This window comes from Bidens hawaiensis, unplaced genomic scaffold (genome assembly GCF_021521415.1).
Source record: "Bidens hawaiensis isolate Kalapana, Puna unplaced genomic scaffold, B.hawaiensis_p1.1 tig00007035_1, whole genome shotgun sequence".
NCBI classification, from domain to species: Eukaryota; Viridiplantae; Streptophyta; class Magnoliopsida; order Asterales; family Asteraceae; genus Bidens; species Bidens hawaiensis.
The window spans coordinates 1,259,108-1,331,196 of NW_027491481.1; the positions used below are offsets into that span (position 1 = coordinate 1,259,108).

At 36.9% G+C, this 72,089-nt stretch overlaps 2 protein-coding genes and 1 long non-coding RNA gene across 6 annotated transcripts; 1 reads left to right on the forward strand and 2 right to left on the reverse strand.

Moving 5' to 3' along the window:
* Nucleotides 1–16,746: 16,746 nt before the first annotated feature.
* LOC143634236 (uncharacterized) lies at nt 16,747–39,246 on the reverse strand. 2 transcript variants are annotated; one of them, XM_077102380.1, is made up of 31 exons: nt 38,950–39,246; nt 37,599–38,049; nt 36,704–36,958; nt 36,410–36,622; nt 36,184–36,315; nt 35,055–35,184; nt 34,909–34,955; nt 34,735–34,836; nt 34,552–34,659; nt 34,329–34,471; nt 33,387–33,481; nt 33,210–33,288; nt 32,643–32,691; nt 32,475–32,555; nt 31,902–31,994; nt 31,449–31,552; nt 30,901–31,360; nt 30,744–30,779; nt 29,646–29,844; nt 29,432–29,565; nt 27,150–27,327; nt 25,775–25,995; nt 25,286–25,381; nt 24,706–24,795; nt 24,582–24,614; nt 23,592–23,726; nt 23,089–23,149; nt 22,459–22,514; nt 17,385–17,441; nt 17,150–17,270; nt 16,747–17,057 (listed from the first exon to the last, which is right to left on the reverse strand). In XM_077102380.1, the coding sequence occupies exons 1-31, from the start codon at nt 39,132–39,134 to the stop codon at nt 16,900–16,902; spliced, it is 4,302 nt and encodes a 1,433-aa protein (XP_076958495.1). In that variant the 5' UTR covers nt 39,135–39,246; the 3' UTR covers nt 16,747–16,899. The 2 variants fall into 2 exon arrangements, with proteins under 2 accessions (XP_076958495.1, XP_076958494.1); XM_077102379.1 differs by having other exon boundaries at nt 32,475–32,691.
* Nucleotides 39,247–54,163: 14,917 nt separating this feature from the next.
* On the reverse strand, nt 54,164–55,221 carry LOC143634231 (uncharacterized). The gene is made up of 3 exons (XR_013153813.1): nt 55,004–55,221; nt 54,847–54,892; nt 54,164–54,234 (listed from the first exon to the last, which is right to left on the reverse strand). It is a non-coding gene; the product is annotated as an uncharacterized LOC143634231 (long non-coding RNA).
* A 13,915-nt stretch (nt 55,222–69,136) lies between these two features.
* LOC143634232 (uncharacterized) lies at nt 69,137–71,623 on the forward strand. Of its 3 annotated transcripts, none has more exons than XM_077102373.1 (2): nt 69,137–69,366; nt 69,508–71,623. In XM_077102373.1, the coding sequence occupies exon 2, from the start codon at nt 69,769–69,771 to the stop codon at nt 71,272–71,274; it is 1,506 nt and encodes a 501-aa protein (XP_076958488.1). In that variant the 5' UTR covers nt 69,137–69,366; nt 69,508–69,768; the 3' UTR covers nt 71,275–71,623. The 3 variants fall into 3 exon arrangements, with proteins under 3 accessions (XP_076958488.1, XP_076958489.1, XP_076958490.1); XM_077102374.1 differs by lacking the exon at nt 69,137–69,366 and having other exon boundaries at nt 69,404–71,089; nt 71,126–71,623; XM_077102375.1 differs by lacking the exon at nt 69,137–69,366 and having other exon boundaries at nt 69,404–71,044; nt 71,195–71,623.
* The last annotated feature ends 466 nt before the right edge of the window (nt 71,624–72,089 follow it).

A 72,089-nucleotide genomic window follows, 5' to 3' on the forward strand; every position in this document is an offset into this window, starting at 1 on the left:
AGGGGGTGAGATCCTCTGCTGGCCTCTTGTTCTTCTTAAGATCTTCTATCTCACGGAGGATCCTCTGGTTGGTCTTATTATGCTGCTCCATGTATGCTTTAACCTGCGAAAACATAGATGAAACATCACTGTTAGTATTAACCACCGGGGCAGCAGCAACAGTTTTTGAGCTCTGGAAGACTGGTAGTTGCGTCTTGCTCCCAGCAGCAGGCCGTTGCGTTCCCGTGATTGGCGGAGGCATTGGTGGCAAAGTCCTTGATGAGAGAGGAACCGTAGCCGGCATGGTTGATGAAGCAGAGGTTGATTGAGAGGCCATTAATAGTGATATGGGTATGAAAAAGTTGAGAATGATAGGAATAATATGGATTATAGCACCAATTGCCCCACGGTGGGCGACAAATTGTTTTGGACAAATATCTACTAAGGATCAAGTATCCAAATCTTTTAACTGAGGTAAGGTGCTAACTCGATAATGACAAATGTTAATCGTAATATTGGTGAACACAAAGGTATGATCACGAGGGAAAAAGCCCTTAACCAAGATAGTCTTACTTCGGTCAAAACTTATCAAGGTAATCTTTGGTCGAATCTCTTCAATCAAGGATTGACTAAGTAATCTTTGATTAAATCCTTTCGATCAAGGATCAACAAGGTAACCTTTGGTCGATGAGTATGTGATTATCGTGATCTCCAGCACAATAAATCCCCGGACGGTGAAAACTATCACCGTCGTTTCTATTAGATAAAAAAGGTGTTACAATCGTTGTGGAGTATATGATCGAGATTACAATAATAAGCTAGTGAATAGAGAGAGTAACTGTTTCTGCTCTAGAGTGTGTGTGTGTGTGTGTGTGTAAGTACATGTGTTTTCTACTCGATCATAGCTCAATTAAATAAGAAAATATCACTTACAATATTTCCTAACTATCCGGAAGTCTTCCACTAGCCGCTCCACGACCTTTGACCACGTGCAAGTAGCCATCCAGTAGCGAGATAAGTGGGAGAACGAGTCTTGTAGCCGTTGTTGATGTTTAAACATCCATCTACACATGATTTCGCCCATTAACAGCTACATTGAACTAGGATCCTGGATCCATGCTCCAGCTAAAGAATGCTCTGTGAGGATAATTGATACAAGTACGTCTTAAAGTTGCCATACATGTCTAACACATCACCACACTAAACGCAATCATTAGTAAACAAGTAATACCGAGGATCGTCGATCCTTTATATCCTTATACATATTTCATGGATAAACTATCTATAAGACAGTCAAGGATAAAGGATCCTCAGTATAAAATTCATGGCCTAACAATAATGATGAACACAAGGATTTGTTACGAGAAAAAGCCGTTGATCTTGGTCGGATCTCCTGCACAAAAACCCCGGGTGATGACAAATCGTCAATCACCACTTTATTAATATGAAAAATGAGGATACAAGGTTGGAGATTATGATCAGTGTTTACAATAATTCTAAGTGTATATGTGTGTATTGCTGTTTTCGTAGAGAGCAGAGTGTGTTTCCTAGCAGATCATAGCCTCAATATATACATAAAAGATAATAACTCAATGACTTTATGAATAATAAAGGCATTAATTAAGTTTCCTAAAAAACCGCCATTGTCTTCAATATAAACGTAACAGCCTCTTTGACCACATGCTCCATCACTCAGGCTGCGAAATAGGGGTTTTAGTGCACAGAAATTTGACACTGTGGATATGTTATCCTGGCATATGTTTTGGATCTGTTATCCTTAGCGAGCGTTCCAGATCCCGTCAGGATCAAGGATCCACAGTACTTATTATTTACTAACGGTTGTTCTCATGTGTAGTCTTATAGGTAGCAGGTGTAACGATTAGAAGACTCAGTCTATGTACTAACTTGAAGTCAAGAAGATATTGACGTGTTTGAATCAATTATCCTTCTGAAGAGTTCCAGAGCTATGTCAGGATCCTGGATCCTCAGTATTTGATGCTATTAACGATTATTTCTTATATGAAGGCTGATATTTGTCAAGTGTAACGGCTCCAAGACCTGGTCCTTCCCCTAATTCGTAGCCTGAGTGATGGAGCACGTGGTCAAAGTGGCTGTTACAAGTATATTCAAGATAAAGGCGGTTTTTTAGGAAAATTAGTTAATAGTCTTAATTATTAATAACTCCAATGAGTTATTATCTTATATATATAATTGAGATATGATCGAATAGAAGACACATGTATTCTCACACACACTAGGGCAGAACCATATATTCTCTCTACACTAGCTTACTTTGTAACATCGATCATCAACTCCACAACACTTGTAACCACCTATTGTTATCAATATAATCGACGGTGATAGTTTTCACCGTCCGGGGGTTTTTTGTGCCGGAGATCACGATAATCACATACTTATCGACCAAAGGTTACCTTTTTGATCCTTGACCGAAAAGATTCAACCATCGATTATTTAGTTAATCCTTGATTGAGGAAATTCGACCGAGAGATTACCATGATAAGTTTTGACCGAAGTAAGACTATCTTGGTTTAGGGCTTTTTCCCTCGTGATCAAATCACTGTGTTAACCCAGATTACGATTACGCGTTCAATATTATCGAGTTAGCACCTTACCTCACATTTACGAATTTGGATACTTGATCCTTAACAGATTTTTGTCCAAAACAATTTGGCGCCCACCGTGGGGCAATTGGTGCTATAATCCATATTATTCTTATCATTCTCAACTTTTTCATACCCATATCACTATCAATGGCCTCTCAATCATCCTCTGCTTCATCAACCATGCCATCTTTGGTTCCTCTCTCATCAAGGACTTTGTCACCGATGCCTCCGCCAATCACGGGAGCTCCAAAGACCACCGCGGCTGGAAACAAGACACAAATTCCAGTCCTCCAGAGCTCAAAAACCACTGCTGCCACTTCGGTGGTCAAATATAACAATGATGTTTTTGCTATGTTTTCACAAGTTAAGGCATACATGGAGCAGCAGAACAAAACCAACCAAAGGATCCTACGTGAAATTGAAGATCTCAAGAAAAGAAAGAGGCCAGCGGAGGATCAGACTCCCTTGATGCCTAGGGTGCTGGAATTCTCTACTCCAGGATCCGTGGTTCAACATACTCAAGGATCCTCGATCTTCCAACAAGGATCATCCATCCTTCAACCAGGGTCCGTGGGTCAGCAACTCAAGGATCCTCGATCTTCCAGCAAGGATCATCCATCCTTCAACTAGGGTCCGTGGGTCAGCATACTCAAGGATCCTCGATCTTCCTACCAGGATCATCTATCCTCCAACAAGAGTCTATGGTTCAACCAGCTCAAGGATCCTCGATCTTCCAGCCAGGATCATCTATCCTCCAACAAGAGTCCATGGTTCAACCAGCTCAAGGATTCTCAAGCTTTCAGCAAGGACCATCGATCCTTCAACCAGGATCCTCCGGATTGTATCTTCAAAGATCCTTCAACTCCCAACCACTAGGATCCTTCATCCACAATCAAGGATCCTTCTTCAAGGATCAGGGTTTCTCAGGGGTTCAACATCAAAGGTCTTCGGAGGTCCATGAAGGAGACATTATCCCCATGCAGACCATAGCTTCTGGAGGACCAACTCCTATCGCAGATTCTTCTTATCCCAACTACACTTCTGGGATGCCAACGTTCAACCAACCAAGAGGTAACGCCTATAATCACATATCCTCAGACACTAACCTTGGCTCTATGCAGGATACAGGTATCAATCAGGCTATGGCTAGGGAACTTCAGAAGCTTAAGGATATGATATCCAGCGTGCCAAGAGTGGTCCGTCCAATTCCTGAAATACCAGAAGGGGCCACAAGCTGTCCAAATTTGCTCCACCGATATGCAATGCGGAGATCCCGAAACGCTTTTAAACCCCTAACATGAAGGTGTATGATGGGACCACTGATCCGGAAAAACACGTGGCTCAGTATAGGGAAAGGATGGAGATCAACCCAATTCCTGAAAGACTCAAGGAAGCTTGTCTATGCAAGGGTTTCGGATCCACACTAACAGGATCTGCACTTAAATGGCTGCTAAGTCTTCCTCCTTATTCTGTTACATCTTTTTCACATTTAGTTAACTTGTTCAACAGCCAGTTTTCTTGTAGTAGGAAATTTGAGAAGTTAACTAGTGATTTATATAGAGTTGTCCAACCTTATGATGAATCCTTAAGGGATTTTGTTACAAGGTTTGGCAGGTAAGCTCTAAAAATCCCAAATCTTGACATGGCTACCGCTATTGAAGCATTCAAGATGGGACTTCAGAAAGGCTCCCCCTTTTATAATGATCTTGTGATGACTCCGTGCAGGAACCTAGATGAAGTAAGAAACAGGGCACTCAGATTCATACGATTGGAAGACGACAAGAGGATCCAGGATCGTCTGAGGGCTCAAATAAAACAGGAATCCCCTGACAAGAATAAAGGATCCTCATACAGGAACAACAACTCAAAGCCATACACCAAGTTCAACAATCAAAACGTACGAGCAGTCGAAGAAGGAGATGGTGATGAAGACTATCCCTGCATCTCCGAGTATTGTTTCTCCATAGATACCCATGGCTTAATTTGTGCCATGAAGGATCTAGGGGAAAAAGCAAGATGGCCCCGAAGAACGAGAAGACTACCACCTTCAAAGGCAAGTCTAAGTGTTGTGCTTTCCACGAAGATTTTGGTCACATGACAGACGAATGCATTAGCTTAAGGAGGGAAATTGGATACCTCCTGAGTAAGGGTCACTTTAAAAACTCTTGGGAAGGAAGAAATCCAAGATCCAGGATCCTGAAGATCTTCCACAAAAAACACCGCCACCACCAGACGCTCACGTGATCAACTTCGTCTCCAGAGAATACGGCATGATTCAAACTTCTTGTCCCACAGAAGAATTCGAGTTGGATGATGAAAGAAAACCGCTCATCCCCACTACTCGAATAACTGATGAAAAGATATTCTTCGATTCGAGCATCCAGGATCCTCACCAGGATGAACTAGATGTACGAATGGTCAATTTCATCTCTGGAGGATCCGACATATGTGGAACTTCCTTCTCAGCAGCAAAAAGGCTCGCCAAAGAGATCAAGTTGGACAACGGAGACCGACCAATAGTATCCACCACTTTAACGACAGACAAAAGGATCTTCTTCGATGAGGAAGACAAACTAAACATCCAGGATCCTCACCATAATGGTTTAATTATTACTTTATTTATTGCTAACCACTATGTACGCAGGATCTTAGTGGACGGTGGAAGCTCGGTCAACATCATCCAGCATGATGTCCTTAAGAAGATGAACATTCCAGATTCCAAGATCGTCCCTAGAACATCAGTGCTAGTCGGTTTCAGCGGAGAAACCAATAAGACAATGGGGGACATCAACCTTCCAATTTATATTGAAGGGTTAAATTCATATCAAAAATTCTATGTAATTGATAACCTTTCTTGTTGCAATGTTATTTTAGGTAGGCCCTGGATCCATAGGATGAAGGCGGTGGCCTCAACCTACCACCAATGCATCAAACTACCAACTCCTTGGGGAGTAGTAAGGATAGATGGTGACCAAGTGGAGGCCAAGAATTATTATTCTTCATCCATGAAGCCGACAGCTAAACAAAGAATAGCATAGAAATTACAGCAAAATCCTAGGAATGTACTGGAAGCTCGAGAGCAGGACCTAAAAGAAGTATCTTTAGATACTGAAGATCCAGACATGAAGGTGTTCCTAAGATCCTGTATTCCTGACGAGATCGAGGGGGATATAATATCCTTCCTAAAGCGACGAAAATCCACGTTTGCCTTCAGACATTCAGACATGACAGGTATTTCTAAGGAGGTAATTACTCATAAATTGGGCCTTGATCATTCTATTAAACCCGTCCATCAGAAGCGAAGGAAATTCGCTCCTGAGAGGAACGCGATCATACAAGAAGAAGTTGAAAAACTTCTTAAGGCCGGTATGATCAGAGAGGTTAAGTATCCTCAATGGTTAGCTAATGTGGTTGTAGTTTCAAAAAAGAATGGAAAGTGGAGGGTATGCGTTGATTTTACAGATTTAAACAAGGCATGTCCCAAGGATCCTTTCCCGTTACCACATATAGACTCCATGGTGGATGCAACGGCAAGACATGAAATGCTTACCTTTATGGATGCTTCCTCTGGATTTCAACAAATTCAGATGGAACCATCTGATCAAGAGGATACCGCATTCATGACTCCTACCGGCATATATTGTTATATTGCTATGCCATTTGGACTAAGAAATGCAGGGGCAGCATATCAAAGACTGGTCAACATGAAGTTCAAGGATCAGTTAGGCAAAACCATGGAAGTCTATATAGATGACATGGTGGTGAAATAAAAGAAGGCCGAGGATCACCTTAGGGATCTCGAAGAAGCTTTCAATATCCTTAACTTGTACAATATGAAACTGAATCCGTCAAAATGCCAGTTTGGTGTTAAGGCTGGAAAGTTTCTGGGATATATGATGACTAAAAGAGGAATTGAAGCAAGTTCTGAGCAGATTGAAGCCATCATCAACCTAAATTCGCCTGCAAATGCCAAGGATGTCCAAAGGCTCACGGGAAGAATAGCCGCTCTCAACAGATTCATCTCAAGATCCTCCGAGAAATGCAAAGACTTCTACGACATTCTTAGAAAGAATAAGAAGTTTGAATGGACAGAAAAGCATGAGGCTGCGTTCAAAGCCTTGAAGGATTACTTATCCTCAGCTCCAGCTCTAATGAAGCCTGTGGATGGAGAATCCTTATATCTGAATCTAGCAGTTTCAGGTAATGCAATAAGTTCTGTCCTCGTCAAGGATCATGAAGGTGAACAACACCCGGTATATTATGTAAGTAAAAGTCTATTAGATGCAGAAGCCAGGTATTCTCACCTTGAAAAATTAATCCTTGCTTTGATTATGGCTTCCACTAAATTAAGACATTATTTTAAGACTCATACTATTATTTTGAGAACTAATTATCATGTTAAGAATGTGCTTAGAAAACCGGAATTGTTAGGAAGGATGGCCAAGTGGGCTGTGAAGCTGAGTGCATATGACATTCAGTATGAGCCTAGAACAGCTATCAAATCACAAGGACTAGCAGACTTTGTGGCTGATTTCAACAGTGACATGCAAAAGGAGGCTGATTTAGAAGTCCAACAACTAGAAGAAGCCAAGGATCCTTGGATCCTCTTCACAGATGGAGCATCCAACGTAAGAGGAACGGGATTGGGCATACTACTGAAATTGCCACAGGGGGACATAATACCCCAGTCCATTGCATGCGCATTTCAAGCCACCAACAATGAGGCAGAGTACGAAGCACTCGTCGCAGGTTTACTTTTAGCAAAAAGCATGAGGATCAGGTATCTTCAAGTTTATATGGATTCTTTACTTATAAATAACCACTTTAACGGTTCTTATGCCGTGAAAGGTGAGAAAATGATCAAATATTTAGAAGTTGTGAAGGAATTAGAAAAATCCTTCGAGTTGTTTAGTATTATTCAGGTATCAAGAGAGGAAAATGTCAGGGCGGATGCCTTAGCAAATTTAGCCTCGTCATTGAAAATTTCAGAAGATACAAAGATCCCAATTATCCACATACTCTCGCCAGCAATAGGAGAGCAAGAAGTTGGGGAGATAACAAGTGACAAACAGATTATACTTTTGGATCCATTATCCTCAGCCAGCCAAGTATCTTGGATCCTCCCAATCAAAAAATACATCCAAGATGGAGAAATTCCAGCCACAGAGAATCCCAAATCCTTCAAACTCAAGGTATCACAATATATTTTATTAGATGATATGCTCTACAGAAAATCTCTTGCAGGTCCATACTTGAGGTGCATCGAGGATCCTGAAATCCAAGAAGTACTTAAAGACTTTCACGAAGGAGATTGCGGCAACCACACAGGAGGAAGGGCATTATTCTCTAGGATACTTAGAACTGGGTACTTCTGGCCAACAATGAAGAAGGATGCAGTAGAGTATTCGAAGACGTGTGATGCCTGCCAAAGGCATGCAAATATCCTTCATCAACCAGCAGAACCAATGTATCCTATATCCTCTTCATGGCCTTTCATGAAATGGGGAATGGACATTGTTGGGAAGCTACCAAAGGCTCCAGGTGGAAAGGTCTTTATGCTTGCCATGACATACTACTTCTCCAAATGGATTGAAGCAGAAGCATTCGTGCAAGTCCGAGAAAGGGAAGTTATATCCTTTATTAAACGAAATATTATAACTAGATTTGGTATCCCTTCTGAAATTGTTTGTGACAATGGTTCCCAGTTTATCGGGAAAAGAACCACTAATTTTTGTGACAATTGGGGCATCAAGATGATTACCTCTACTCCAGTGCATCCTCAAGCTAATGGTCAAGCAGAGTCAAGCAACAAGATAATCATCAACAACTTGAAAAAGAAGCTAGGATCCAAGAAAGGAAAATGGGCCGAAGAGCTACCATATGTACTTTGGGCCGACAGGACGACACCAAAAAATGCAACAGGCCAAACACCCTTCTCATTAGTGTTTGGGTCAGAAGCAGTAATCCCTACAGAAATGGTGGTTCCAACAGCTAGGACAAGCATCCGTGATCCTGAGGCCAATAGAGAAATCCTTCTCGAAGACTTGGATATTGTGGAAGAACTCAGAGACTTAGCCAAGATCAGAATGGTAGCATATCAGCAAAGAGTAGCTAGGGCATACAACAAGAATATCAGGATTCGAAGATTTCAAGAAGGAGATCTAGTTTTGAGGAAAGCCTTCCAAAACACAACTAATCCGGCAGATGGGAAACTAGCACCCAAGTAAGAAGGTCCTTATATGATCGAGTCGGAAGCAGGGAAGGGGCATATCATTTGCTCACTATGGAAGGCAACAGGTTACCAAGAGCATTGAATGCTATCCACCTCAAGAAATATTTTTTCTGATCAGGATCAAGTATCCTCTGAGGATCAAGTATCCTTAATGGGTTAAGGATCCCAAAATTGGTAATATCTATCTGATTACTTATTCTTTTCAATTTCATATTTTTTTAAGGATAATGTATTCTTAACGATTTGTCTCTTCCAAGTTTTAAGTAACACTGCAGGTTTCAATAAGAGGTTCAATATCTAAGAGGTTGGCCACCTCTCCCTCACGCTTAAGGTACATCGCTATTTTCCTTGGCCTAACCCACGTTTGGGTATGACCCCCGATGGTCATATCCTCTAAGGTTTAAAGGTTTTCACCTTTCTTATAAATAGAGTTTCTACACTCTCGCCTGGAGCGCACGCTATCCAACGTATAGTCCGGGGCAGCGGGACCAGTACACGCTTAGTGGCTGACAATTTCGTTGCTTTCGGCTATATGGAGGATCCTACGATTTATGGTAGACGTACCATACCACCGGTTTATAACGTTTTCACGTTATCTCAAGACAAAGGTTTCTAACATTTTTCATGTTAGCTAAGGTTTATAATGTTTTCATGTTATCTCACGTTTGGGCTAAATCCCGGTTTGGGCGAGTCCCCAGTTGACATCCGTATCCTTGGGCTAGTCCCCAGTTTAGGCTTGTCCCCAGTTTAACACAAGCTCACGGGCTTGTCCCCAGTACACGGGCTTGTCCCCAGTTTATTTTATGGGCTTATCCCCAGCTTAATGGGTTTAATCCCAGTTAATATTATAAGTTGTTTGCAACAGATTTTCTAAGTTCATTGTGAAGATCAAGACTTATGGATTCAAAATCCTTAAATTGCTTCTAGCAGGATCACAGAAGGATCATTACTTATGGTAACTTAGGTCTAACTAGACCTTATGGTATGATTTCTGTTTATCGGTTTACACTTATTTGATTTCAGTTTATATCTTTATAGATATAAGGATTCATTATTCTCAATCTATTTTTATAAGGAGTTAAGATCCTGGTTTATTTTTGCAAGGATATTTTATCCTAAAAAGTTTTTACTCAAGAATATTTCTCAAAACTTTCAACAAGTCTAAAGCTATATCAGACAAACTTTCAAAATAACAGACAAGCAACAGATAATTAAAAGATACTATTTATTAAACTTACCAAAAATCTTAACCCGGATTTCACCATTCAAAAAATGGACCGTCCACCCGGGTTAAACAGGTGTTACTAGTTGTTCATGATTTGCAGGGAGAAAGATATACAGCCGGAAAGGGAAGTTCCCAAGGAAACTCCATTGAAATATAACAATTATATCCAACTTGTCAAATCTCATATGTTTTTGCAGGAAGTTTGAATTCAAAAGCAAAATGACAGTTGTGATCTTATCACAACCGCCATTTTGGGGGCAATTGTTAGTGCACAGAAATTTGACACTGTGGATATGTTATCATGGCATATGTTTTGGATCAGTTATCCTTAGCGTGTGTTCCAGATCCCGTCAGGATCAAGGATCCACAGTACTTATTATTTACTAACGGTTGTTCTCATGTGTAGTCTTATAGTTAGCAGGTGTAACGATTAGAAGACTCAGTCTATGTACTAACTTGCAGTCAGGAAGATATTGACGTGTTTGAACCAATTATCCTTCTGAAGAGTTCCAGAGCTATGTCAGGATCCTGGATCCTCGGTATTTGATGCTATTAACAATTATTTCTTATATGAAGGCTGATATTAGTCAAGTGTAACGGCTCCAAGACCTGGTCCTCCCCCTAATTCGCAGCCTGAGTGATGGAGCACGTGGTCAAAGTGGCTGTTACAAGTATATTCAAGATAAAGGCGGTTTTTTAGGAAAATTAGTTAATAGTCTTAATTATTAATAACTCCAATGAGTTATTATCTTATATATATAATTGAGATATGATCGAATAGAAGACACATGTATTCTCACACACACTAGGGCAGAACCATATATTCTCTCTACACTAGCTTACTTTGTAACATTGATCATCAACTCCACAACACTTGTAACCACCTATTGTTATCAATATAATCGACGGTGATAGTTTTCACCGTCCGGGGGTTTTTTGTGCCGGAGATCACGATAATCACATACTTATCAACCAAAGGTTACCTTGTTGATCCTTGACCGAAAAGATTCAACCGTCGATTATTTAGTTGATCCTTTATTGAGGAAATTCGACCGAGAGATTACCTTGATAAGTTTTGACCGAAGTAAGACTATCTTGGTTAAGGGTTTTTTCCCTCGTGATCAAATCACTGTGTTCACCCAGATTACGATTACGCGTTCAATATTATCGAGTTAGCACCTTACCCCACATTTATGAATTTGGATACTTGATCCTTAACAGATTTTTGTCCAAAACAAGGGGGTAGACCAGGTTTCTTAGCTGTTACATCTGTCAAATATAATGTTATACACAGGAAACAATCGTTAGTAAATAATAAGTAATGGGGATCCTTGTTGGTGCATGTTTTTGTAACAGATGATCTTTCGTGTTTGTTAGAATTGAGAGCAACGGTCAAAGGGGAGTCTGTTGGTGCATTTTGTGACCGTCGCTATGCAATTCTGACCAGCGGAACGCCACAGGCGAAGTTAAAACAACTTCGCCATAGGCGAAGTTATAACAACTTCGCCATAGGCGAAGTTAGCACAACTTCTGCCATAGGCGAAGTTATATCAACTTCGCCATAGGCGAAGTTGTAACAACTTCGCCTACAGGCCCAAGCCCGTGAAGTTTATATATATATGTGTGTGTCGTGTTTAGGGTTAGACATCCAGAAATCAGAGTATTGTGTGATAAGATTAATTAGCTAGAGAGAAACCGAGAGAGTGAGCCGTGTGGGACGGCCCGAGGTAGAGCTCACCTCGGGTCGGCCGTGTCATTTGTTTTCATGTTTGGTATGTAAGTGTTTTGATTATTATATAAGAATCTGCAGATTTGATTATCCCGTTCTTGTATTTGTTCGTGTATTTGTTCGTGTACGTGTTTGTGTTCTTCATCTTTACACCAATAAACGAGTCTAGGAGGATTCCGCACTCCTAGACCTCGTGCGGATCTCGTATCGATCAGCGACGCCCCGGGGGGGACCTACAATCCTTGATCCTGACGGGATCTGACTAAGGATAACTGATCCAAGAACATATGCCAGGATAACTTATCCACAGTGTCAAATTTCTGTGCACTAACAGGAAGGTCCTTACCTGATAGAATCAGAAGCAAGAAATGGGGCATATCATTTGCTCACTATGGAAGGCAATAGGTTACCAAGAGCTTGGAATGCCATTCACCTCAAGAAATACTTCTTCTGATCAGGATCAAGTATCCTAAAATCGGTAATATCTATTTGATCACTTATTCATTTTAGATTTTTTATTTATTTTAAGGATAACCTATTCTTAACATTTGTTATTTCCAAGTTTTAAGTAACAATGCAGGATATTAGTAAGATGTTCAAATGTCTAAAGAGGTTGGCCACCTCTCCTTCACGTTTAAGGTACTTTACTATTTCCTTTGGCCTAACCCACGATTAAGGTATGACCCCCGATGGTCATATCTTCCAAGGTTTAAAGGTTTTCACCTTTCTTATGAATTAGAGTTTCTACACTCTCGCCTGTAGCGCACGCTATCCAACGTATAGTCCAGGGTAGCAGGACCAGTACACGCTTAGTGGCTGACAATTTCGTTGTCTTCGGCTATATGGAGGATCCTACGATTTATGATAGACGTACCATACCACCGGTTTATAACATTTTCATGTTATCTCACGTTTGGGCTAAATCCCGGTTTGGGCGAGTCCCCAGTTAACATCCGTATATTGGGCCAGCCCCCAATTTGGGCTTGTCCCCAGTTTTGGGCTTGTCCCCAGTTCACGGGCTTGTTCCTAGTTCACGGGCTTGTCCCCGGTTTATTTTATAGGCTTGTCCTCAGTTTGATGGGTTTAATCCCAGTTAATATCATAAGTTATTTGCATCATGTATCCTAAGTTCGATTACAACGATCACAGAAGGATCAACATCTATGGATTCAAGATCCTTAATTTATTTTTACAAGGATGACAGAAGATTCAATACTTATGGTAACTTAGATCTAATTAGATCTTATGGTATGACTTCTACTTATCAATTTACATTTACTTGTCTAAAATCTTTATAAACTCTTTTATATAAGGATTCAAGATCCTTAGTTTATTTTTTACAAGGATGTCCTATCCTTAAAACTTTTTCCCGAAGTTATTTCTTAGAACAATTTATGGATTTAAACTATAACAAATATGATTTCAGAATAATAAAACAACACATAAATAGTTAAAAGCTTAAGTTATTATTATTAAGTCACCCGGACTTCCAAGATCCTTAACCCAGATTTCACCATTCAAAAGATGGACCATCCACCGGGGTTAAGCAGGTGTTACTAACAGTTATCATGATAGCTCTTAGCATAATCCAAGGCCTGTGAGATGCAGCAGAATAAGTTCAAAAAGATTTTGGATTTACAGTAACAAATAAGGAGAATAAAGGATCCTTACGGGCGTGGTTCATGGATAGCTGTGGACTTTGGAGTCTCTTTCTTAACAATCAGACAGTCAATGTCTTCAAGAGAAAATTGAGAAGTAGACTTTCCAGACTTCTGAGCACCTACAAAGCACAATTTAAAGAAAGCTTGGCCGACAAAGCAAAGTTAACAACTGAAAAGCACGTTAGAAGAAGGATAAGCTGAAACTCGAATTCAAAGGAAAAATGACAGCTGTGATCTTATCACAACCCCATTTTGGGGGCAATTGTTAGTGCACGAAAATTCGACACTATGGATATGTTATCCTGGCATATGTTCTGGAGCAGTTATCCTTAGTCAGATCCTGTCAGGATCAATGATCCTCAGTACTTATTATTTACTAACGATTGTTTCCTATGTATAACATTATATTTGACAGATGTAACGGCTAAGAGACCTGGTCTACCTCCTATTTCGCAGCCTGAGTGATGGAGCACGTGGTCAAAGTGGCTTTTACGTTTATATTCAAGATAATGGCGGATTTTTAGGAAAATTAGTTAATTTTCTTTATTATCTATAACTCCATTGAGTTATGATCATTTAAGGCACACACCTTATATAAACTACACGTGTATAATCATCCAGAAAGCAAGCAAGCCAGCAACACACACACACACACTTAGAATTATTGTAAACATTGATCATAATCTCCAACCTTGTATCCTCATTTTTCATATTAATAAATTGATGATAGACAAGTTTTCATCACCTGGGGTTTTTTTCCTTTAATCTGATTAAGGTTAAAGGGTTTTTCCTCGCAACAAATCACGGTGTTCATCTCCATTTTGTTCATATATTCATTACTATCGCCATAGCACTATACCTCACAATTATGGATTTGGATACATTATCCTTAGCAGATTTTTGTCCAAAATTTATGTATGTATGTATGAGAGAAAAGTAATACGCTAAGTATTAATATGTATCTTCAGATACATATATATATATATATATGTGTGTGTGTGTGTGTGTGTATGTGAATGTATTGTATGTTGCCTGATTAACTAGAATTCACTCGGCGTAGCTGACTTTTAGTATGCACGCATGTGAATAGGTTGAGGCAGCTCGCTTGAATAAGGACACATGGCATTGGACTGAAGACATTGGCATCTTGAGGAAAATGTTGTGATGTTATTATGGTTTATGTTTTAATTTGAAAGACAAAAGATGTTTAATTTTAAAAGATTTGAACGATTCTGTAATGTATGTTTGAAGTTTATTATTCCGCGAAAAGTTTTAAACTCTTTTTATTTAGAATTGTGCTTATGAGTAAATCCAACGTCCACATGAGGTCCATGAACTACATATCTCCAACAACCAGTGTTTTGGTTGCATAGATGGTGGAGCATTCGCTGTGCCCAGATGTTGTATTGACCTTGAACCAATATGGGTGGTTTGGAGGTTGAACCAGGATCTTGTACAATCGACATGATTCTCAATTTAACTAATCTTTCACTAACAACATAGTTTTAAGCAAATATTTAGATCCTTTTGAAATCCACAACTAGAGATGTCAAATTGAGCTTAGATCTGTGTTTCTGAATTGATTATTAGATCAAATTCATAGATCCATGGCTCTAATACCAATTGTTAGGATCATCGACCTTCAATCTAAGCTACTTGAACGCAATTCAAAACCAATGAAACTATAAACAACTGATTTAATCCTTTGAATGGATTAGTATCACTTTAGTTGAAATCATATATGATTTATAATTCAATTAGTTTATATAATGAACAACTTAAGCAGCGGAATCCATTAAAGCTAAATAACACGTTTCATATGGAAGAACAATTATGCATTAACTATAATCAAATTATTACAATCTATTGCTCCCCCTCAACCTTAACTCATCTATCACAATGATTTTTCATGTAAAAAAGTACACAAACCAGGTGAGTATTGTGACGTGAAAAGTGTTAATGAAGAAGTGACTCTCTTCTTCATTATATACATGTGTTAAACTACTTATGAGCAAAAAGGTGAAAGCGACACCTAACAAAAACGATTACAAACTACTGATAAACAAATTATAAACTACTGATAAACAAATTACAAATAACTGACAAAGGAGAATCCTGTGCTAACTACTGATATTTGCTAAACAACTGATGTTTGACCCATTAGTTGTTAGACTTCAGTTGTTTGGATCTTCTCTTGATAAATCAGTTGTTGTGTCTTCGGTTCCTTCTTGTCAGCAGTTTTCAAGATCAGCAGTTTGGAGCATTAGTTTGCCAAGCACTTCATAATTGAAAACAACTGATGTTTGAACCATCAGTTTGTATGGTATTTGGTCATCATTTCTTTACTAGGTTCAACAATGATCATTAGAAATTTATAATTCCTAAGCTTTTATCTCTTTCATCCTAGCTTTCATGGGTTAAAACCATTTTATCAATTGATTTATATCATAGTTGAGTGGATTTTATTATTTACTCAAATGTGTTTAAATGTCACACTTATAATCACCCTTAAAAAAAGTTGATGCATCGTAGAATGGCTGTACAATACGTTAATTTACATATTTAATGAGGCATTCAAATGATGATTTACAAATTTAAAAATATTTCTTTGTATACAACATTTGTATCACATGTTGCATTTAATGTGAACACACCTTTCACACTTGCAATCCTATTACCAAATCGTGTATGTCACATTTCAGACTACAACTGCGTCACATGTTTCGTTCTTATTTGACCTGAGAAAATCAACGAATACGTACATGTCATTCTAAAACATGGTGACTTTGGTTCATGTCCAAACTACTATAATAGAAGCTAATATATCTCACAACAGGTAGTTTTAAAAAATTTATTATGGGTCAAAATGATTCAAGTTGGAAAGACAAATTTTAAAAAATGGTCCAAACCATTTTAACATGTTGGTTTAGAGTTTGATCTAACACAATTTTTGGATCTAAAAGGATAGTTTTAATTCTATTTCAGGTCAAAACAACACTAATAAAAATCGATACGATTCACAGTAGGTTGTAATCCATATTGGTAAAATATCAAAATGGTTTGAGTTAAAAACAATAAACTTTATAAATGATTTAACCCGTTCAACACATTTAATAATTGTGAAGTAAATGACAGGGCATCTAGAACTTGGGAAAACCCTTAATTTTGTTTCAAAAACTTAATTTGTTCCATTAATTTTTTAACTTTTGAGTTTGTTCGTTTCTTTCAACTAACAAACCTTATTTTTATCATTTCGCAAGTCTCATATATATAATACATAGGTTTAAAAGCTAGTAATCAATATAGATTTAATTCAACTACTTAAAATGCTTATTAGTTATCAACCAAAACTTTATTTAAAGAAACACTCAAAGCCTTTATGTACCATAAACAAGTTGTTTAACATCTATAAAACCTTCATAACACTTGCATTCTGCTTATTAACAAAATCAATCTGCTTCTTCATCATCCTCTGGATTTCTCACAACTTCATCCTCAGCAACATTCTCAACAAAATCATCACCATTATTTTCATTTTCATTTTCACCATCCATGTATGCTTGTGAGCTCACCACTTGTCCTATCAAATTCTTGTGCTTCAAGTTGCCTGTTATTAATACAACAATAATATCATTTACAACTCTATTATGTATTATATATATACTATTTACAAAAAAAAGCTAGGTTATGGTTACATACCCATCCAGAAGGTGCACCCACTCGATGAAGAGTGAAGAAGAGCCTTAACACGAAATAAAAACCGTTCGAGAGATCTTTTGGTAGCCGGGATTTTACAAGTGATACTCGTTTGTTTCAATCCCTTCCAATATACAAAATTTAAAATATATAATTAAAAGATTCCATAAATGGTTAACTAGTGAATGAAATGAACAATTTGATGATAACACATAACAGTATAAAAAACAAAACCTACCTTTGCTTCTGAACATAGAGTTTGTATTGTTCTTGTCCCCAACTGAAAGTCTTTAAACTGAGAAAAAACACAATAACAAGAAAAATTTATAACCTTTATTTTAGTGTTGTATCACTTTGTATAGTTTGTTAGGAACAAAAGGCACACACGAACAAGAAATCAAAGCGATAAAGAACACGAGAATTTTACGTGGTTCGGTTGCGGTGTACAACCTACGTCCACGGGGTAATTAGGTTTGTATTATTTTGGTGATATATAATAACAAGTACAAGAGACTATTTATAGACCGCATATTAGGGCTACTCCCTTGCTAAACAAGCTAGAACCCAATTGGGCCCAATAGGGTTAGGGCCGGCTAAAAAACTAACCTCCCTAACTCCTTTAATATGCAGTTGTCTAAATGTGGGTCCGGGGATACCACATCGCCCAACAATCTCCCACTTGGTGTCTTCGGACCTAGAAATGCACCATCTCTTCTGTACTTCTGTAAATGAAAATCCCTCCTGATCTTCAAACCATCCTAATTACCCTTGTCTCCTCAACATTATTCCTGGAGACCAGCTGAAGCTATGCAAAGCTTCAGCTTATCCAGCACCACACACTTGGTAAACATATCAGCTGGATTTTTAGCACCTGGGATGTTCTTCAGACTGATTGTTCCTTCACTGATCAACCCCCCTCACGAAGTGATATCTCATCCCTATATGCTTTGTCTTTCCGTGATACACTGGATTCTTTGCAAGTTTAACTGCACTCTCATTGTCACAGTACAATGAGTAGTCGGGTTGTTGTTTTCCTAATTCTTCAAGAAAAGTCTTCAACCAAACTAGTTCTTTGCTGGCCTCTGCAACAGCCATGTATTCTGCTTCTGTAGTTGACAGAGCCACACTTTTCTGAAGTCTAGACATCCAGCTAACTGCTGTCCCTCCCACTGTGAAAACATACCCGGTAGTGCTCTTGAACGTCCCTTTACAACCACCTAGATCAGCATCTGTGTAACCTCTGAGTATGGCATCCTTTTTTCTGAAACATAACCCCATCTTCTGAGTACCCTTCAAGTATCTAAGTATCCATTTGACAGCCTCCCAATGTTTTTCTCCTGGATCTGACATAAACCGACTAACAACCCCAACGGCATGAGCAACATCTGGTCGAGTGCAAACCATTGCATACATTAGACTCCCGACTGCTGATGCATATGGGACTTTGGTCATCTTCGATCTTTCTTCTTCAGTTTTAGGAGACTGATCTTTGGTGAGCTTCAAATGACTTCCCAATGGAGTATTCCTAGGCTTGGTTCTTTCATCATTCATCTTGAACCTTTCTAACACTTTCCCTATGTATTTTTCCTGGGATAGTGTTAGAGTACCTGCCTTCTTGTTTCTAGTGATGTTCATTCCCAGTATCTGTTTTGCTGCACCCAAGTCTTTCATTTCAAACTCTTGGGACATCTGTTTCTTCAACTTGCTTATTTCCTTCATATCAGATCCTGCAATCAACATATCATCAACATACAACAGTAATATGATATAAGAGTTGTTGAATTTCTTCAGATAACAACAATGATCCATCTGGCATCTTTTAAACCCCGACCTCTCCATGAAATTATCAAACTTCATGTACCACTGTCTAGGCGCCTGTTTCAGACCATACAAGCTCTTCTTTAGTTTGCAGACCCAATTTTCTTTCCCCACAACCCGAAACCCTTCAGGTTGCATCATATAAATGTCTTCTTCAAGATCACCGTGTAGGAATGCCGTTTTCACATCTAGTTGCTCTAGATGTAAATCTTCTGCTGCTACAAGACTTAAAACAAGTCTGATGGTAGTCATTTTCACCACGGGAGAGAAGATTTCATCATAATCAACTCCTCTCTTTTGTTGAAAACCCTTGACCACTAAACGGGCTTTATATCGTTTAGACCCATCATGTTCTTCTTTGACCCTGAAGACCCATTTATTTTGCAACGCTCTCTTATCCTGCGGAAGCTTGACTAAGTCCCATGTCTTGTTCTTTTCTAGAGAGCTCATTTCATCCTTCATAGCATTCTCCCACTGGCGAGAATCCTTCATCTTGACTGCTTCAGAGTAGCTTTCGGGTTCACCGTTTTCTGTCAAAAGAATATAGTTAACTGAAGGATTGGAATGACCGGGATTATACCTTTCTGGCTGTTTAGTAACTCTGGTGGATCTCCTGACCCAATTTTCAGTCTGGTCAGGCTGTTGTGGGATCTCCTCGTCTTCAGACTCTGAACTCCCACTGTCAGAAGTTTCTTCTGACTCATTATTTCCACCAGCTTCAAACTCAGGAACTGTGTCGACTTCAGTTTCTGTAGCGGGTTCCTGAACTGGTTCGGGGATCGGTTCAGATCTCTGGTTTTCAATTTTGAATTCAACCTGTTGCTTCTGAACCCTAGAGTTTGGATTTATCACATCTTTGTACAACTCAGCCTCATTAAATGTAGCATGTTTGCTGCGGACTACTTTTCTGCTTTTCGAGTCCCAAAGCTTGTAGCCCATCTTGTCTGACCCGTAACCAATGAAAACATACTTCTTGGCTTTTGAATCTATCTTGTCAGCATTCGGATCTAGGTCATATGCACTGCACCCAAAAACCTTTAAGTGCTCATAATTAATCGCTTTCCCCTTCCATTCTTCTTGAGGTGTTTTGTAACCCAACGGAACTGATAGACCTCGGTTGATAAGATAGGCAGCAGTTTTAACAGCGTCTGCCCAGAACATTTTAGGGAGCCCTGCATTTATCCTCATACTTCTGGCTCTTTCATTTAACGTTCTATTCATCCTTTCTGCGACTCCATTTTGCTGAGGAGTACCTGGAACTGTATTTATCATCCGAATGCCATGCTCAGCACAAAAGCTAGTGAACTCTGAGCTAATGTACTCCCCTCCATTGTCTGACTTCAAGCACTTTACCTTCAGATCAGATTCAAGTTCAACAGCAGTTTTCCATTTCTTAAAAACATCAAATACTTCAAATTTATTTTTAAGAAAGTAAACCCATACCTTGCGTGTGGCGTCGTCTATGAAAGTCACATAGAATCTCGAGCCTCCCAAGGATTCAACACGTGTTGGTCCGAAAACATCTGAATGGATAAGCTCTAATTTCTGAGCTTTAGGTGCTTTCCCTGTCTTCACAAAAGATACCCTCTTCTTTTTTCCAAAAACACATGGTTCACAGAATTCAGATTCAACCCTTTTAAGATCTGGAAGCTTTCCTCTGGCGACAAGCATCTTCATGCCCTTCTCACTCATGTGGCCGAGTCGTTGATGCCACAACTTTGATAGACTCGGTCCACTCGTTACTGCATTAGCACTACCTGCAGAAACCTCAACCATATACAAAGTACCCCGTTTCTTTCCCTTGGCAATTACCATGCTACCCTTGACGACCTTCCATTGTCCTCCCCCGAATGTTACATCATAACCCTGGTCGTCTAATTGCCCAATGGAAATTAACATTTTTTTCAATTTTGGAATTACCCTGACATCTTTCAATGTCCAAATTGTTCCAAAACTTGTTTTCAAGTCAATATCTCCCAACCCAGTAATTTCCAAGATTTGGTTATTAGCAAGACTTACAGTACCAAAATTGCCCCGTCTGAAATTCTTCATCTTTCTCGAGCTTGAGATAGCATGAAACGACGCACCTGAGTCCATAATCCAGGACTCGACTATATCCTCAATACAGCAGATCAATGCATCATCAGAATCTGATGCTGTTGAGGAGGCAACATTCACTTCTTTCTTGTCTCTGGGTGGTTCTGTACATTGACTTCTGAAATGACCATTCTCATTACAGTTCCAACACTTTATGTCGTTTCTTGTTTTTGAACTCCCCTTTCTGTCTCTTGATTTTGATCTTCCCCTGTTACTTACCCTCTTATCTTTCTTTCTACCTCTTCCCTCAGTACTTAGCAAAGTACTGGATGATTCACCTGCATTCTTTCTCCTGATATCCTCTCCTAGGATCAAGTCACGAATACCCTCGAACGTGAGTTTGGTGGTTCCGGCTGAACCACTAACGGCAGTGACTGTTCCTGACCAACTTTCAGGTAACGAGGACAATAATAGCAAAGCTTGCACTTCATCATCAAATTTAATATCAACAGATAATAACCGGGATATGATAGAATTGAACTCATTTATATGAGAGGTAACAGACGCACCTTCCCGCATACGCGTATTCACCAATTGTCTAATTAAGAATACCTTATTAGACGCGGAAGGTTTCTCGTACATGTTTGACAACGCGGTCATCAAACCCTTAGCAGTGGTCTCATTCACTATATTGAAAGCAACGTTCTTAGCCAACGTGCATCTGATGACTGCTAGGGCTTTCCTGTCTAGATCGGCCCATTCTTCATCCTTCATATTCTCGGGTTTTTGACCTCTCAAACATGGAAGCAAATCTTTCTGGCATAACAAGTCCTCGACTTGCATCTTCCACCATCCAAAATCCTGCCCATCAAACTTCTCGATTCTGATCTTACCGTCCTCAGTCATTATCTTTACCGAGTTTCTAACGGAAGCAACCTGCAATACTGATCAGAACTGTTTGACCTCTTCTGGTCAAAAGACAGATTGTACTGTAGCGCGCACTGTTCACACGCCGGAAACACTGTAGCGGCGGCGGTACTGTAGCGGCGGCTAGGGTTTCTGATTAGGGTTTGGTGGCGACTGGCGGCTGGGGTTTATAGTGTGATCCTTGCTCTGATACCAGTTGTTAGGAACAAAAGGCACACACGAACAAGAAATCAAAGCGATAAAGAACACGAGAATTTTACGTGGTTCGGTTGCGGTGTACAACCTACGTCCACGGGGTAATTAGGTTTGTATTATTTTGGTGATATATAATAACAAGTACAAGAGACTATTTATAGACCGCATATTAGGGCTACTCCCTTGCTAAACAAGCTAGAACCCAATTGGGCCCAATAGGGTTAGGGCCGGCTAAAAAAATAACCTCCCTAACTCCTTTAATATGCAGTTGTCTAAATGTGGGTCCGGGGATACCACATCGCCCAACATAGTTTACTATAATGAGATTAACCTACCAGTTGAATGATAAGCTGTTCATGGGTTTGAAACTGGGCTTCTAGAAACTCAAAAACTGCACAAGAATCAAACTTCAGTAAATATTGTTGACGAATCAAAGAAACACGAACCAGGCATGTCTGTGTTCATTCGTTTAACTTCAATCGAACAAACGATCAAACACGAACAATTAAACAAAGGGTTTCTAGTTCATGTCCGTTCATTAAAAAAATAAATGAGTTTGTGTTCGTTTAGATTTGTTCATTAATAGTATAAATAAACGGTTCACAAACATAAATAAGCAAACAATACATGTGTTTATGTTCGTTCATTTAACTAAATGAACAAAAGGTTTCGTTTATGTCCGTTTGCTTATTAAATAAACGAACATAAATGAACGGTTCACTGAATGTTTGGTTTGTTTACACACTCCTAAATAATTTTTAATCAACGCATTACATTGTTATTAAGATCATATACATTTTACTAATTGTATCCAACACACTAATTACATATAAAAAATATCAATTTTGAACTAGAAGTGTTTCAGATTAGCCCAAAGCAACCAAACATGTTTTGACCTGTTGACCAACCAGCCTATTTTGCCACCTCTAGACATAAGCTACAAAGTGCCATGTGTCGACAACTACCTTTTAAGAAGGAATCAACATACTTTCCACCATACTTGACCGCCATTGTGCGAACAGTAACCTATATTAACAATTTACATTAAAGTTGCATAATCTGAAGCAGTGATTACAAGTGCTCATGGTCTGTTTAAACTGGTTTTGACTAAAATTGTGAACCTGTTTCGAGGAACTGCAAACCAAACCAGCCAAGTTGGTTGGGTCCACAGGACTGATAAAAACGATTTGGTTTGGCAGTTTAAAGTTTAAAGTTGTAACAATTTACGTCCTTTCTACTAACAAACGCTAAGTTTTTCCATTAAGTCCAATCATGTGCATTGCACAACAGAGTATTTTAGTCATTTTACAGTCAGGTCCAAGTTCTAAACCCTAAACTAAACCATTAAGCATGTTTTCCAAACCATCAGCTGTAAACTGAACTGTTTAAATCTCAAACTGGCCAACCCATCAGTTTGGACGGTTCGGTTGGTTTCAACAGAATAGAGGTAGTAGTAATTTTCACATACCTTGTCATGGGTTTTGCAAATATTTATTAAAGATACAACTACGTTAACAGATCGATGTAGCTTCTCCATAAGTATTTGCACCTCGGTTGGTTGAGGAGTAGCTCTTGATTTATTTATTTGAACAGCTTCTTTAACCTAAAGTAAAATGTTAAAACTGTTAAATGTTACAGCTTCATATGTATGCTTTTAAAATAATAACTAGGATTAGGATACCGCGCTTCGCATCGGGACCGTTAAATTGAACCAAAAAACATAACTAAAAGCGTTAAACCATAAACTCGTTGGAAGTCAATGCGAAGTCAGTCTCTGTCAAGTTACAACATCGAAACTAAACAAAAGAAATAAGCCCGGCAATGCCGAAATTCAACAAATTATCATACATAGATCCGAAAAAACCGGCACATTACAAGGGCGAACCAACACAAATTTGGATAGTATCAGCGGTGCCAACACAAATTCGTAAACATGAATTAGTAAGCCAAAAAAATTATTTTAAATGTGAGGTATTAAACGTTAAAACACGGATATATAACCATGCGACGATGAAATATTTTTATAGCATGAAAAACGTTTCGGTCATTGTAAAGACGAACTATAAAAAATATGAAAACAAAGTCTAAGAAAATCGTTTAACCAGACAAATAAAACATGTAAAGCTAACTCTTGTCCAAGTTTAGTGTTTCAAAATATAGGTTGTTAAATATTTTAATTAGTTGAAAAAAAAGTAAAATTAAGAAAATGAATACCATTATTATTATTTATGGAATTGTCTAGTAGTGATTTAGTTGTTATAATAATTAATAAAATATTTTAATATTGAATAGTAAATTGAATAGTAAGCTTGTGAGTATGAATCAATCCTCTTTTTAATATATAATAATAATAATAATAATAATAATAATAATAATAATAAGAATAACAATAATAATAATAATAATAATAAATGAATAATAATTTTAAAAATAATAATAATAATAAAAGATGCCTTACAAGCTTGCCAAGAATAGCAAGGTTCTGCTCATGCTGCAAAGCAAATAACAGATTATTATTAGCAAGAAATATCATAAGCATTTACAGAATAACGAACATTCATAAAACGAGAGAAGATGCTTACCAATTCTTTGTACCAAACAGCAAAAGTTGAAGAGCACAGAGTTGTAAAACCATGGCTATATTCCTCTACTGAGCTGCTGGAAAAAGATACCTAAAACCAAAACAAACAATAAATAAATGGTACTCACTTTTACCTAATTTCTTGAAATTCTCCCCATCTGACTTGATTTAAATAAAAAATGATAAGATTCAAACGAGATTGTTAGAATTTATCGTTATGCTCACAGGTTTGTGTGAGTACGGGTCACAGATCAATATTTAGGTCGGTCAAAACAAAAGTTGGGTTAGACTTTTGGATCAAGTAAAATGACTGATTTATGTAATCAACTTGTATGTCTAGGATAATAATGTTGCAACTTGCAAGTCTAGTTGTACAATTTGAGTTAAGCAGGTTTCAAAGTTTTAGTATAAATAGGTGGTTAGTCTTTGTAAGACGTGGTGGTTTGAGTCTTAATACAAAAATAGTTTTGTTTCTTTATGGCACCCGCTAAACAATGAATTACTGGCTTCTAACAGCTCATTTATTATGTAACAAAAAAATAACAAAAGTAGATATATTTTTACAAGTAAATAGTACTCACCGTAGGCAAAATAGAGCATGCAAGGTCATCCAATGATTGAAGTGTAGACTCACAATTTTCCAAGTAAATATGAACAATCTTCTGCACCATTTCCGCCTGCAACATATAAAAAAATCAAGACCGTTAAAACCTAAACAAATAATAAAATTAAAAGTTAACTACACAGATGATCCCTGTGATTTAAAGAGGGGTTTATTTTTTTTTATATTTTTTAAAAAAACTTAAAAAATCAGTCCTCTAAATTATTATTTTCTCATTTAGAGTTTGGTATTTTAGTCATTTCACCCAAACTTAACAGAAAAGTTAACGAAAGTTAGTCTTAGACCCCAAAATTTGTTACAAAATCGAAACCACAAAGCCCAAACTTGTTAACAATGTTAGTGCCCAAAGCTGTTGCTTTGCCCAAACCATAGAGACCATCTATGCAATTAACTCTAAACTGATTAAAACCATGAGATCTAAATAATCAAAGCGAACATAGAGATTTACCTTCCCCTTCCAACCGTTAATGTCATGCCAATCATGACTCAGTACTTTGTGAGCAGAAGAACTGAGTTTGTTGCGCGAAGTGACAAGGAGTTCTTGAATGACAGTTGATTTATGTTTAGCAGTTTGTTCAGGTGGCATGTCAATGACTGTCTGGATAGATATAGCTACTGACTCCAATGTTAGTACCACTTCAAAAGCAAGCATAAATGAACAACAGAGTGCTGCAAAATATATCACCAGGCAGTCAAATAACTAATAAAACCCAAATTTATTTAATAAAGTGCATATGGTAGTGTGTCAAATATGATTTTCAACTTAATAAAATAATGATCTGATTTCTTAATAAAATTATTCAGGAGGTTTAACACACCAAAGTTAAACTTTGGCGACTTTGACCCATTTGACCAGTTTCACCTTTGAAATTTTACATCTTTGATCTGTTTAAGATAAAAATATAACCCAAATCAACTCTTTAAGCCTGTAAACGAACCAAGCAAACACGAGCGTGGTGTGTTCATGTTTGTTTAATTTTAACCAAACAAACGATCAAACACGAAGAATTAAACGAACAGGGTTTTCTTGTGGTGTTCATTCGTTAACAAATTGAATATGATTGTGTTCGTTAACAGTAATAGCAGTATAAACAAATGGTTCGCGATAGTAAACGGACGACTATAACCAAGCAAAAATCAATTAAGAGTAAATGTGACCATCAATTTGTTGAGCCTACACTATGCAGTTAATGCAGAAAATTATCGGGTATCAGGACCGATATTTGAGATACATCGGTTATTGCGGTGGGATATCGGTAATTTTAATATTATGCAGAATTTATATATATATATAGCAATTTAACACTAACAATTCAGTATACTCTCCTACCAATAACAAATTAACCTTTTGCAACTTACAAAACACTAACTGTAGCAAGTAAGAACTGATTAAGACTTAAAACACTAACATTAAACACTAAAAATTGACAGTTAAGACTTAAAAATCTGATATCGAGATAATTGGTAATATCGGTCAAACATCAGTCAATATCGCCGATTATATGATGGTACCGATAGTCTGACCGATATTCTGCTAGAGGTCCGATAACCGCTATAGTACCGATATCTACTGCATAGGGCCTATAAGTTATAAAACTAGACTAAATTGTAACGGACCTAGACAGCTAAATAAAGATATACACGCATGCAAATAAATGAGAATAAACAAATTGAAAAAAACATTTACGAACATAAATGAACAAACACTGTTGTTCGAGTTCATTTGTTTACTAAATAAAAAAACACAAACAAACTTCCTGCACACTTAAAACCCATTTATAAGTAAAAGGGTCAAAATTGCCACCTCAAAAGAAAAGGCATACCTGCATCCAGAACCGATTCTAGGAACTCAAAGACACCACCATATAAACAAAGCATGTCTTCTTTTGATGATAGGGACTGCATGCCTGCAACATCATTGACTTTTTTGGGTTGAAATGACTTAAGCAGATCCAAGAGAGAATATTGTTTTGGCAGTATAAGATCTGGACAGGTCAGCATCTGTGCTGGATCCAAATAAAAAGGAACAGAAAAGAAGACTATATGAAGAATATAAATCAATCATGGAAATGCGATAGCTTCAAAGTTCAGAACCATCAAAAAGCTGTAAAAATTAGGCTTGTAAACGAACCGAACGGACAGAAACGAAGCATGTTCATGTCGTTCATTTAACTTTAACCAAACAAACAAATGAACACGAACAACTAACCGAGCAATGTTTTCTTGTTTGTGCTAATTCGTTAAAAAAATGAACGTTGTCGTGTCCATTTATATTCGTTCGTTAACAGTATAAACAAATGGTTCACAAATGTAAACAAACGAACATAACTGAGCTAAAACCAATTAAAAGTACATGTGAATAACAATAAACTGACCTAAATGTTTATTAAAACTAAATTATATTGTAATGGGCCAGCCTAAACAATTTAAGGAATATTTAACGAACATAAATGAACAAGCGTGAAGTAACAAACATAAACGCATTTAAATGAACAAGCGTTCATGAACATAAATGAACGACAAGACACGTTGATACGACCCCAAAGCTGGGTCAAAGCAGTTATTAGAATCTTAGGGTAGTGGCTAAATGAGTAGCTAAAATTTAGGGTCAGTTATGGGCCAGTTATTATCTCTATTAATATTGTTTTAGGGGGGTTTTTTGAAGGGTATGTTTTTGTTTAACAGATTTGGGTTTTGGGTTCTAAACCTTTGTTATTTGGAGATCACCCATTCTCGAAATTGGGCACTATCTGTACTTGTTTCAGTTTAATCAAAGAATCTAATTTTGAGGTTCTATCATTTGGTTCCATTTCCGGGAAATCGAATGACGCATACAACCCGGAATCTAGCAGACCAATTAGCAACCATTGCGGTAGAATTAGATGTTATTCTTGCAACTTTGAGGGACAATGTTGAAGAAATTAAAGTTCGGGTGAACGGAGATGGCTGTAATAGTGAAGAATCAGATGGTGATTTGAAGAACACGGTAGCGGAGGAACCGCAGGGGCCCGAGGATCTTCATGTATCACTGCTATATATCATCAATGAAGAAACCCTTGATGACAGCCCTAGAGTTGAGGAAGATCGGTCCTTGAGTGTTCAATCGAAGATAGGAGATGATGATTTGAAGATCAGAGATGATGAATGGAAGGTTGGAGAGAAGAATTGAAGACTGAAACGTGTGGTCAATCTAAGAATGGAGATGTGAATCAACATAACCACTCAATTGCAAACAAGATGTTGAAGCGTACCAGTTTAGAGGTGTGGGCTGGCCCACTTGCATATGACCAGGCTGAACTAAGGCGATGTGATGTGTCCATTGTTTGTGATATTACCTTTTTGCTGATTCAACTTTTGCAGCAAAGAAATTTGGCAAAACTTGACCAACCCCAACCCATTTCAATTCTAGCCTACCTCAAGATATCAGACGCAGGACATCCGATTTTGGAGCTACTCCGTTACTGGGGCAATCATCCGTTAGAGGAAAAGACTTGGGTTAATTACGATAGTCTGGAAGAACGAGTTTCCTTGTTTCAACTTGTGGACAAGTCGTGTCTCCGGGCTGGTAGTATTGATACGACCCCAAAGCTGGGTCAAAGCAGTTATCAGAATCTTAGGGTAGTGGCTAAATGAGTAGCTAAAATTTAGGGTCAGTTATGGGCCAGTTACTATCTCTATTAATATTGTTTTAGGGGGGTTTTTTGAAGGGTATGTTTTTGTTTAACAGATTTGGGTTTTGGGTTCTAAACCTTTGTTATTTGGAGATCACCCATTCTCGAAATTGGGCACTATCTGTACTTGTTTCAGTTTAATCAAAGAATCTAATTTTGAGGTTCTATCACACGTGTACATGTCCGTTTGTTTAACTAAATGAAAAAAACTCTTGTTCATGTTCATTCATTTGTTTCATCCAAACGGTTCCTAATGAGAACGCACATTAGCAGATGTGGAAATTATGACCCATTTTCCTAAAAATGGGTCGGATTCAAAACCACTCCATTTGAATTTAGTTTAAATCTTACCCATTTTGGCATTTGTGCCCGACCAACCCATTTTCCCACCTGTAAATATAGAAGGCTGAAGAAGAGAGAAGAGCAGTAGATACCTTGCTGAAGCAATACAGTGTCTCTTTGACAACTAAACTTGAGACAGAAGGTACAGAGAGTGCAATGTTAGTAATTTCTGGATTACCAGCCATGAAAGATTGGTCACTCCAGTGTGTTTGACATGATTCAGAACCTATAAGCAATTTGCAAGATATAAAATACTTTGAATGATCCATACTGAACTACTTTAAGTAATTATTGTTAGAATCTTACCATGTTCAAGTAACAATATGGCAGAATCCAGGTGTCTCCTTAGAGTCTTAAACAACGTCTGAATCTTGTCTACAAATTCAACTGTTGTTATTCCACTTAAACCAGGAGGCGTGTTCAAGGATCTGAATGGTGTTGGCTTAGGACTAAAATAATCTAGCTTGCTATTAAGATCTCGCAGGAGGTAAAGATACAAGGGTAACTAGAACACAAAATAAACAGGGAACATATTAATTATAATACAGCTGCAATACATTTAATGGCAGAAAAGTGAGAGGATATCATACGGTATAGGAGGAAAATTGAGTAAATTAACTATACAGGTCACTTAACTAGAAAAGCCCTTGGTTTATAAAGCTCATTTTTCTAAATAAAAGTAACTTTTTTGAGAGTTTTTTAGGAGGTTATATGCATAAATTTCACTTTGTGCAACTTTCGACAAAATTGATCCGTTTGACCTAGGTGTGTGAATTCTTAGACAAACCTTACACGAAATTCACGGGTTTTGGGTTTGGTATAAACAGGTCTGGGTCAGTTTTATCGAAACCGCGAACCAGTTTCAGATTGAACCCACCAGATTGACCCATTTAACCCATTTAAGTTTTATTTTAACAGTGTTTTATGTAAAAACTAATTGGTTGGGCATCTTATGCTATCTAAAACTAGAAAAAAAAAATTGGCAAAAGATTTTATAAATTAAATTTATTTGTTTTATATTAATTTGTATTAATTGTATTCTTTTGTTGTAAAAAATGTAAATTTAAAGTATACTTAATATGTGATAACAGTAACAAATAAGTTACTTTCGGGTCAAAAGGGGCATGTTCTATAACCCCGTGAATATGCATGGCGTATTTGAGTTCACGTGTGTCTAACACAATTTTCGGTTTCAAGTCAAACTTTCGGCTTCGTGTCAAATTGGACCCGCGAACATGCCCTGTTTAACACCCCTAATTTGACCTGTTTCCCATTCAATTTTTTTATAGTTTAGCCTATTTAACAAGTTAGGAAATGAAAATTAACCCGGATCAACTCATTCACAATTAAACGGGTCGAAACTGCCACCTACAACATGCTATGATACAGTATATAAGAACATACCTCACATGTAGGATCTGCACAACAAGAATCAAGATCCTGCATTCAAGAAACAAGCATATGAGACCATTTGAACATATTATTTAGCCATGTACTTGACACAATAATCAAAGAAAATACAACATATATTAAGATCATTGAATGGGAAAAGATAATTCACCTTTGAATATGACAAAATAGTAAAGCAATCAACCAAAAGAGGTCTAAATCTGTATCTTTGAGCTTCTAAAAGTTTTGTAGTTTCAGAAATCTCGATATCAGTATCTACAGATTCATTAAAGTTGGTTGTAGGACATGCGGTTGCTTCAGTTTGGCTGATTCTAGAGGACACGCCAGTAGAACTTTCAGTTGCAACATCACTGCTTATTGCACCTGCTTTCTTCAATGTTTCAATAATTGTAAGCTGAGTGGTACCGTTTCCTTGAGTTTTAGAATTTTTTAATGCCTTTGAAGACTTTTTGTTATTTTTCTTGCTGATTTGAGAAAGATCTCGATTAGTTCTTATTTGCTCTGTGTTCTTTTCAATACGGGTAGGCTGGCCTGGCGAAGAAGCTGATGAGAGCTCAGGTAAAGAGAGAGGACACTGTTTGAGTATATTATTTAACAAGCTCTCAAGGAATCTGCAACATAAGAGAACTTTTAATTAACCCCCAGCTAAAAAAAGAATATAAGTGCAGAATATAAAAAAAACAAATAATTTCAATTTACACAAGATTTCTCAAGCGTTTCAAGATCTTGGTGACCATATCCTCCTTTGTAGCTTGACTTATGCAGTCAAATCTTCCAGCAACTTGTGTACCAAAGGCATTAAGCTGATTGTGATGAAAAAAGTAAATGTATGCGAATATAATATAATTCATATGTTTTGATATTATTTTAATTTGTCAAACTGACCATCATACTTAGTTGTACATAACACCAGTTGACAAAAAAAACGTTTGTCAAACTGACCATCAAAAGCCAATTTACTTGTGAAAACAAACATGCATACAAACGACCTTAATGCTTTCTGATTTTTTGTAATATGTTGTCTTTTGTAGGCTTCGTAAATATTTACAAAGAAAAATCAAATAAGTTAGTTGCTACGTCAGAACCAATAGCGAAGTATGATGGTCAATTTTGAAACTATTTCAGTCAATGACATTGAACATCATAACTTACTAGTTCTCTGATCCAGTTAATTGCATAATAGAGAGAAAGGCAGACAACATGTTTCTGTTTTTTATTTAATGACTGCCAAGATTTCATGACGAACTGCATAATTGAGAACAAAAAAGATATTAGTAAACAGTTTGTAGATGCAAATCAAATTAAATATGAGCCAAGTAGCTTTCTTCATTAGTTCATTATAGAATTAAGAAATTCCAAAGACATCAAGAGAGCGAGTTAGTAATATAGATTAGTGTTTGCATTCAGAAGAGTATATTAACTTCTAAAAATAAGTAAATTCATCTTAACTGTTCGCTGTTATATTATCGAACTATTTGTCACAAAATCAAAAATAATATATGTTGACATTTGCAGAAGTTGGAGACAGATTGTGCATTAAAGAATCAGGTAACCAACAAAAGATGTTTGCATTCTTATGAAACTTAACTTTAAAACAAAAATAGTTGCATTTTGGTATGACGCATTTCAATCGGATATTGCCTTAAAAATTTTTAAGAAAAGTCAACAGGTAAGTTTCAATAGAGAAAAGATTGCATATACTTAAGCAGAACTGCAGAAAGTAACCTTAGAAGAAGGAAGATGTATGGGACAGCCAAGAAGTGCATCAATTCCTCCTAGTGATCCCTGATTTCCCAACCTCTCCATCTGGATAAAAGTAAATATCAAACATAAAACTGAAATCACCATGCAGTAAGAATAACAGATATTTGCGTTTTTCTTATATGCACCTACCACAGAGAGTAAACGGAAGTTGGCAGGAAGAGTTTGTAATGATGTTGACCTGCGCAGTACAAATCTTGTGATCCATAGAAAGCAGATGCATAGAAATAGACCGTCACACATTGTTGAGCGCACTCATTATTGTGACGGCAATAAAAACAAGAGCATGTGATAAAATGTTAAATATAATCATTCATATGTTCATATCCTACATTCTCAAATCATCACCAAGAATGTCCAAAATATCAAATAAAACAAAGAATATCAAGAAATACTGGACATAATGCCCTTCAAAGTTTCTGAAAGCTTGTATGTATGTTTAAAGAGAGATGTTTTACTTTATTGAGGTTTAATTGTATCTAAATTATTCTAGAACCTAGAAAACAACCATCAGAAATATTATCTTCAAATTACAAACGAAAAGAGGCTAGAATTTAGCATTTAAGTAGCAAAATTAACTAACGGAAAATAATAGTGAACTTACGTTTTTAAGACAAACATTCTTAATCCTTACTAGTTCATATATTAACTCATATATTAACATGTCTTAAAAAATAAAAGTTAATATTACGTTATTACCTGGAAGAGGAGGAAGCTAGTGGCAATATGTTCATGCATATTGGAGATATATCTCCATCCAAGTTCATCCATAGCTCCCCTGCATAACACGCATATATAACACACTTTAAAGTTGTTTGCTAAAACCCACTCATTTGTAAACTTGTAGCCAAAAAAAAGCACATCCAGGTGACTCACCTTCAAGACCACAATACAAGTCAGAAACAGGCAATTTCCCATTTTCTAAATCAGATAAAAACATGGATTCGAATTCTCCTACAAGTTGACCAACCCTGCACATAAAAGTACTAGATTTAAAATAAAATATAACTTTTAGAGAAGTGTCTCCTACGACCCGTAAATGAACCGAAAGTTCAGCAAACCGTTTGGTAGGAAGTTCACTTACGTCCATTTTATAATGAATAAACATGGACAAAATATTAACTAAAATTAATTAAATGAACAAACATAAACAGAGGTCCCTTTCATTCAATTGGGTCAATGAGCGTTTGGTAATGTGTTCGTTAATGGCCATTCGTTCACGTTGGTTTGTTTACATCAACAAAAACCATACCCGGTAAATCCCACAAATAACATAGATATTAGTTGGTTTGTTTATGTTCAGTTATTAATTAAAGGTTTTTATATTTTATGTTGTATACATTTTAGTTTATTATCCTAACATTTTAACTTCTATTAGTTATCACCTTAACTTTTATACTATGTGTATAATTAATTGTCAAAGTATTTTCTGATGATTATGTCAAGTACCTAAATCTTATTTATTTTGGGTGATTATGTATAACAGTTGGTTTAAAAATGTTGATTTTTATTTTTCCAATTAATATATCTCGTTTGTATTCATTTATGAAATTCACAAACGAACATGAAAAAAAATCATTTCCTCGATGAACAAACACAAAGGGAAACTTCCAGTTGATTATGTGTTCGTGAACCATCCGTTTGTCCAATAAATGCTTAACAACAGACATAAACTACGTCTTATTCAGTTTGATTCAAATCGTTTACAGCCACATCTGCTACATGTTTTTCTGCAAATAAAGTTTTCCACAAAAAGTATGCATGCAGTAGTTTGTCTACTATGAAAGTATGATCATTAATTTATCACCATTAACTCACCGTTCCATAATTGCTGGATGAAGACTTTTAGAATCAACAATAGCAGATAGTTCATCATAAAATAGGATTAATGATGTTGGCAACTGTTGACATGAATCCAGGGATGTTCTCAGTAGTTCTAATGCCTCCTCATAGTTCAACTTCTACACATTTCCCAACAAATATACATCACAAATCACATCTAGTGATAAGCAAGTGTTATAAGTTCACATTTTTTTCTTACCTGTGACGAAGATGAATGTGACATATCATTTGTGTTTCCAAAATGAGACAATATTTTTAAGGTTCCAATTAGACCCATTTTCTTGTACTTGAATTCTGGATTACTAACCTATCAGATAAAGTGCATTAATGTGAAATATAATATTAGTTTTGGAAGCAGATTTATATAATGAACTAATTATACCTGCTTCCTAACGATCATGAAAAGTTCAGCTGCAATAGATGATCCAAACGATTCAGTATTAGACCGTGCAGACCGTGATAGATAGCAGAAAACATCATAGACCTGCAATACCATACCGGGTAAAAATGCTAGTGGTTATGAAATAAATAAACTATCTTAAAACATATTTGTAACCTTATGCAGGTTTTCAGTGCTAAACCCTTCCATATAATCTAAAATACCTGCATATTATGAAAAGAAACATGTCAAGTATTACTGAACTTTAACACTGAAGCAAAAGTGGAAATCAAATTGTATAAAACAGAGAAGTAATGGTATACCGGTTATGTAAGAACAAATTGGAATTAGTTCTTGAGAGTATTTCGATGCTAGCATGACCATAGCATCTAAAGCAGAACTGACCTCAAATGTAATGCCAGAACCCACATGAGTGACCAATGACCCTAAAACCTATAAATTATTAGAAGCAAGTTACTTTCTTTCCTTCTAGAAAGGGATCATACTGTAAAAAACCAACATACTTTCTCAATTTTCATGGAAAAGTCCCCAAAGGCCCAAACATGTCAAAAATACACAAAAATATCCCTTAATCCAATTTTACTATAACAACGTCCCTTCATTTATCTAAAATGCATGTATTTGTAGAAATAATAACAATAATCCGTTCTCTTACACTGCATTCTTGAGTTTTTTATTTAAGGGATTGGAAAAGAAAAGATAAGAAAATTTTTCTTTTTTCATTCTTGATTTTTTTCATTAAAAGAAAAGAAAAGAAAGAGAATGGAAGGAAAAACTAAGCCTTTTTTCCTTCAAAACTTTCCTGCCAAATATGGCCGGATTGTGAAGGAAAGCTTATATCTCATTACCATATTACCAATTTACCCTATCTTAATTCTCTTTTCCATGTTGCTATGAGGACATAATTGTAAAGTTACAAAAAAATTTTCCTATCTTTTCCTTCCAATCTAAACTCAAGAATGTAATAAACACTTTCTTTTCTTTTCTTTTATTTTAACTCAAGAATGTCTTTTAAGTATATAATTTCTTTTCCTTTCTTCCTCTATCTAATCTCATCATTTCTTTTCCTTGTATTTTAAACCCGAGAATGCAGTGTTAAATTTGTCAAGTTCAATGGCAATAAACTTTTTTGCAAAAAAAATATTTTAGAATCTGATTTTGATGAATTGAAGGAGTAACGAGTCATTATTTTAAATATACTTTTAACAAGTTCATGCATTTTAGACAAGTGTAGGAACTTTAATATAGCAAAATTGGGTTGAGAGATTTTTTTCGTGTTTTTTTGACATGTGCAGAAACTTTTAAATGCCAAAATTTATCTTGAAGGATTTTTCAGAAAAATGATAATATGTTGGGTTTTTTTTATGATAACCATTCTAGAAGAAAGCGCATATATGATAAATCGAAACAAAGTGTGTGATTGCAGCTTACTTCTTGTCTTGAGTAAGTATCAGGAAACCCCTCAAATAAATACTTATACATCTGAATGCCAAATCTGCTTACTTTCTGTTCTTTGCACGCCAATAAGTATTCCGAGAATACCAAAAATGAACAAAAGTGATCCTAAAAATAAACACAAGACACAAAATAATAGTGACTTGTCTTTTCAAATTACAAAGCCTTCATTTCATGCATATGAATGTAATTGACACCATACCTTTACCAATTCCTTGTTACCCAACATGCATTGCTCAAACAAAACATCATGGATAGAGCCTTCAGTGATTTTCTTCTTTAGTAGCTTTTCAACACTCTTTTGCATAGACTCACAGTTTTTATAAATGAGCATCAATAACCAAATGTCAATCACTTTATGATCTTGTGGTTTGTCAATATACTGAAGTTCTCTTAGTATCTCCTGGCATAGAATCTACAAGCATTAACATACAAAAAAACCATTATATAACCACCTTGGAAAGAATACTTTTAAGTTCACTAGTATTTCAAGTACATTTTTAAACCGAAGACTAGACCCCAAAGCATCAAGAACCGACGCTTCTGCATTATTCACAACTGATTTTCCCTTAAGTTTATTATGTTGAGTTGAACGCATATCAAAGACTCCAACAAGCTTGTATTGTTCTCTAAATTGTGCAATTATTCTCCGAGCATTTGTTGGTGTTGCAGATAAAAGTAGAAACCTAAGTAAATATGGCAACTTCTCTGCTTCAATTGTTCGAATACATGATAGTGCTATTGTTATAACCTTCAGAAAAATACAAATACAACACTTGTTAATAATTATGTATTTGTGTTTATATGTGTGTATGTGCATGCAGGTGGGGCTGAAAACGAACCGATTAATTAAATGAACAAGATGAACAAAGGTTGCATTTGTTCAATTGTGTTAGTGGGCATTCGATAATGTGTTCATTCAGGTATGTTCGTATATGTTCATTAAAACTCATGCGTTTATGTTCTACTACTAAGGGTTTTTTCAAATCAATAAATGTTTGTTTGTATTCGTTTGTATTCGGTTTGTGTTCATTGACGAAATTGACGAACAAACACAAACAAAATCATTTCCTTTTTGAACGAACACGAACAAAAAGTTCCGTTTAGTTATGTGTTTGTGAACCTGTCCATTTGTCCAATAAATTCTTAACAAATAAACATGAACAAGGTCCCATTCGGTTTAGTTCGTTTACACATGTGTTTGTCCAATCTTTTGCGGTAAAAATGCAACGTTTTTTCATCTCTCATTCTCTCCTGAAGTTTAGAAATATAATAAGAACAAATTACATTTGTATATATAACCTACACATGCGTCAGTCATGTGCCGGTTACATTGCCTCCACTTAAACATTTGCGTTTATATATGTGTATATGCATGTAAGCCAAATTACCTTATCTTGCAACAATTCATCCAAATTAAGACTAGAGAAGCAATCAATAACGGCAACTGTGGCAGTTGAATCATCTTGCAACACCTTCTCAAGTGAATCAACAACAGTCTTATTGTTAGTGTCTCCCATAACCTCAGGCAATGATCCAATAATCTCTTTCTTCAAATGAGGAGGGCAAATTGACAACACTTGGAATAAACTCTCCGTGAATGCTTCAGCATCCACCAGAAAATCAAGCCACCGGAACTGATTTAGTATCAACCTAGCCACATCTTCATCCAGCCGCAAAGCGGATGACGAGGATTGACCATCATTATCAAAATACTCCGGAAGCTTCTCAATCAACATGTTCTGGAGATCTAATTGGATTGCAGGAACCAGCAAGAGCACCCTCACTAAGCTCTCACCCCATCCATGACCCGAATAATCACGATTTGAAGGTAATAAAACCCTAGAAAAAATATAAATTCAATATATCACCAAATTAGCGCTAAAAAGCCATGCAGACACTCAATTCATGTTGTTCAACACCTGTATGTAAACATAAACCCTAGGAACTTCCTATAAACTCTCTTAAAATTAAAGTTTCTCTAAACACAATTAGATCGTTCTTTTGAAATTTATATAATAACTTCCTTCTCACTCAACATGTTCTAATTAAATCAAAGGAACCAGCAAGAGCACTCTAACTAAGCTCCCAATCCGTCCATTACCCGAATTATCATGATTTGAAGATAATAAAACCCTAGAAGCAGTATAAATTCAAAATTTCACGAAATTAGCGCTAAACAGCCGTACTAAAACACTCAGCTCATCATCTGTATGTAAACATAAACCCTAGGAACTTCCCATTCAACTTTCGCTTAAAACTAAGGCTTCGCTAAACACAACTGAATCATTTTTTGAAGTATATATAATAACTTGCTTTCTCAATCAACATGTTATGCATATCTAAATGAATTGCAGAAACGTCCATTACCAGAATTATCACAAATTGAAGATAATAAAACCCTGGGAAAAGCATAAGTTCAAACTTTCACCAAATTAGCGCTAAGCAGCTATACGGACACTGATTTCAAGTTATTCAACGTCTGTATAGTAAGCATAAACCCTAGGAACTTCCTATTCGACTCTCACAGCTGCTTAAAAGTAAGGTTTCGCTAAATTCAATTAAATCATTTTTTGGAGTATATATAACAATTTCCTTCCTTCCCAGTCAACATGTTCTGAAGATCTAATTGAATTACAGAAACGTACATTACTAAAATTCACAGCATTAGGGATAAACTTAGGGTTTAGCTAACCACAACAGAATCATTAATTAATAAAACTATTTACAACAACAAATAACCTTCGGAGATCGTTTTGGTTGTCGATGTAAGCGGCGAATCCGGATAAGAACTGAGAGCGGAGAGAGGAGTCGGAGGAGAAGCAGGTTTGAAGACGGTGACGGAGGGTGTGTAAGTCTGGAGGCAGGGAAGGCGGACCGGAGGCGTTGATTAGTGTGCATCCGGCGTCTGCGAGGATGGAAGTCATTTTATCGATCGGAGTTAGGGTTTGTGACGGAGGAGGTGATGCTGATACGGTGGGTTTGGGGAGTTTGGACGGGTGGGAGAATGGAGAAACGAAGGATTTGAGAGGTCGTTTGCTACGAAATGACGACATGATTTGTTGGTGTGGAAATGGAATGGATGAAAGCAAGCTTCTGCAGGGGAGGAGATGTTTCAACAATTGAAGGTTCAGCCCTGATACTTGGCGCCAAAATCTGGGGAAATTATAATGAAATTGCAACGAACCGAACTTTCGATACGAACATGAACATACTTTTCATACGTTCTATTACATTCGTGAAACGTTCGTTTATATTTGTTTATTTATGATCGTTTACATGTTAATAGGAAATTATTAAATATTATCTCGAAAAGTCATCTGCTTAACGTTTTATATTCATTTGAGTGTGTTCATTTATGTTTGTTTGTGTTCACTTGCATTTGTTCATTTAAGTTGTGTTTATCTTTGTTCAGCTATGTTCATGAACTGCTCGTTTAGAACTTAAACAAACGAACACAAACATGTTCACTTTTTAAATAAACGAACACGAACACAAAATGCGTGTTCGTGTTTCTGTTCGTTTAAAGTTAAATGAACGAGCACGAACATGCCCTTGTCCGTGTTCGTTCGGTTCATTTACAGACAGTGTAATTGAACACAGAACACCAAGATTGATGAGTCGAGGGACATGAGTTGTAAGATAAGCTATGGATTTATAAGTTGCTTTGTTTCATTGAGATGACGACTTGATGAGACGATAATAAAGAAACAATGTTTTGTGTTTAAACTTTAAAGCTCATGACCAAACAAGAGAAGCAAAAACGAAATTATGAAGATATGGTTATATTATATGAAAACAAAAATTGGTTATTAACGCTTTGGCATAGCAAGTCACAATTAAAATTGGTTTTTAAAGCTTTGACATGGTTGTCTTAACTAATTAGAGGTGAATGTATGTTGTTTTCCATCACCATGGACTATAGAAGGCTTTCATGTTCACTCTATAAGAAGGGGACTTGGGATTAGTTGATTCAATGGGTGAACTCTTGTATCGTGGACTAGGCAATGCTCTCTTCTTTCAAAAGATTATTTATGTTCTTGTTTATTATTTAGTCTCTTTACTTGTGAGTATGAATTCCCCATCCCAATACTAGGAAAGAACCTCATACCCTATATAAGTGACATATTGGCTAGCGAAGATGGTTCAGTCTTGGTAGATTCCTCACTCCTCATTGGCTTACCAGAAAAGAGCCCTTAGGGACAGGGTTTTAGCACCTCAAGCATATCTAGGGCATGTTTGGGATTCCTTATTTACACCTCCTTATACCTTATATAAGGAGTTTTTCATAAGTTACAAAATCCTAACTTATGAAAACTCATTTTCCTTCTTTAAAAAGTTTAATAAGTTATATTACCCAAACACTATTTTAATCTATAAAAGTAAATAAGTTATAAAGAGGTAAAAATAAGAAAACCCAACCCCCCCCCCCCCCCCCTATTAATGGGGAAAGATTATGAGCCTTCTATCTCTTACACTAAGGGAATCTATTATGAGCATTTTTCCCTGGTAATTTTTTTTATATTCACGATCAGCTCTACAAGACGGATACTTCTAATTTCCATGTTTATATGTGAGGGATATAGGTTAAGTGTCATTCCGCAATAGTATGAGCACAAAGATCCACTTTTGAAATTGAATACTCCTATAGTCGACCGATTGTCTTAAATACCTTTTTATATTTAACTAGTAAATGTACCCGCGTGTTGCGGCGGGCCAAGTCCGTACCATATTATGTGCACATTAGACCGTCTCTCCTTCCTTAGTAAGTTTGGTTTATACATATTACAGAGATAAAGGTTCTTTTCATAGATGGCTGCATAATTTCAAAGGATAAAGTATTTTCTAAAGCAACCACTTTGGTTAATTATAAAAGATAGATTGGTTTCCGAATGCTATAAGCAGCCACATTTGTTAATTACAAAAGAGGTCATTACTTTCATTGTTGTATTCCAAGGATGTCTTCATTGTATATGCTTACCAAAATGTCCTCATTGTATATGTTTATAACCAAAAATAAGCTTCTTTGTCGTAAGGGGCCCATTTTCCTTGTGATTTTGAGCTGCTCTAGAGTTTGTGTTTCTTGCTGCTCTTGTGTGCTTGCATTATGAAAGAAGTTGCATTTAGCATGTGTTTAGTTAAGGTGTATTTATGTGGTATAATACCTTTTCCTGGCTGAGTGGCGTTTTCCCTAGACTTTTTGCAGAGGTTATGTCCGTTATGGTAGCATTTGGTGCTTCTGCCATGCTGTTCACAGCCAATGAGCCTCCTAATTTATGTTAAAACTATAAAGACAAACTTGGAAAACTTAAGGCATGGCCCATATTAACACATCAAATCTGCTTCGTATGAATCCTAAAATCATAAAAAAATAATGAAAGGTAGAGTAGAATATCAACTAAATTACCATTAAAGAATGCCTTTGAGATGAATCATGATTGCAACCTGCAGTAAAAAAAAACTACTTAGTAGGAAAAAAAATGTTATTTTATTTAAAGATAATCGCATGCAATGTACCGTGGTGGGATCCTAATGCTTCAAGGCATATCTTTCAACAAAGTTGTAGCATCAAATAGTTGGTGCACTCCATTGCAGAACTAAAATCTTCTAAACGAAAACAAAAAGGTGTCACGTGCCATTCGACATTCAAAGACATTATCCATATAAACGCCCAAATTTATGTATACTAACAACACATATTAGGTTCATTCATTCATTTTGAAAGAAAAAGAAATCAATAACAGACATGTTCAAACTCGATGAGAAGAAATATTTATCATGTCTTAGATGATCCAAATCCCCATTCGAAAAACTGCATGCAATGTAACATTCAGATAAACATCATAGTTAGTTATATACCATCAATTTTACATACGAATTATGAAAACCCATTCGAATCAAAATATATTACATAAAAATTAACCCAAACATACTATTAGTCTAATTGAAATACTAACATATATATGAAATCGATGTAATACGAATAACATAGTTAAGCAAATCTACAGATAACATAAATGAAATCCAGGTTTAATACCTTTAACCCACAAATGATTTGATGTACTCGTTTGGAAATCAGGACAGCTTAATTGTTGTTAAATAAGCTGAAACACCATTTCGTCAAAAACTTGATAGGCAATGCAAAAGGGGATGATCACTTAGAAATCGAATAATTAACTTACTTCGAAAATCATCGTTTATGCAAATTTCTAGGGCTAAATCGAACAATTAACTTACTCTATATTATTTTGATTGGATTCGTTGACGGTTGAGTTCCATCAAGTGGATACTAAATCGGTAAAGACATTGACGAACAATGACTCAAAGTAGGCGTATGAATGATTTAGGTTATTTGCTCTGTGTGAGTTTGGGAAGAAAGAGAGTAGAAATAAAAGAAACAGACAAACGCACGTGATTAAATCTTGAAAGCTGGCAATATCATGCATAAACTTGTTGTACATCATGTTATAGAAGTACATTTAGCTACAGTGTATTATGTGAGTGTGGAAGCACTGGCTTTTTAAATATATATATATATATATATATATATATATAATAGTAATCACCCAATGTCATTGTATACCTCAAATTAAACTAATTACTTTTCTCCTAACAACTTATAACCCAACAAAATTGACTTAACTAATGGCTACATTTCCCTCACATTCAAAACTACTTCTATCTAGCTCTTATCTTCACTTTATTTTGTCCAAAAAGAGTAAGAGTATCACGGGTTAAATGAACATCCCATACCTAAAAGGTGCCCCGCATAGGTCTTCCTCAAAACGCCCCAATAACTAGAATTTTTTTTTGAAATAGGAAGAAGTTAAGGATAAAATGGTTTTTATGAGAGAGAAAAGTTGTATTAGGAAAATAGGAGATCCGTCATTTGAAATGATGCCTGTCAACAAACACGTAGGCCATGTCAGATCTTGTCTGGAGAGGTGGACGACTACTAGGTGTTCCGCCATTTGAAATTGTGGATGTCAATTTTGGTGATCCGCCAGTTTGACTGGCATGTCACAATTTCCAAAGTAGGCTACCCCTATATGTAAAAGTGTATTTTGATGGACATCTGTTATTTGAAATGGAAGATGTCATCTTGACATCCGTCATTTCAAATGCCGGATGTGAATAGTGTACTTTCTATCTGATTTGACCACACTAGTCATTTTTCTTTTTATTATTACTTATTTTCTAATATATAATAACGTTTTTTTAAATAACTTTATTATTTATTAGTTTTCTAAATATCATTATTTAGAAAAATACAAAATTTAATATTAAAAAGATTTTTTTATTAAAAACAGCAACCTGTGTAATTTTAATATTTTGATGGACATCCGCCGTTTGAAATGGAAGATGTCATCTTGACATCCGCCATTTCAAATGACGAGTGTGAATAATGTACTTTCTGGTTGATTTGACCACACACTACCTTTTTCTTTTTATTATTACTTATTTTCCTAAATTAACAAATAAAATGTTAATATTATATTTTTTCCTAAATAACTTTTTTTTAAATAGAAAGTTTTTTAACATTAAACGCTAATATATGTAATTCTAATAAAATACATTTTTTCTTTTTATTATTTATTAGTTTTCGAAATATCGTTATTTAAATAAAAAATTTAATATTAAAAAGATTTTTTTATTAAAAACACTACATGTGTAATTTTAATTTTTAATATTTGATGGACATCCACCATTTGAAATGAAAGATGTCATCTTTCGCCATTTCAAATGGCGGATGTGATTAGTGTACTTTATGGCTGATTTGTTCATACATTACCCTTTTCTTTTTATTATTACTTATTTTACTAAATAACTCTGTTTATAAAAATAATAAGTTTTAATATTAAGAAATATTTTTTAAATATTAAAAACACTAATTTTAAAAAATGCATGTTTTCTTTTTATTATTTATTATTTTTCGAATATTGCTACTGCCACGTACTGTTTTGATTGTATTATTTATTTTATATGTTTATAGAAAAAGCACGAGATATGTTACACATATAATAACCTAAAAGTTGTATTTGTAATACATTAACATTACAAACATATAATATTACACATATGATGAGCCACAATTAAACATAATTAAAAATAATTAAACACTAACTAAACATACTTTAATAACCTAAGAGTTGTGGTCTTCTGTTTCTGAATTATACTCTTGTAACATCACGAAAATATCGGGTCAAAAATATCAAAGTTCAAAAAGTCCAAGGATCAAAAAGTACAAGGATCAAAAATGAAAAATTCTGAATTCGAGGCCGATCGCGATACGCGACGTACTTGGGCGCAACGCCATCGCGTATCGTGATGGCGATGTCTGACAACCAGACACGTGGCATGCCATGTGTCAACACGTGGCACACCAGCTGACACGTGTCACCACGTGGCATAATGCCATGACGCTGTGACACGTGTCCTGCCACGTGTCACAACGTGGCATAAAGCTCGCCGCGGGCACCGCGTCCGCCACGTGGCAAACCTACATCATGACTCACCATAGCTACATCGCGATACGCGACGGCTCTGTCTGGACCCATCGCTTATCGCGACGGGTCTCCTGGCCAGCTTATAAATAGAGGACTCCACCCTTTCATTTTTCACACTCATTTTTCACACACATCTTTCTCTCTCTAGAATACACTCTAACATCTCTCTAAAAATATCTCGATAAACGTGTACCGACCACCTCGTTTTCCGTGACCATAAAACTCCGACATTTTACCTCGTATTCCGTGCCATTAAACCGACGACACACCGAAATACCGACGACCCGCCTCGAAGTATGTGCCGACCTGAGACGAACCAACGACTCGCCTCAAAGTGCGTGCCGACCCGAGGCAAACCGACGACCCGCCTCGAAGTGCGTGCCGACCCGAGGCAAACCGACGACCCGCCTCGAAGTGCGTGCCGACCCAAGACGAACCGACGACCCGCCTCGAAGTGCATGCCGACCCAAGATGACCCGACAACCCGCCCCGAAGTGCGTGCCGACGATACTTGAAGACAGGCGTGCCTCGTTTTGCGTGCCAAGGAGGTGTTGATCAAGATTCTCGATATACGTACAAGCATCGAAGTACTGCCCGTGAGTTTAGAAAATAAAAAACCAAACAAGGTAGGCATAATGCCCGAATAAAATATTAATAAAATAATAAAGGCTTAGATCCTAGTCAAAGAAATAGTCTATACCTCGAAAATATACAAAAGCAAAGAAATTATATAAAGAGAGAAATATATATATAACTATTGGTTATATATAAAACGAAATTATTATTTAAAAAGATTTTAGATAATAATAATAAAAGAAAAGAAATAAAAGAAAAATAAAATAATCTTTATTAATAAATAAAGATAGAAATATAAGTAAAAGAATATATATATATATATATATATATATATATGTATGTATGTATACGATTTGGAAACGTAAAGAAAACATGAAGGACTAAAGGTCCGAATATCAGAATAAGAGATATATGATTTGGACTATAGGTTCAAACATATTATAAAAGGAAAGGAAAAGATAAAGTAGAAAATAGTTATAGTTGATAATATTATTTATGTTATTATTCTTACGTAATAAGAGAAGAAAAGTATACGTTTCTTAATAAAGAAGAAACGTGGAATTTAAGAAAAAGAAATACAAGATAAACTAGAGGTTTATCTTATAAGGAAAAGAAAAGTAAATAAGTTAAAAGAAAAAGTTTTAACTTGAAAAAGAAAAGAAAGAAATAATATTTTAAACTAAAGGTTTAAAATAAAGAAAAGATGTTTTGAACTAAAGGTTCATAAAAAAATTAAAATCGAGGTAAAGATTTTACAAAAGAGACTAGAGGTCTTAAGTCGGATTGTATATCCGACTAACAAAAAGTTATACTCGTACTATAGGTGCGAGATAACAAAGAAGAGGGAAAGACCATCGGACAGTGTATTGAAGCTGATCCAAAAGAAAAGGCTATACTCGTACTATAGGTGCGAGGTAGTAACGGGAAAGACCCTCGGACGGTGTATTGAATCCGATCCAAATCGAAAAGGTGAATACGCCCCAAAGATTTAAAACTTGTTTTCAAATGAGTCAACGTGTTATATGAAAAACTTTACATGAGACTAAGTGTCTCTAAAACATTTATAAACAAGGGTATAAATACTGGCCTCAGGCTTTCTTGTACGTTTGTCTGGATCCTTTCATATGTGGTGGGCACACCACACCTGGTCACAATTATGCTCGCCTGCGGGGAGTATGACCTTGTGTACTCGTATAGGCACTCAACTAGTCGAACGCTATGGTGTTTCGCGGGAGGAACCGAGTATGGAGACTTAAGTTTATAAATTGTATTGTTTTAACTTGATTATTTCCAAGCCACGTTGGGCCGAGACTTACGTAGTCTCGAGGGGTGATTAAGTATAGAAATTATTTTTTAGCGTCAGCGTGTTCACCAGCATATCGCTGACGTATTTTTTTTTACATTTAAGGAAATTAAAGTATCAAGAATTGGAGCCATTCATGAAGTGGATGTTTGCAAGGTAGAGATGGCTCATTGTTATAAATTATTAAAACAACAAGATTAAACAAAGATTTATAAATAAAAATGCTTGGGTATTTATTACTCGAAAAGATTTTCAAAACAAAAGAAAATATATTTCAATGGTTTCAAAAGTATATAAATATTTTATAATAAATATTTTTAAAAGTCTTCCGCTAAAAACGAACTCTGATACATTTACAAAACAGGTACCAACTGTTGGTCACACGCCTAGGCCGTAAGTTGGGGTGTGACAACTCTTGACTTTCCAATAACTCTTAATAAGCTTGAAATTCTATTTCAACGGAATATTCTTCAAAATCGGATCCTTCAAAAGGCCTTTCTAGTCCATCATCTTCTTCAACAAATTGACGATTTGGTTGTTTAAGTGGAGGGTTAGTGTTTGGTTGTTGAAGTGGTTGGTTATGGTTTGGTTGTTGCATGGGTTGGTTATGGTTTGGTTGTTGCATGGGTTGGTTACGTCATGGTTTTTGCATACTACGACGACGGTGATGGTGATGGTGACTGTGTCGTTGATTGGGCGTGTGACGGCTTGGTTGTTGAACATTTTGGGGGCGGTGATTATGATGGTTAGGCTCTTCAACATTGATGTGAAAATAAAAATGTAGGTGAATGTTGTGTTCACGATTTGCCATTCTAACAAATTGATGTGAAAATAAAAATGTAGGTGAATGTTGTGTTCACGATTTGTCATTCCAACAAATTGATGTTAAAGAAAAAAAGGGAAGGTGAGTACAAATTGATGTTAAAGCAAAAAATAAAAATTTACTTCTTCCCGTGATAAGTGAAAAAAAGGGAAGGTGAGTACATATAGATGGAGTGGTTAGATGTTTAGTAGACGACGACAACAACAACAACAACAATAATAATAATAATAATAGTAATAGTAATAATAATAATAATAATAACTAGAACATCCCAACATTAAATGACTACATACTGCGTCTGGCATACAGTTCGTCCGCCATAAAACGTCTGAACCTCAACACGCATCTTGTAAATTTACTTCTTCCCATGACAATGACCTAGACTTAACCAACCTACGCAATAACATACAAATTACAACACCTGAATCGGGACCAATGTGACCACCATTAGAAGGCCACACCATTTCCCCAGACACCGTCAGTTCATTAACCTCTTCTATGCCTGAATGTTTCCAATATGGTATATGCCCTAGAAACCATATGAAGAATGACTCAAATTCCACAAAAATTTGGTGAACTAATCGATGAATGCATGATGAACTTCTAGTGTCACGATCACATGTATTTGGGCGACATTCATAAGGTACCAATAGATGAACTTCCAGTGTCACCATACAAATTTTAAAAAGACACCAATTTTCATCGTCGATAGATAAAGGTATGTATACCTGCCAAAATCGAGTAAAAGTTGTATATTTGGTGTATAGAAAAAAAATTTAATTAAAATATGCTACCGTGTCAACCTCCCACAAAGGAGGGTATAGTTCGTTTGTCCCGTCACCATATTGTTGAACATCATATGACCCATCAACAATCAGTTTTGAAAAGTCACATGGGAGTATTATCCAACGATCATGGCCCGGTGACTCCGCCGTTCTTCGTATTTCTTCTTTCCGCCAAAACATTAGTTTCTTTGTCTAGGCCCGAACATGCTATAACAATGAATTAAACAAACATTGATAGTATTTGATGCACATCAACATTCTTTGCATAAAATTTATGAATATTACTTACAATTGACCCTAAATGACAGTTTCCACGAAACCCTAGGAGAGTACCCCAAAAATCTTGGTCAAGTGGTGTAAGACCCATATAATGAATCCTACAAAATGTGGCATCTCCATTATATAAAAACTGCACAACATTTCGAGATCATTGTTGACGCACCTGCAAAAGCCAACCGTGGTTGTCTATTGGTGAGGGAATGTTGTCGGCCGCCACGTGTGAACTAGAAGATGACGTGTTGTGTTGCCTTGCATTTGGTTTGCCTCTTCCTTTTCCTCTATTAAGTGGCATCTTAATTGTGTTTGATGATGGAGATACATTCTTGTATTTATAGTATATAAATATGATGTGCTTCTACATTTTATATTTATTACATATTTAATTTAATTTACACTAGTATTAGTAAAAACTTGTTTTATTTTGTGTATATATATGTTATTGTTAGATAAGTATAAATATGCTTCATCCTCTTACACAAATTCACCCTTCACATTTGTTAGCATCCTCAACACATAAATATAAAAATGTACTATGATCCTAGTACACCTCCAGAGGATGTGTTAGAAAACCTTTGATATTTCGGACCAAATAATCCCCCGGTTGAAGTTCCAGCTAACAATATGGTAGTACCTCCAAATCACCCAGAAATACCTGCTATAGATTTGGTTGAACCTGTTAACCCTCTTAATGTTTACCCAGATGGTGAAGATGATAATCTGCCACTGTTAGATGAATATCCACCTCTTTCTCCTCCTCCTTTTCGTCGCACGCAAGAAGTGCTAGATTGGGCGGAAGGGTGCGAAACTGACCCCGGAAAGGAGTACGAACCACCGCTACACTCCCCCTACCCTCCCTTAACACAAGCAGTACCAGATGGTTATGACTCTGAACCCGACCCATTTTATGATACATGATATGAATTTTGATGATTCTTGGGACTACTTCTCGTGGAGGCCAAAATGAGTGATGCAATTATGTTTTATGTTTACATTTTAATTTTTATTATCTTTTATGTTAAGTTTAGGTTGAATGATGAATTTACGGTTCATGTTAAATTATGTAGAAGTATCTGTTTTTTATGATGTATAATATTGGTTTAATGTTTACTAAATGGCGTTTTTTTAGAAAGTTTGGTTGTAATTATTGATTGAGACACGCTGTATTTTTACCATGTTTTTTTCTTGACCGACATTTATCACGTATGTGCTTTTCAAAGAAACTGACCGTGTCCAAAACAAATTTCGTAGCAACATATTGTAGGTGGTCAAAGTGGGCGGTTTGAGATCTTCAAAGCTGTGAGAAAAAAACTTTTTGAAAACATTGTTTTTAGAATCCACATTACTACTATACCTTGTCTATATATAACAACCACATTACTCACCACACACCATCCATATCCCCTTCCATCCACTTCCTCATCACCTCTAACTCTAATAAAATAAAAATGGCTAACTGATACAATTCTTAACCAATTGAGAAAATATCAAGTTGGATAGATAACAAATGGAGGCGTCGAAAGAGTCAGTCTGGTTCTTCGTCTTACGAGACGCAAGACTAAGACGTAAACGTACATAAAAAACGACCGCAACGCACGCAAGCCTATGAATATATGCCACGAAGACAAAGTACTCACCAAAATACTTCACACACATGGGCGATTCCAGACGATGAGTCTGATAACTGGTCAAAAGATGTTGTCGAATTCTACAATAATGGGGACGCCCCGTATGTTATTCAACTGTTTTCTTTACACCATTACAACTTGAAAATCGGTTTTGGGGAACCCTACTCGGTGTTCTCGGTCAAGGTTACCTCACAGAAACTGTACGAGTTGTATAAGTTTAGTTTTTTCTATTTATTTAACATGAAAAAAAATACTTACTTTATTAATATTATTATGTTGCAGCATATTCAAGGTTGGGTTGGTAGAATGATGAATTGGAGACGTAGACAACTACAAGATATTCGGCCGTTAGTCATGCGTTGGACGATTCTGCCACCTCAGTTTTACAATGACCTAGTAGACTCGTGTTGCAAGAATGCATTACCAATGCTAATGGAAAGTTCAATCCTTTTCCTTCTTTCCTGGATGTAGAAAAGGTCTTTTTTCCATTTTGTTATGGAAATAACAAATGGATACTTGTTCGTGTTGAGCTCCAGACACAAGAATTGATTATGTACTGTGTTGAAAATGTATATGGCAATAACTATAGAGAGTTGGTTCACCCTATTATTACAAGGATCAAAGTATACTTCACAGCTTTGTTGGTGAACATCGGCAACTGGAAAAGACTGGTCACGGGCAAACCCATTAATCCAACAGGAGATTTTAAAAGTGCATGTGTGTCATGCCGGCGATTTATGGCTGATAACTTTTACTTTTGGCGTTGTTTACCTCGTCCATGTTAGGATTGTTCATTATTACCATGTGTGTTTTTTTATTGTTGTATTTCAAATATTTTTATCCCAATTATTAAACTTTAATGTTGTTGTGTTAATGAAATTAGGAATAAATCTAAATTCCTCTCAAAAACCTTTTAATTCTAAAAAAATATTATATTCAACCCATGTAAGTTTACTTTTGTGTTTGGAGAGTTAGATGGGCCAAGTTTGAAAAAAGTTATTGAAACATAGATAAATTTTCGAGTTTTACGCCTGCTAGACTTTACCTTCTCACCTTCAAGTTTTGAATTCTTCTTTATTCACTAAACATAAAACCTAACCACACACAGCTAGAAGCCTCTCCTCGCCTACCCCCGATTGGCATTGAATTCGGTCTGTCTCTTAAGTAAACAGGTACGTTGAATTCGGTCCCTCCCCCTGCTACGCCAATCACTCATACCAGATACACTGAGCCTTAATTTACATCCTGGTCCAACAAATGATGAACTACTGTTTCTTAAAAAAAATCATCGCGCATTTTCTCTGTTTAAAGGGACTTTAGATAGTCAGGCACCTTACGACCTAGACTCGGTAATTAGAGATTTTGGTCACTCTTTAATAAAAGTGCAATCCTTGATGGCGTTGAAAATTGCATGCGTCTTGCCGGGTTTAGTGGTGTGCTGGATTGTAGGTATAAGCAACTTGACCATGGATTGATAATCGCTTAGGTCGAGAGATGGAGACCCGAGACAAATAATTTTCACCTACCGGTAACAATGACGTTACAAGACGTTAATGTCTTATTTGGGTTATCGGTAGATGGTGCGGTTATATCGGGGAAGGAAACACCGATACAAGTAGAACAATGTTCCTATCTATGCCAACAATTATTAGGAATTAAACCCGTAAACAGGGATTTTTCGGGTAATTGTATAAAGACATCAATTCTTTTAGAAAAAATGTTGACACCATTAGGGACAAACGCAACTGATATACAATGCGAACGACATGCACGATGTATAATTCTTTATTTATGTGGCATGACTTTGTTTGCTGATAGCACAAGTCATACGGTGTCTCATCATTTTTTAAATCACCTAGTTGATTTCAACGAATGTGGAACATTGAGTTGGGATAGCGTTGTGCTAGCATGCCTCTACCAAAACTTATCTTAAGCAACAAACCCATCAGCTACTGAGATATATGATCCGGTATATCTTTTGTAACATCGTGAAAATATCGGGTTCAAATTATCAAGTTTCCAAAGATAAAGGACCAAAAATGTCAAAATCCAAACATTGGGTTAAAAATGAAAATTCTGTTTTCCTGACCCATCGTGATACGCGATGGATCAGAAGAGAGACCCATCGCGTATCGCGATGGGTTGTCTGACACGTAAACACATGGCTTGCCACGTGTCCACATGTGGCACAACGGTCGCCACGTGGGATAATGCCTGCCATGTGTCGCCACGTGGCAGATCTACGTGGTGACTGGCCAAGCCTAAATCGCGATACGCGATGGGCTTAGCCGAAGGGCCATCGTGTATCGCGATGGGCCTCTGATTTTGCCTATAAATAGTGAGCTACGGATTCATGCTTCTCACACCTCAAATCACACACACAAATCTCTCTCTAACATCTCTTTAGAATCCCAGAATCATACCCTCGATTACCTCGAAGTTCGTGCCTCGATTCCTCGATTTCCGTGCTCGTTTCATCGTAGTTCGTGCCACTTTCCACCGACGACCCAATCAAGAAGGAGATTGCCATCCCCGACATCATGACGACTAGCCTCGTAAAGCGTGTCGACGAGTGGTGAAGTATTGGTGTACATCGTTTTGCGTGCCAAGGAAAGAGTGACGAGAAGAAGCGTTTGAGCAAGAAGATAAAGAAAGTGAAGCGGCTTTGAGGTGCTGCTCGAGTGTTTAGGGTATTCTTAAGCCATCGAAGGTAGGCGTAATGCCCGAATAAAATAATAATAAAATATTATAACGGCTTAAACCTTAAGTCGAGTTTTTACTTGATACCTCGATAAAATAAAAGAAAATATAACAAAGAAAAGAAAAGAAATTATGAATAATTATATATATGTGTGTGATTATATATATATATATACACGTGATTCTTTGTTATAAAATATTATTTAAGTAATAATAACTATTCTTAAATAATAAAAGAAAGAAAAGAATACGTTTCTTAGAGAAGAAGAAATGTAGGGTTTTTTATGAAATAAACTAAAGGTTATTAAAAGAAAGACTTTTAATTTATAAAAGAAAAGAATACTTTTTAACTAAAGGTTTTAAAGTAAAGAAAAGAGATTTGAACTAAAGGTTCACATAATCGAGGTAAAGATTATAAAAGACTAAAGATCTTAAGCCAGATTGTATATCCGACTAACAAAAGGTTATACTCGTACTATAGGTGCGAGATAGCAACGGAAAAGACTCTCGGACGGTGTTTGAAGCCGATCCAAATCAAATGTAAAACCCCGTCTCCTGGTGGTCCCACAGTTGGTACTCATACACGATATTTACAAAAATACCTAACTTAAAACAACTCGTTCCATTAAAATAACCAATTCAGAGTATATGTTCAGCGGAAAACATAATTTATAACACAAATTTCCAAAATCAGATTAAAATGTATTTAATAAAACATTAAAAGAGGATGTTTAATATTATTAAAGCTTCCGACTAAGTATGTCTTCAACCGACCGGGTAGTCTCGAGCACGTCCAAGCGGTAAGCATCCTTCCCTTACCAGAAACTCACACTAACATGTACACAAAGTCAGCTTAAGCTGAGTGAGTTCAAGTTTACATAAATGACATCATTAAATATAATAATAAAAAAAATCTTGTATTCCTATCATTAGAAACCACCGTAAGCTACGGTAGCTTCTGCAGAAAAATCATGTCAGCAATAATAATAGGTAATCATCCTTATGTGAAAACATCTCTATACAAGCTTTCCTATATATATATATATATATAACATTCAATAATAACATTCAGGGCCGAGAAAACGTACAACCCCAACACGTAACATTCCATCAACGCGTGCAAACACAAAGTAGGCATGCGTAACATCCGTAATCGATAACGACCACATCATTCGCCAATTATTGGCCATTCAATAATATATATACATACACATCCATACATCATTCAATATTATCATTTCAATGCCTATCCTATATAAATAAGCCTATGCAAAGTAATTTAAACGGTTCTTCAAGCAAAATCATTTAAGTGTACATGCTAGCCCAAAAACTTAAAAAGAGTTAAAAGGGGCATCATGAACTCACTTTACACAAGGCACGAATTCACCACGAGCTAGAGACTCCCTAAGTATCCCCACAACTCAAACGTCTGTCAGTTTATAAACAATCATTACTAAAGGACTCGTTTGTCCTACGGGACGTTCTAACACGGTTCGAGTACCTAAGGCCTCGACCTCATCAAACTCATTCATAACATCTCCCGGGCCTTACATATACCCACACGATTCTTAGATACTCCCGGGAACAAAGAATTCCCAATTTGCCCTTGAAAGCACTATGTGATACTAACACGCGCATTTAAGAGTTGGTTAGGCTATTAACATCCAACTCAGCCCCATGTGGACCCAATATGATGAATTCATAGTCAACAAGTCCACACGACGCTACACGAGTCAAATGGGTCGGTAACTCGCAAGTACAAAGCACCAATTATTCAATAAACGCGAATTCACGTTGTACCGACCCGTTTGAGTAACCGACAACCAATTCAGTCCCATCACCTTTAAAATCAATTTCTTACAGTCCATTAATCATACCGAGACTATAACATTCGAATTGGTTGTTAGTTCCCTCAAACAACGCGCTAGACATCACAATTCACAAACTAGTCAACCGAATATTAGTTTTCAATCTACAACTAGTTGACCAATCAAACGAACATCAACAGACATAATCTTAAAGTATGTTATACTAGACATACCTAGGAAGATTATGGAGTGAAAACCTCAATCACCTCAGCCCCGAAACTGCTCAAATAGACAGCCACCCGGTGAGATTAAAACAAGCAGTTTACGATCAATACGCGAGGCATAAAGATGGTTTATGGTGTATAGTACTAGAGAGTACATGAGACTAACCTTGGATTGAATCTTTGTGCTCTAATTATGGCTGCAAGGAAAGAAAAATGATGTGATGAGCTGCTCCTAGTTGCCCGATCAATTAAAAAAGGAAAAAGGAGGAGTAGGTGGGGAACAAGATGAGTGGAAGAGTTGTTGAATCATGGAGGAGTTGTTCTTCTCGCTGACTGGTTGATTAGGTAGAGAAGAAAGGAAGGAGAGCAGGTGAAAGACAAGGGCATGTGAGTGGTTGAATGATTCAACAAGAATCATTCGTATATAAAATCCAATTTTACACAATAGCCCCTCCTAATCAAAGAATATGGCAACTTGAGAGGAAAAATAAATGATTTAACGAACCAGGATAACGAGAAGGAAATTAATGGGTGTTACATCAAAGAATGAAAGCAAGCCTTGATCGACTTGGGTGGAGGCGAGGATGAGGCTAAAGGTATGATGGTTGATGCAGGTGAAGCAGGGACGAGCGGTGTGAAGGGTCAGGATGAAGCTGAAGGAGGAAATGAGGCAATGGTGGAGGTGGAAGCAAACGCATGAACGGGCGATGAAGGATACAGAAGACAAGGCCCAAGCCCATTTTATTTTGCTTTTATGATGTTTTTATGAAAAATTACTATGGTATGTAATAAACAGTAGCAACTAGGGTAAAGGATGCATGATCCTTAAGACAATTTGCGGGGGTGACAAAGGTGGAGGGATCCTCTGTTTGTGGGGATGAAGCCTTTGTTGCCCCTGTCTTTTAATTTTCCTGCACTTATGAACTGTTAGTAGTACTCACTTAACCCGGATGGATGGTCCATCTTTTTCATTGTGAAGTCCGGGTTAAGGATTTTGAATAAGTCCTAGCAGCTTATTTTAATTAATATAAATCTTTTAACTACTTGCCTGTTGTTTATTTCTAAAAGTTTATTAGATATAACTTTAGCATTATTGATACTTCTGAAAAAATATTCTTAAGTAAAAGATTTCAGGATAAAAGATCCTTATGAAAATAACTTAGGATAGAATATCCTTAAAGAACAAACAATAGGATAAGGTATCCTTAAGAGATGATTAACATTATACAAAAGAATATCCATAAAGGACAAATTTCAGGATAAAGTATCCTTAAAAACAGGTAAAAAATTTTAGTAATAAAATATCTTCAAAGGAGTAACCTTCTAACTTGAAATATCCCAAATTATTGCAACTAAGATAATACATAAATTCATTAACAGAGACCATACCAGAAGGTCTAGGTAGACCTACGTTACCATAAGTACTGAACTCTCAATGATCCTTGAAGGAATAACTTTAGGATTCTGGATCCTTAGAATTTTGATCCTCATAATGAACTTAGAAAATCTGTTGCAAACGACTCATAGTGTTAGTGGGATTAAACCCATTAAGCTGGTACAAGCCCAAATAATAAACTGGGGACAAGCCCGTGCATCTGGGGACAAGCCCGTGTAATCTGGGGACAAGCCCATGACTGGGGACAAGCCCAAACTGGGGACAAGCCCAAAACTGGGGACAAGCCCAAATACGGATGTTAACTGGGGACTCGCCCAACCCGGGATTTAGCCCAAACGAAGATAACGTGAAAACGTTATAAACCTTAGCTAACATGAAAATGTTAGAAACCTTTGTCTTGAGATAACGTGAAAATGTTATAAACCGGTAGTATGGTACGTCTACCATAACTCTAGGATCCTCCATATAGCCGAAAACAACGAAATTGTCAGCCACTAAGCGTGTACTGGTCCCGCTGTCCCGGAATATACGTTGGATAGCGTGCGCTCCAGGCGAGAGTGTATAAACTCTATTTATAAGAAAGGTGAAAACCTTTAAACCTTAGAGGATATGACCATCGGGGGTCATATCCACACGTGGGCTAGGCCAAGGGAAACAAGATAGTACCTTGAATGTAAAGGAGAGGTGGCCAACCTCTTGACTATTACACATTTCAATAATACCCTGCATTGATATTTAAAACTTGGAAAAAATAAAATGTTAAGAATATATTATCCTTAAATTAAGAATAATAAAATGAAAAGGATAAGTGATCGAATAGATATTACCAATTTCGGGGATCCTTAATCCTTTAAGGATAATATATCCTCTCAGGATACAGGATCTTGATTAGAAAAAATACTTCTTGAGGTGGATAGCATTTCATGCCCTTGGTAATCTATTGCCTTCCATTGTGAGCAAATGATATGCCCCCTTTCCTGCTTCCGACTCGATCTGATATGGTCCTTCCCATTTGGGAGCTAACTTTCCATCAGCCGGATTGGTAGTATTTTGGAAGGCTTTCCTCAAGACTAGATCTCCTTCTTGAAATCTTCTGATTCTTATATTCTTGTTGTATGCCCCAGCTACCCTTTGTTGATAAGATATCATTCTGATATTGGCCAGGTCTCTGAGTTCTTCAACAGTATCCAAGTCTTCAAGCAGGATTTCTTCGTTGGCTTCAGGATCACGGATGCTCGTTCTTGCTGTAGGAACCACCATCTCTGTTGGGATTACCACTTCTGATCCAAATACCAATGAAAAGGGTGTTTGGCCTGTTGCATTCTTGGGTGTTGTCATGTCGGCCCAAAGAACATATGGTAGTTCCTCGGCCCACTTTCCCTTCTTGGATCCTAGCTTCTTCTTTAAGTTGTTGATGATGATCTTGTTGCTAGACTCCGCTTGACCATTAGCTTGAGGATGCACTGGTGTTGAAGTAATCATCTTTATGCCCCAGCTGTCACAAAAGTTAGTTGTTCTTTTCCCAATAAATTGGGAACCATTATCACATATAATCTCAGAAGGAATACCAAATCTAGTTATAATGTTCCTTTGATAAAAGATATAACTTCCCTTTCTCGGACTTATACGAATGCTTCTGCTTCAATCCATTTAGAGAAGTAGTCTGTCATGGCAAGCATAAAGACCTTTCCACCTGGTGCCTTTGGTAGTTTACCAACAATGTCCATTCCCCATTTCATGAAAGGCCATGAAGAGGATATAGGATACATTGGTTCTACTAGTTGATGAAGGATATTTGCATGCCTTTGACAGGCATCACACTTCTTTGAATACTCTACTGCATCCTTCTTCATTATTGGCCAGAAGTACCCTGTTCTAACTATCCTAGAGAATAATGCCCTTCCTCTTGTGTGGTTGCCGCAATATCCTTCGTGAAAGTCTTTAAGTACTTCTTGGATTTCAGGATCCTCGATGTACCTCAAGTATGGACCTGCAAGAGATTTCTTGTATAGCATATCATCTAATAAAATATATTGTGATACCTTGAGTTTGAAGGATTTCGGATTCTCCGTAGCTGGGATTTCTCCAGTTTGAATGTACTTTTTGATTGGAAGGATCCAGGATCCTTGATTGTCTGAGGATAATGGATCCCAAAGTACAATCTGCTTATCACTTGTTATTTCCCCAACTTCTTGCTCTCCTATTGCTGGCGAGAGTATGTGGATAATTGGGATCTTCGTATCTTCTGGAATTTTCAAGGATGAAGCTAAATTTACTAAGGCGTCTGCCCCGGTATTTTCTTCTCTTGGTAACTGTACTATGCTAAACACTTCGAAGGATTTTGCTAATTTCTTCACAATTTCTAAATATTTGATCATATTTTCACATTTTACGGTATAAGAACCGTTAAAGTGGTTAGTAATGAGTAAAGAATCCATATAAACTTGAAGATACATGATCCTCATACTTTTGGCTTAAAGTAAACCTGCTATGAGTGCTTCGTATTCTGCCTCATTGTTGGTAGCTTGAAATGCACATGCAATGGATTGGGGTATTATGTCCCCCTGTGGCGATTTCAGTAGTATGCCCAATCCCGTTCCTCTTACGTTGGATGCTCCATCTGTGAAGAGGATCTAAGGATCCTTGGTTACATCTAGTTGCTGAACCTCTCGGTCGGCTTCTTTCTGCATGTCACTGCTGAAATCAGCCACAAAATCTGCGAGTGCCTGCGATTTGATAGCTGTTCTAGGCTCATACTGAATGTCATATGCACTCAGCTTCACAGCCCACTTAGCCATTCTACCTGACAATTCTGGCTTTCTAAGAACATTCTTAACAGGATAATTAGTTTTCAAAATAATAGTATGGGTCTCAAAATAATGTCTTAATTTAGTAGAAGCCATAATTAAAGCAAGAAATAATTTTTCAAGGTGAGAGTACCTGGCTTCTGCATCTAACAGACTCTTACTTACATAATATATAGGGTGTTGTTCACCTTCATGATCCTTGACGAGAACGGCACTCACTGCATTTCCCGAGACAGCTAAATACATATATAAGGATTCTCCATCCACAGTCTTCATTATAGCTGGAGCCAAGGATAAGTAATCCTTCAAGGCCTTAAGCGCAGCCTCATGCTTTTCCGTCCACTCAAACTTCTTATTCTTCCTAAGGATATCATAGAAGTCCTTGCACTTTTCAGAGGATCTTGAGATGAACCTGTTGAGAGCGACTATTCTTCCTGTGAGCCTTTGGACATCTTTTGCGTTTGCAGGAGGCTTTAAATTAAGGATGGCTTCAATCTGCTTTGGGCTTGCTTCAATTCCTCTTTTAGTCACCATATATCCCAGAAATTTTCCAGCCTTAACACCAAAGTGGCATTTTGCCGGATTCAATTTCATGTTATATTGGTCGAGGATATTGAATGCCTCTTCAAGGTCTCTGAGGTGATCCTCATCTCTCTTTGACTTCACCACCATATCATCTATGTAGACCTCCATAGTCTTGCCTAACTGATTTTTGAACATCATGTTGACTAGCCTTTGGTATGTTGCCCCTGCATTTCTTAGTCCAAACAGCATAACAGTATATGCCGGTAGGAGTCATGAATGCTGTATCCTCTTGATCAGATGGTTCCATCTGAATTTGTTGGAATCCAGAGGAAGCATCCATAAAGGTAAGCATTTCATGTCCTGCCGTTGCATCCACCATGGAGTCTATATGTGGTAACGGGAAAGGATCCTTGGGACATGCCTTGTTTAAATCTGTAAATCAACGCATACCCTCCACTTTCCATTCTTTATTGAAACTACAACCACATTTGCCAACTATCGAGGATACTGAACCTCTCTGATCATACCGGCCTTAAGAAGTTTCTCAACATCTTCTTGTATGATCTTGTTCCTCTCAGGAGCAAATTTTCTTCACTTCTAATGGACGGGTTTAACAGATAAACCAAGGCCTAGTTTGTGAGTGATTACCTCTTTTGAAATACCTGTCATGTCTGAGTGCTTGAAGGCAAAGGTAGATTTTCTTTGTCCCAAGAAGGATACTAAATCCTCCTCGATTTTGCTGGGGATACTGGATCCTAGGAACACCTTTACCTCTGGATCCTCAGGGTCCAATGATACTTCTTTAAGGTCTTTCTCCCGAGCTTCCAGCACGTCCCGGGGATGCTGCTGTAGTTGCTATGCTATAGTTTGTATGGCAGTTGGCTTCATTGATGAAGAATAATAGTTCTTGGCCTCCGCTTGGTCACCAACTATCTTCACAACTCCCCAAGGGGTAGGCAGTTTGATGCATTGGTGATACGTTGAGGCTACTGCCTTCATTCCATGCAACCAGGGCCTACCTAAAATAACATTGCAACAAGAAAGGTTATCAATAACACAAAATTTCTGGTATGAATTTAACCCTTCGATATAAATTGGGAGGTTGATGTCTCCCAATGTTTTCTTGGTTTCACCACTGAAACCGACTAGCACTGATGTTCTAGGAATGATCTTTGAGTCCGGTATGTTCATCATTTTGAGGACATCATGCTAGATAATGTTGATTGAGCTCCCTCCATCTGCTAGGATCCTGCGTACATAATGGTTAGCGATAAATAAAGTAATGATCAAACCATCATGATGAGGATCCTGGATGTTTAGTTTGTCTTCCTCGTCGAAGAAGATCCTTTTGTCTGTTGTTAAGGTAGTGGATACTATCGGTTGGTCTCCGTTATCCATCTTTACTTCTTTGGCAAGTCTTTTTGCTGCAGAGAAGGAAGTTCCACAAATGTCTAATCCTCCAGAGATGAAATTCACCATTCGGACATCCAGCTCATCCTTCTGAGGATCCTGGATCTTTGAGTCGAAGAAGACCCTTCGATCAGTTACTCGAGTAATGGGGATAAGCGGTCTTCTTTCATCGTCCAACTCGAATTCTTTTGTGGGCTTTTCTTCTAAAGCACACGAATCTTGGAATATTTCGTAGTTTCTGGAGACAAAGTTGATCACATGAGTGTCTGGCGGTGGCGGCGTCGCTTTTTGTGGAAGATCTTCAGGATCCTGGATCCTGGATTTTTTCCTTCCCAAGAGTTTTTAAAGTGACCCTTGCTCAGGAGGTATCCAATTTCCCTCCTCAAGCCGATGCATTCGTCTGTTGTGTGGCCAAAGTCTTCGTGAAAGGCACCACTTATACTTGTCTTTGAAGGCATTCGTCTTCTCATTCTTTCGGGGCCACCTTGCTTTCTCTCCTAGATCCTTCATGGCGCAAATCAAGCAATGGGTATCTAAGGAGAAACAATACTCGGAGATGCATGGATAATCTTCATCATCCTCTCCTTCTTCAACTGCTCGTACATTCTGGTTGTTGAACTTGTTATATGGCTTTGTGTTGTTGTTCTTGAACGAGAATCCTTGTTTCTTTTCGGAGGATTCTTGTTTCGTCTGATTCCCCAGACGATCCTGGATCCTCTTGTCATCCTCCAACCGTATGAATCTGAGCACCCTGTTCCTTACTTCATCTAGAGACCTGCAAGGAGTCATCACTAGATCATCATAAAAGGGGGAGCTCCTCTGAACTCCCATCATGAAGGTCTCAACAGCAGTAGCCATGTCAAGATTAGGGATTTCTAGAGCTTCCCTACCGAACCTCGTAACAAAATCCCTAAGGGATTCATCACTAGGTTGGATAACTCGGTATAAATCACTTGTTAACTTCTCGAATTTCCTACTACAGGAAAATTGGCTGTTGAACAAGTTAACTAAATGTGAAAAAGAAGTGGCTGAAAAGGGAGGAAGACTTAGCAGCCATTTTAATGCAGATCCTGTGAGTGTGGATCCGAATCCTTTGCATAAGCAAGCTTCTTTGAGTCTCTCAGGGATGGGGTTGATTTCCATCCTTTCCCTATATTGTGCAACATGCTCCTCAGGATCCGTGGTCCCATCATAAGTCTTCATGTTGGGGATTTGGAACCGCTTCGGAATCTCAGCATCACAGATAGGTGGAGCAAATCTTGATAACTTGTGGCTTCCCTTAGGTATCTCGGGGATTGGTTGTATCACCTCGGGAACACTGGATATCATATCCTTAAGTTTCTGTAGTTCTTTGGCCATGGCCTGATTGATAACTGTATCCTGCATAGGACCACGGTTAGTATCTAAGGATATAGGATCATACAAGTTACCTCTTTGCTGGGTGAAGGTCGGCATCCCGGACGAGTAGTTGGGATAAGAAGAATCTGCGATTGGAGTTGGTCCTCCAGAGGCTATGGTCTGCATGGGGATTATATCTCCTTCATGGACTTCAGAGGATCGTTGATGTTGGACTCCTAAGAATCATTGATTCTGAAAGAAGGATCCTTGAGGTTGGGAATTATAGGATCCTTGGTGATACAATCCAAAGGATCCTGGTTGAAGGATGGATGATCCTTGCTGGAAGTATGAGGATCCCTGAGTGTGCTGACCCATGGACCATTGTTGAAGGATAGATGATCCTGGCTGAAACACTGAGGATCCTTGAGTCTGTTGACCCATGGATCCTTGTTGAATGATAGATGATCCTGGCTGAAACAGTGAGGATCCTTGAGTCTGTTGATCCATGGATCCTTGTTGAAGGATAGATGATCCTGGCTGAAACGGTGAGGATCCTTGAGTCTGTTGATCCATGGATCCTTGTTGAAGGATAGAAGATCATTGAGTAAACTGAGCCATGGATCCTGGACTGGTGAAATCCAACATCCTGGGTATCAGGGGGTGTGGTCCTCCGCTGGCCTCTTAGTCTTTTTGAGATCTTCTATCTCACGAAGGATCCTCTGGTTGGTCTTGGTCTGTTGCTCCAAATATGCTTTAACCTGCAAAAACATAGATGAAATATCACTGTTAGTATTAACCACTGACGCAACAGCAGCGGTCTTCGAGCTCTGGAAGACTGGTAGTTGCGTCTTGCTTCCAGTAACAGCAGGCCGTTGCGTTCCCGTAATTGGCGGAGGCGGTGGTGGCAAAGTCGTTGACGAGAGAGGAACCGTAGCCGGCATAGTTGATGAAGCAGAGGCTGATTGAGAGGCCATTGGAAGTTATATGGGTATGAAAAAAATCAAAGATTGATAGGAGTAATATGGATTATAGCACCAATTGCCCCACAGTGGGAGCCAAATTGTTTTGGATAAAAATTGACTAAGGATAATGTATCCAAATCTGTCAAGTGAGGTATAATGATAACACGATAATAATGATTGTAGAAATGAGGTCTTGATGAACACAAGGATTTGATCACGAGGAAAAAACCCTTAATTACGATAATCTTTACTTCGGTCAAAAACTAACAAGGTAATCTTTGGTCGAATTGCTTCGGTCAAGGATTAACAAGGTAATCTTTGGTCGGATGGTACGTGAGTATAGTAATCTCCGGCACAAAAAACCCCCGGACAGTGAAACTATCACCGTCAAGTTTATTAATAGTAAAAGGTGATTACAAGGTTTGGAGTTATTGATCAACAGAAACAATGAAAGCTATGTGTGTGTTTTCTGATGAGCTAGCAGCTAGAATACGAGTGTAAATGTGAGCGTGTGTCTGCCTAATGTTGATCATAACTCGGTTATATAAAGAAAATAATAAGTAACTAACTAACAACTATATCCTATAAATCCGCTAGTCTTCCACTCTTCATCATCGGGTGCTTTGACCACGTGCTAATAGCCGTTCAGTAACGAATTAAGTGGTGGACCAGGTCTAGGAACCATAGTTGATATTCAAACATCAGTCTTTATACGAAATCGTCCATTACTAGCTATACTGAATAAGGATCCTGTATCCATACTCCAGCTAGAGAATACTCCATGAGGATAATTGATGTCAGCATGTCCTAAAATTGTCATACTTGTCTAACACATCACCATACTAAACGCAATCATTAGTAAACAAATAACACCGAGGATCATTGATCATTTATAACCTGTTATATATCTCAAGGATAATTTATCCATAAGATAAGTTAAGGATTAAGGATCCTCAGCATAAAATTCATGCCCCTAACATTTAGTACCTCTTAAAATTTAAGAGGTCCTTAACTCATGCTTTATATATAGTATAGATATTTGAAACAAATTTTCATTATATGATTGAAAAGTAGTGATTATGTCGAAACAGAAGTCAAACGAGCAACAAGCTGTGATGCTACCCCATTTTGAATTGCAAAACACAATCTTTAAAAACTACATCCATTGAAATTGGAGTCATAACATGTGCATGACCCGCTGAACTCCGCTAAGTAACTCAACAACTTCAGGCGTGAGAAAACCAAAAGTGTCAAAAGCAAAAAGAATAAATACATGTTGGTTGTCAAGACACGTCTTCTCATATTTAGTCACCTTGTATGAAACAACTTTCAAAGCAGATTGAACGATTGTGAAACCACTACTCCCTAAGCATACCATAGGGGAACCCCTGTTAAATCCACACAAGCATGTTTTTCTCCAAACCATCCAAAAACCAATATGTCGGCCGGTCGAATAGATGATCTTCCCTATGATGTACCAGTCAGAAAATTCACTAGTACTTATTTCTTAACAGAAATTCCAAATGAACTAATACCTATTCTCACATCAGATAATAATAGTAAGAAGAGCATCTTCATGTGACGAGGCTCACAATATTTTGTTTTACATAAGTCAACCCTTCAAAAATCATTACCTTAGAGTTAACCAGAAGAACATCATTTGGAAGTAATCATCGGGATCCAATACTTGGTCACGGTAGTTCTTTATTCATGTATGTGTTTCTCATCATACAATTTTTTATCCCTAAATTATAACAGATTTGTTAAGAAAAATTAATAAAAAAAAGTTTTATTGTTATTTTTCTCTAGAATTTGCACAATAAAATAATAAGGTGTTTTGACTGAGCCCAAATTATGAAGGTTGACTAAAGTATCGTTATCCCAAGACAATGTTGGCCGGCCGTTGGACAAGGTCACACGCGAGTTACTTCCGCAATCAATTACTCTACATATTCAAATAATATGCTCCCTCCAATGGCTCAACTTAACACATTCACCCCTCAGGTAATGCCTTTTTTTATCACATATAAATGAGTGTACACGTAACGTCTTCCAGTTTTTTTAAGGGATTTCATATAATAATAACTAAATCATAGGAGTGAGCACGGTTCGGTTCGGTTCGGTTATTGGATGAAACCCAAACCTAAATCTAAGCTATCGGTTATTTTAGAATACCAACCAATCGAATTTCGGTTATTCGATTATTCGGTTATTCGGTTTTCGGTTTCGGTGTAGGTTATTTTCGGTTTTTTTATTGTGAGTAGACATTATAAGAAATAGAGTACCTTATACATATTGAATTCAAAATACAATAATATGCACGTGTTATGTTGAACCAAACAAATACAAAGTTGTTTGAGTAGTATAGTTTAAAATTCAACAACATTTTTAATAAAAAAAAAAAACTAAAGGTTTCCCGAATCTTCATTCATTGTCTTATTCATCTTCAAAGTTTAGACCCAATCTTGATCATGTTTATAATCTTCACCACCATCAATGGTAGATTCTTTTGGTATTTTGTTTCTGGCCATAACATCTTTAAAAAAACACGTAGAAAACATAGGTTCGATTAATCGGTTCGGTTCGGTTTTTTTCGGTTTTTTTAAAATGGATAACCTAACCTAAACCCAAAAATCGGTTTTTCGAAAAACTAAAATATTAACCGTCGGTTAATGCTTCGGTTCGGTTTTTTTCGATATGGTTTTTTCGGTTATTCGGTTTCGGTTCGGTTAATTCGGTTTTATGCTCACCCCTACTAAATTTAATATAAATTGGTTGTGATTCAATGGTAGATGACTCAATTTACTAGTGAGAGGTAGATGGTTCAAATCTTACTATCACCAATTTATATAGGATATATGAGGGATGACCCTGGCTTGCCAGGGTTCAAGTCCTGATCTCACCCGGTTCTACCGGCTCCTCGCTGTCGTGCCATTTGGCGGGCGTGGGGGTCGAGTTTTATCCGGTGAATCCTTCAATAGGTGGACCGCTAGGGGCTCCGTCCGTCCGGACTAGTGGCCGGCTCGGGCTACCTTTAGCCAATGGGAGTCGCGTACGGAGTACCCGCCATTACTTAGTTGGTCGTTCAAAAAAAATAACTAAATCTAAAAAATGTTTTAGGTTACTCAACTTAAAAAAATGTTACAATTAAGCCATTCAATTTTCATATTTCCTTAAATTAAAGGTTTTAACGTTTTTCTTTTTTGTTTCACATAAGAATTTTTTTAATCTTTTTTTGTTATGTTGACGTTGAGTGGCGACGTAGATTTTATTTTTTATTTTGAATTTCAGTATAATTAATGTTTATTTAAATTTTTAAAATTTAACTGTATATAGTGCAAATTTCGGACCCCCACATCTTATCCTCCATATCTTTCTTGACGTACAAAAAAAATCGGCGAGACTCGATTTGAAGATTCAATTACCCGATTTGAGGAAAATATGTATGAGTGACCTAATTTGAACACTTTTGAAAGTTGATTACTATTTTATGAGATATTCCATTTTTTAAACGGTCAAAGATCTTTCAAATGAACTACAGTCTAAATTCATCATGTTAAGATACAGTCGTCTTTCTAGTGCTTCACTAATTTCATTCATATAACTTTATAACTACAGGTGACAAATGAGTTGGGTTGGGTCGAACGGGTCATGGGTTGAAACGGGTCGAAACGAGTTTGATTCAGAACATGTCAATTTAAAAAATGGTTGTTTTGGTTTGGGTCGGAACAAGTTAGGGTCGGAACGGGTCAGAACATGTTTCGTTTTTTTTAATAAGGATAACGACTGAAACATTTTAGTTTCTTTTATTGTTTGTTTTTTTATTTATATTTGAAGTTATGATTTTTTTATTATTTTTTTCTAAGGGGTTTTCTATTAAGATTAATTTTTTTTAAATAGTAAAAAAAAAACGTAACTCAAAATATAAATCAAACATAAAAAAGTAAAAAAAAATAAAATATTTCCTCTGTTGTCCTCGTTTCATTAAAAACATCATCGAAAAATCGAACCGAAACTGAAATATCAGTGAAAATGACACAAAAAGCAAAAACCGACGAAATAAATCGAAATCGAAAAAATTGATCAAACGAAACTAAAAAAATGAAACCGAGCATAAACGAAACTGAAAAAAACGGACAAAAACGAAACAAAAGACCAAAAACGATTCCGGAATCGACCAAAAAGAAACAAAAGAAACAAAAGAAACCAAAACCCAACCTGTCTCGTGTGAAAACTCGTGTTGGCTTGAAACCTGAACCGGACTCGTTCCAATCTGAAACTCGTTTTGTGCCAAAACCTATCTCATGCTGAAACCCGTTCCGATCCGAAACCTGCCACATTTCCTTAGGAAACTAACCGACATCGACCCATTTATTTGAATTTGTCGGACCCATTTGACCCTAAAATAATAAGATGGAATTTCAAGCAACCCATTTTGACACATTTAGTTAAAATCTCTAACTCAAACAACCCATTTAGTTTATAAAAAAACCCAAATTAACCCATTTAAAATAGTTTAGGTTAAGATTATCACCCCTATCCATAACTACCACTTAACATTCAATTATTGCTCAATTATTGTGAAATTATTTCATAAATGTTAGTTTTTTTAAGTTAATTGAATTATATGGAGCATGCATTCATTCATCTTAATTACAATTTCTTTTCATCCAAAATTAGATAGCAATGAGAAAAATTTCACTAAATAAGAATCAAGCATAAAACCATGAGTAGTCATAACTTTTCACCCTCAGGTATTATGCGCCACGTGGCACCCAGTAAGAGTTATGACTTTTTACAAAAACAGGGTGTAGTCATAACTCTCCACCCCCAGACGTTATGCGCCACGTGACGCCCAATCACTTTTACACTTTTTGTTTTTTGTTTTTATTTTTTAATAAGAAGAATCAAATAACAATAATACGCTTCGGGTTCTTGTATCTCGGCGAGTCGCAAAAGTAATCCGCCATCAACCGGTTGTTGGCTTCGGTACGATCTCGTTCGATATATGCTCTTTTTGAAACGGGGGTGCTGGAGAGCTAATCGCACTTGTAACGGAACTCATATAAGTTCTCGCGAGCATAATCGAACTCGTAACCGCCTGTTCCTCCGCCTCGTCGTAGGCTTGTTGGTCGGGCCCGAAAAACCGTTTATATATAGATGGAGGATCCATTTATATAGTGAATTTTGTGTGAGAATTTATAAAGTTGAAAGAGATTTTTTATAAGTTTGATGAGTTTTGATTGGGGATGAGTTGGTTTAATATATAGGAAATAACTTTTTTTTCTTTTTTATTCCCCAACGGTAAACTAACGGCTCTTTTTGATATTTGTGCCATTTTCCCGCGTTTTATATATAACGTTAAAAAAAGCCAAAACGCCGGGGGTGGGGGGTGGGGGAGGGTGTGCCCCCGCCGTTATAGGCTAAAACGCCCACATAATTTCCCGACTATGGATGGTCTAATAAAATCTTCTTTTTATGTCATCTTAAAAAATTAATCTTTAAATTTCTTAAATATATCATTACATGACTTTAGTCTTTTAAAAATCAATTTAAAATTATAATTCTACAATGGTGGAGTGGTAAGGAAAAATTTGTTGCACATGACCCAGGTTTGATTCCTGTCGCCAACATTTATTTTAAGCGGCACCAGGACGATTAAGGCAGACTAGGCGGGTATGTAACGTTTATTAATTAGATTCTTGAACTAAATGAGTTTTATCTCACCGCACTATCGAACCTTCGGGCGAGTGTTTACGATGTTGACCTTAGGTGAGAGTTTTCACCGGATCAAATATTAAAATATAGCCGGTAAAAAATTCGTTGGCCATTAAATAAAATAAAAATGAACATATATATTTTTCCACTTGACTAAATATAAAATTAAAAGAAAATATAAAATATTAATGAGCATTGAATGTATTAGACTTTAATATTGTGATATTCTAGAGCAAAGCAAAGACGTTACACAGGAAGTCTGCACCCGCCAACCACGGCTTCCTTCAAATCCTCAACCATTCCGATCATTTTCTTCCTCTGATTTCTTCTCAACCGCTCAATTTCACACCACAATGTTACGTTCCAAATCAAGGTACCATTTACCATTCTCATTTCTCTCTCTCTCATATTTCTTTTAATCATATCATAATCACACGTTACATGTAACACCCGTTATTTCAAATTCTGATGATATATAATTAATTCGTTACTAACCTGTTGTGTTTATTTCTAGATCATCCGGGTATCAAGAATTTGGACAAAACAAGAAGCATTCTTCGTTTTTATTTAGAACAATTTCTGGGTCCAAGATCTGTAGAGGAGATAATGCATCACAGGTTGATAAACAAGCCTTAGTGTCCCTCGATCGCAATACCGTTAGCTTATCCGAGGTACGTATTATTTATTCTAGCTAATCCGAATATTATTTATTTGAACCTTTTGTGTAATCATGTTATAATTTGCGGTTTCGTAGAATCGGATTGTTAAGGCTGCAATGATGCAGAAACAAATGACTGGTTTAGAGGAGGAGTTAAGGAACACGAAATTGAGGTTAAATGAGTCGGAAACCGAGAGGAAGAATGCTAACGATTTGTTGGCGAGTGCGAAAAGGGATGTCGAGTCGAAAGATAAACAGATTAAATTGTTGATTAGTCAGGTTGAGGCTGCAAAGGTGTATAAGGTAAAGCTAGGGGAAAGAGAGGCTTCTATTGAGAAATTGAATAAAAGAATAGTGGAATTGGAAGATGAATTGGAGAAAACCAAGGAATCGGAGTCGCATATGTTGGATTCGTTGATGATTCAAACGAGACAGATTGAACAAACTAAGATGGATTTAGAAGAATCAAAGCTTGAGATTAAGCACTTAAACCAAGAGCTTAACTTACAAAAATCATCTGAACAAGAAGTGGCTATATTAAAGAAGGAAGTCAGACGTCTAAACCAGTTAAGAATTGAAACCGACGAGTCCATTGCTGCGTGGTCCGCAAAAGAAATGGGATTCATAACTTGTATTAACACGGCTTATGAAGAGAACGCGTCACTCACACGCCAAAACAATAAGCTACACGAAGCATTAATGGCGGCTGAAAACACGACACGAATCACACGAGAAGAAACTTCTAAGCTTCGTGATATAGTTAAACAAGCTGTAAACGAGTCAAACGTTGCTAAAGAGGCTTCAAACATAGCCCGAGCCGAATCCTCAAAACTTAAAGACATGTTATCCAAGAAGGAAGAATCTTTACGCGCTCTTGCACAAGAAAACGAAAGATTAGTAGCCAAAGAAGCCGCTGCTAATGAAAACTTAAATGAATTCAAAACATTACTCACTGCAAAAACCGAAGCTAGTAAACAATGTGAAGATCATCATACCGAGGTTTTCAACTCCCCGGATTCTTCACCACAACATATGTTTAGTTTTGATTTTGATGACTTCAAGGGGTTTAACAAAGACGAAGATGATCATAACGACACTTTTGTAGATGTTGATCCAGAGAAGTTTGAAGCACTTAAAGGGTCTATCTTTGATACTGATGAGTCACCAAAATCAGAACTACGAACGCCGCCAAAAGCAAAAGGCCATCATCATCGTTCAGGGTCGGGTCACTTTGAAGAAGCGGATCATCATCGGAGTCATTCAGAACATGGTGATGATAAGGGGTATTATCTTTATGGTCTTTATCACAGGAAGAAGCTGTTTAAGAAGATTGGAGACCTTATAGGTGGAAAAAATCATAATCATGGTAAAAAGGAAGGGTCGATAGAACATGGTAAAGAAGAGGTGAAAGAACAAGGCAAAGAAGTGAAAGAACAAGGTAAAGAACAAGGTAATGAACAGGTGAAAGAGCAAGGGAACGAAGTGGTGAAAGAACAAGGTAAAGAAGTGGTGAAAGAAGAAGGCAAAGAAGTGAAAGAACAAGGTAAAGAAGAGGTGAAAGAACAAGGTAAAGAAGAGGCAAAAGAACAAAGTAAAGAACAAGGTAAACAACAGGTGAGTTGATTCTTTTATGGTAAGTTTATACATGGGATTTGGAGATATGATCATAGTTTTGGTGAATTTGTTTTCTACAATTGGTTTGTATTTAGTATTTGTCACTGATTTATGATTTGGATTGAGTATCCCTTTCAGATTTTAGTGTGATCCGGGTCTTTTAAGAGCATTTGGGATCACTTTTTAAAACCGCGTATATTGTTTATATGATGATAAGTTGGTTTGAATGAGTTTAAAGACCGACTAGTTGTTGTATTAAGAGGGCGAATTTATAACACAATATGAATGTACCATGAAATTTGTGTTTTCAGTTTCGTGCAAACAGGTTTTGGTTAATTTCTGTCAAACACGGAACATGTTTAACTCATTTATTTCTATACATCATTTTAAAATAATGGTTTGTGTTATAATTAAAGTATTTTGAGTGCTTTATGTCAAGTTTTTAAGATAATGAATGAATGAACATCTGGTTTTGTAGTTTAAACAGAATTGTCTAGTTTAATTTTTAATTTTGGACTTATTAATATACATTAAAAAAAAGCTTGGTTAAACAGATTGTTTTGTGTCACCCTACAAAATGGGTGTGGTTGTATTTTGATTGTGTAAATACTTTGGGTTTTTTTCTCCATGTCTACACTACGGCATCAAGTGCCTTATGATTTTACTTCTATAGATTGGACGCTAATATTCTTCTAATTACACAGCAACACCATTTTTTCCATAAGTCATTTAATTAGACACTTCACATGGGCCAAGTGTATAAGTTTCTATTTTTACAACTTCCCCTACATGAATTATAAAATGAAAATTATGTTGTTGGTGGG

Bases quoted from the DNA above. Each gene is read 5' to 3' on its own strand.
- LOC143634236 (XM_077102379.1), bottom strand. From the start codon at position 39,134: ATGACTTCCATCCTCGCAGACGCCGGATGCACACTAATCAACGCCTCC. The intron at 23,727-24,581 runs GTAAGGCATCTT...ATTTTACTTTAG, and splicing joins TTGCTATTCTTGGCAAGCTT to GTTAAAGAAGCTGTTCAAAT. The intron at 17,271-17,384 runs GTAGGTTTTGTT...GTATATTGGAAG, and splicing joins CTCTATGTTCAGAAGCAAAG to GGATTGAAACAAACGAGTAT.
- LOC143634232 (XM_077102373.1), top strand. From the start codon at position 69,769: ATGATGCAGAAACAAATGACTGGTTTAGAGGAGGAGTTAAGGAACACG.